This window comes from Excalfactoria chinensis, chromosome Z (assembly GCF_039878825.1).
Source record: "Excalfactoria chinensis isolate bCotChi1 chromosome Z, bCotChi1.hap2, whole genome shotgun sequence".
NCBI lineage: Eukaryota > Metazoa > Chordata > Aves > Galliformes > Phasianidae > Excalfactoria > Excalfactoria chinensis.
This window is the reverse complement of record NC_092857.1, coordinates 59,355,787-59,416,734: the sequence shown is the minus strand read 5'-3', so window position 1 is coordinate 59,416,734 and position 60,948 is coordinate 59,355,787. Positions and strand designations below refer to the sequence as shown.

The following is a 60,948-nucleotide window of genomic DNA, read 5'->3' as shown; positions in this document are numbered from 1 at the left end:
GATGTATACTGTGTTGTAGTTCTAGCAGCAGGCCTGTGTTTCAGCTCATCTTCCTTTTTAATCCTGTTTGGAAAGAAATGATATTTAAGAGATCTGAAAAGGATGGAGGAGAAAAGCCACATTGACCTCCCCCACAAAGTGGATCCCACCTGGTCCCTATTGCTGGAAAACTTTTCTAAGCAGGATGCTGTGACTTAAAAATAACGCTGCCTAAATCTGTTTTAATGACCAGCTCAAACAAATTGAAACACAAATAAGGAAAAATAATTAACACAAACTCCTATGAAAAAAAAAAAAAAAAAAGATAATTCCTAGATTATTTTTGCTTTGTTTCTGTGTATGTACATGCATATCTAGGCATGTGCATGCATGCAGAGTTACACACACACACAAAATTATAAGATGGTATACAGTGCAACCACCTGCATGTGCTTAGTGGGCAACATTCAGCAAACAAGTCTTCACACAAAAAGACTGATAGGCTGAATGGGGAGCTACAATTTGGAGTCCTTTTAGAGCTGTCAGAGAATATAAGCACTCCAAGTGCATAATAGTGCATGCACTACTTAGGAGAAGTCAAACAGAAGCATTATCCACCACAATCATAGTGAGAGGACATTCTGCTCACCTCCTCTTGGCCAAACGACTGCAGAGGCCTGACCTATATATTGTTTCCTAGAAAAGGAAGCGGTGAGAAGAAACACTCATTCTGTTGTTAGCAAAGTCTAGTATCCATCCTTTAGAGGTAGGACTCCAGATTCTGATTTACACACTAATAAGGCCAAGTACCCATGCCTGAGAGGGGTGGGCTCCTTGTGTAGCTTTTGAACTTCTTAAGCAGCCAACCAGTGGTTAAGGAGATGGCTCAGAGGCAGGCAGCTGGGAACAAACACAGACTGCCAGCTTTTAGCTGAAATAATGCCCTTCTAGTTAAGCTGAACTTCCTATCCAGATGGCTGATATCTTGAATAATTTTACAATGACAGAGCAAAGCTAGCTGAAAGCATAATGGGAAGGATGAAAAGAGCAAGCAAAGTGTGCAGGACTGCATCTGAGCACACACATGGCTTTGTCCTTTCTCCACCCATTGGTGATGGAGAAAAAACATAAAGATTCAACCTTTCTGAGTTCAGATTTATCTTCTTACTACCTGCTTAGAAAGCTAAAACTAATCCTGACTAGACAGAGCAAGTAGCTACTGCTGTATTTCACAAGATATTAAATATAAAGCAGTTGAAGAGGATAACTATGTTTTAGTGCACACATTATATTTCATTTTCCTTGTCAGCCTTGCAGACTAAGCAATCCAACAAGAAAGTACTGCTGATTATGAGACAGCACTCGACTGCAAGAGATCACATTTACGTAGCGCATGTCTGGACTCTCTATTGCTTTAAAGTAATTGCTTGCCTTCCTTTTTAAATATCTGAGGAAGAAGCATTCTCATTGGAAGAAATACTTCCCCTGTACTTACCAATCAAGTTCTGTCTTCTTATTAGCCGGAACCTCTGTGCTCTTTCTATTGTTAGACAGAGTCTGTAAACACAGACATAGGTAGGACTGTTATTTGCATTTGCTGGGGTGGATATTTCTTAGTCCACGTCAGCGGCAGCAGCAGGGTATGAAGACACTCTGTTTTTATTTTTCTATGGGAGCAGGTGAGCAGGAAAATTGTGCAGTGCTGGTTGCATTCTGGCAAAGAACTGGGCAAGTACTGCATTGGGAATAGCTGTGTCTTTATAGCTTCTATGCAGAGATGCTCAGCACACTGTACAACATCAGCTGATGCTTTTGCAGCCCAGGCAAGGGTGGAATTAATGCATTATGAAGAAAGAAATTTCAGTTGTGTCCTTGAAGGCAAGATCTGCAAAATGGGCAGCTTGTGAGATGGACTTCAGCAGAAGTATTTGGATTTTGTTCAGTTTTCTGTACCTCCTGATCTGTGAATGATGGAAAATTGAACAGAGTACTTTTGGTAAAATGCCTTGTAATAGCCATTATTTGCAATATCTATTACTATTAAGTACAAGAAACATGGTGTGTTATTATTTATAATCCATTTACCTAAGGATTTTCTCAACAATTCTGCTTTCCAAATAGCTCTGCCAATTTCAGAGGACAATAAAAAGCTTATTTTCCTCATTGTCTATAAAATTAGTACTTTGGAATTCTTTTTTCCTTACAACTGGATATTGGAGTGCTGTGTACATCAAGGATACTATTGACATATTCACTGAGATATATTTAGCCTAGTGGAAAAAATAAAATCTTGAGAAAGGTCAGTTCTTTCCCTGTGCTAATTAAATTGCTTTGGAAGGAGATTATATCACGATGGTGACCAGCAAGCAATCCACAGCAGACACCAGTCTGCAGTAGGTGGCTTTTGTGAAAGTGCTGATGTAAGAGTGGCTGGCAGGGATAGGCAAATATGCTAATAGGTTGCCAGTGAGTCACTGAAAAGAAGATTTCTTTCTTTGATGCTTTGATTTCATAAAAGCAGGGAAAAAAGATGTGTGCCTTAAAAAGAGAACGTTTTCATCCATTTTTTATTCCATTTCTTATTAAATATGTGCAGCGCTGTATGTGTGCTTTTTAGCAAGAGAACCTACTGTTAACTGGAAACATGCATGGTGATAACTGTAAATCAGTTACCAGAAAGCCTGCATTTTTGGAACATGTGTTTCTAGTAATATAACTTGTGAAAAAATGGGAATGCTCTGAATAAATAATGAGACACTAATTTTTCCTCAGGTGTGACTGGGTCGATGCTATAACAATTTTGCAATGGTTGACCTGAAATGTGAGTGTTCTCACCATTCGACTCAGTAATCCCAGCTTTCAGGTTGCTTGAAACTTGACATTATCTTTCTTTTTCCACCCATATGGACTCCTTCAGTGCCTTATTTTGTCTGAATGACATTCCTTAGCTTTGTTCTTTCTGCCTTTCCTTTTGCCAAGGAGCCCTTATTAATAGTTGCCTGTTTTTCAGCAAGAGTTTGCAGCCTAATCAGCAAAGCAAACAAATAAGTCCAGAACAGCCACAAGGTGGGGTTAGGTTATTGATGATCTGACCAGTCCAGAGAATGAATTAATGGTCACATCAGTCCTTACTTCCTTCCCTCTGAAATCCTCTGCACTTCTGTCATATGTATTTTCTTATAATGAAATCATTTCTTCCTTTGTTAAACGGGAGAATTCTGTTCAGCCACTTTGTAACTCTTATGTCTACCAATGATAATTGCAGCAAACATCCTTTAGTCCATTTGCCTGTGCTGTGTACGTCAGCACAAGTCTCTGCTCTGTGATTTCTGGCTATGAATAGAGGAATAACTAATTTTTCCAAAAGCCTCTGCTGATCTCCTGCAGATCACTTTGAAAATTCAGAAGATACAGTTGCTGTGAAAACTAGCTATTCTGATGACAAATTAATGGCACCAGGACTGTGTAATCTGCTCAGCCAGGTGACTGTGACTTTCAAATGACCGTAAACACATCTTAATGCTTTCATGAGCAGACAGCACAAGTTGCCTAGGACGTGTCTCTTGCAGTAGTGGATTTTGTTATCTTGGATGAGATCGTCACTGCCTTTTGAAATCCAGATATTTATAAATATCTGCACAAAGCAATTGGTTAACTCTAAACTAAATTATTACTTTAACTACAGCAATTAAGAAAATGAAGTGAGGGGGAAGGGAAAGGGGAGCTGCATGTCATGTTAATTGTCACATGCTCAATGAATGTTCCCAGGGTGGATGTGAAGAAACCAGGAGTAACTGATTTTGCAGGAAAAGAAGAAGAGTCAAATCCAGACACAAAAGTCTCAGCATCAGCAAAAGGGCATTGTGGTTGGGAATCCCAAGGGGATTAACTGGGATTTCACTGGGGAAGATTGGGTATAGAATCTTATGTTACTTGCCAACTATTTGAAAACGTCAGCTTTAAATTTGAATTAATTGCCAAAATCTGCTGTCAGTTGTCAGAACTGGTGAAAGTGCACCTTCACCCATTTGGACATGACTGTCCACACCAGGACATCTTGCTGACATCCAACTTGGATATGTAGAATCGCAGCCCAGTGTTTCTAAGAACATTTCACATTAGCTGTAATTACATGGTGAAGTACAAACTAACAAGCTGCATCTATTCAGTATTAAGGATTAATGATCTGAGCTTTTAGTATTTACTTCCCTACAGGGTAGCAAAGTCACTAAAATCATGCTTCAGTAGATGCAAAAAGTGTAATAGACAGCATATGTAGAATATATATAGATAAATATTATTATTTTTTCTTTTTTTCCATTGTTTATCCCCACTTCCATGCTGTCTTCACCACCTTACCGTCCATCTTCCCCATCACAAAACAGGCTCCCAGTCTTGTCCTTCCCTTTTGAATCCCCCCCATGCTATCCATTTTACAACAAAGATGTGATCCTTCTTGCCCCTTTGACTCTGATCAGCTGTCTCTGCCTGGGCATTTCTTCTACCTCACAAGGGCAGCAGAAGGCAATGTGACCAAGCAGCAGAAGCATCCAAAGACCTGGCTGGCCAATCTGCCTCAATTTGGGTCATTTTGAGCCTTCTCCAAAGCCACACATGGTTGAAATAGTACTAAATAAAAAATAAAAATAAAAATAAAAATAAATAAAATTATCCTTTTGGAACCTCTGGTAGATCCATGTCTTTTTTTCTTCACCTTTGGCTAGGCAGTGTGTGCACAGATGCTGGTCCAGTTCATCACCATGATGAACCAGAGTGGAAGGAGTTTCAGCCCCCTCATTTAGTTGGATTTTGGTTTAAAGTGGCTTGCCACTTCAAAGCAAGCCTACCTCTCAGTTTTATGTCACTTGTATGGGAAACAGTCAAAAGGGACCCTCGGACTACATGACTTTTAGAGGTTCTATGATTCTATCCTATGACATTTACCATAGACATCAAATCCGTGGGCACAGTGTAGCTCTTTAGCAAGCCTATGAGCTTGCAAAACAGTTAACAATTCCAACTTTAAATACAACCAAATATTTCAGGTGTGGTTTCAGTGACTATTTTTGGTTAAAGCTTCTTGAAAATGCTTCCATACCTGTTTAGTAACAACTGCATGGATCACTTTTATTTGTGTGACTGTGGGGCTGAAGAGCACCAATGGGTTGTTTGCATGGGCACCAAATAGATGGACTGAGGTTATCCCCACATTAAAGCAGGTAAGAAAGTGTGGAAGAAAGAGAAAAAGAGTATTTTTGAAATATAGTGAGATCTGGGCTTTCTGTGATGCTCAATTGGGGGTCCAATTGGGCATCCAAACAAGCAGTGGGTTCTCGCTTTCCTGGGTTACAAACTCTGTTGTCAGTATTGCTTCTCAGCCAAGATATCTGCCTTCTGAAAATACTCTGAAGATTTCTTATTATGTTGTTTCTGTGGCTGCTTGCACAAGTAAATCTTATAGTCAGGCAACGCATGAGTAGTATGGCACATATAATTTATTCAATGTATTCAGGAATGCTAAGCATCACACTCTCATCAGTGGAATTGACTGATTTTGAATGTGTCTTTTTCTTTTTTTTTTTTCTTGGCAGTTTGGATTATATGCAAATCTTGCACTTGCGTGTACATTCCAAATAAATGGCTTTTTAAAATATTTATTTATTTATTTTAAGAAAAGACAGCCAGACCTGCAGCGAGACATCTGGCCTGGAGACTCAGACACAAGGTGATATGCAGGACGGGGAGAAAAAGCAGCACTGGATGGAAATGGTGGTGCAAGCAACTCCTAGAAGGCCCGGAGAAACATGCTTCATATGTCCTGTCTGACCATCCCATGAGGCCTTCATCACCTGGAGGACGGTACCAAACCACCACCACTGGCACTGCGCTCTGTCAGCCCCTGTCAGCTGGCACTCTGCATGACATGGAGAGCACTCACGGCTCCTTTGTCCTGCACTTCTGTAAATCACAAGCAAACCCAAAGAATGATAGGAAAAAAGAGTGAAAGTACTATTACAGTTTTCATTTTATTTTTCTATTTAGTTTTCAGCCAAGCCTTCCCCTTTCTTTTGCTTTGCTCCCTTTCTAACTTAGTTCTGGGATCAATCCTCTTGGACTTGTTTTGTTGCCCTTGCCTCAGCCTCACCCACGGGTCCAGCTCAGGGTAGCCCCTTGTTCACTGTTGGTGGCACCCAGGGGCAAACCAAAGGCTCACCCACTGTCTTCAGAGCCTCGGTTCCTGCTGTCCAGCTGCAATTCTACCTCACCATTCCTGGGAAACAGATAGAAATATCTTTGTACCCACGTTGAGAAACAGAGAGTGTTTAGTATGCAGAAAGCTTCCCTTCTTTCCTTCCCTTCCTTTTTTTTTAGCTTTTTTTTTTTCCTTTTAGTTTTAATTGGAGAGCCGGAGAGAGCTGTAACGTTGAGAAGCTATTGTGCCACAGCCTGTCAGCTGTAGTGCTGGCAGGCGGGTGTCTGAGGGTTGTACCTTCGGTTTGCTGATAGGAGCCTCGCACAAAGAATATCTACAGTGCTAATCAGGCCCTCTGAAGCAGCCTGCGGGCTCTGGAGAAGGCAAGTAAAAATTCCAGCCATGATTGCAAACCTCCCAGCTCCTGACAGGGAACAAGGAGGATAGGAATCAAACCCTGGGGCTGGTTTCTAATTAGGAGGACAATGAGACGTTTGAAACGAGATAGCTGCAATTAGGATGAGAGGCACTACAGAGATCAAGAGAAATACTTCTTCATAAGAACAAGCTGATGCTTCTCTCAAAGGGAATGTGTGGGGTGGGGAGACAGGGGGAAGGCAGCCTGCTTGAAAGAGACTAGCAATGTAAATTGGACAGAAAACTCAGCTTACAGAGAAAAAATAATCTCCTCCCAGCTTTTAACTGATTTCAAAAGAATCAGGGTTTTGCTGAAAAAAAAAAAAAAAAAAAAGGAATACTGTTATTATGGCATCTTGGATAGCAGTATATTGTTGTTTTTCTCTTACCTCCACGTTGCAAACAGCATATATGACTGCTCTTATCATCTCTGAGATTCCTGGAGGAACACAGTACTGCTGTGATATTTGAGGAAGAGAAGATAATATTTAAAAATCTAGGCAGTGAAAATTCAGTGGTCTTTCAGCCAACTCTTCCCCCAGGTCAGCAAGCCCAACTGGACCATTCATAGGGATAAAGAGAAACTCGTGACTCCCTATGTCACAAGGTTTTTGTTACTAGCATGCTTGCTAGCTTCATCTACACCTTTCTTCTCTAACAACAGTGCCCTCACTGAGAACTGAAAAGATGGTGGTCACTCACACATGTGTTCACATCAGGAAATGGGGAGGAGAACAAGTGTTAAGTATTTGCCTGGATGGCCAAGAAGGCAAATGGCATCCCGGCTTGCATCAGAAATAGTGCAGCCTACAAGAGCAGGGACCTGATTGTCATCCTGTGCTCGGGCTGTACCTCAAGAGCTGCTTTCAGTTTTGGGCCCCTTACTACAAGAATAATATTGAAGCCCTGGAGTGTGTTCAGAGAAGGGCAATGGAGCTGAGACGGGTCTGGATCACAAGTCTTATGGGGAGTGGCTGAGGGAACTGGGGTTGTTCAGTCTGGAGAAGAGAAGACTCAGGGGGGAACCTCATTGCTCTCTACAACAGCCTGAAAGAAGGTTGTGGTGAGGTGGGGGTCGGCCTCTGCTGCCAATAACTGCAATAAGAAGAGAAGGAATGGGCTTAGGTTGCATCAGGAGAGGTTCAGATATTAGGAATAATTTCTTCTCAGAAATACTAGTGAGGCATTGCAACAGGTTGCCCAAGGAGGTAGTAGAGTCACTGTCCCTGGAGATGTTTAAGAAAAGGGTAAGTGTAGTACTTAGTGACATGGTTTAGTGGGCAATATTGGTGACAGGTGGATTAGATTATCTTGGAAGTCTTTTCCAACCTGACTGATTGTATGATTCTATGATTCATAGATTTCTAGATTGTATTCAGTCATGATGAATGGTAATGAAATGAGGGCTTCTGTTACCAAAACTTATGGAAAATAAATTCTTCAGACAACATTGATTCATACCATTACAGAATCATAGAATGACCTGGGTTGAAAGGAACCTTAAGGAACTGCTAGTTGCCATCCACCAGCTCAGGCTGCCCAGGGCTCCATCCAACCTGATGTTGAGCGCCTTCAGTACTGGGAGAGCCACAGCTTTTCTGGGCAGCCAGTGCCTCACCACCCTCTGAGTAAAAGATTTTCTCCTGATATCTAACCTAAATCTTCCTTCTTTCAGTTTGAAACCATTCCCCCCTTGTCCTGTCATTATCAGACTGTGTTAATAGTTGGTCAGCCTCCTGCTTATAAGCTCTCCTCAAGTACTGGAATGCCACAGTGAGGTCTCCTCATAGCCTTCTCTTCTCCAGGATGAAAAAGATCAATTTGTTTTCAACCTTTCCTCATGGGTGAGTTGCTCCATCTCTCTCATCTTCCTCAGGGCACTGATAGGAGGTATCCTTCGCCATCACAACATTTTTATCTAAAACCTCACTTTACCACTGAAGGGAGTAACGAAGGTGATTTTTCCGTGCTTAACACAGTCTGGAGATTGCACATATCTATAATTTCCTAGTGCTGCTCATTTATAATACAGCTTGGAAGTGACCTGTTCATCTCCAGGAAATGGGAGATGAAATTTTAAGCATCTGAAGAATACTGCTTCATCATCTGTTGAGTGCAGAGCTGCTGACATTTCCCTAAAAGTTACTCACAAGCAGCACTAATTATCATATTTCTCTGCGATTTTATGAGTGGAGTCAATGCTTTACAAAAATGAAGGCAATCTGGGGAAGAAGGTTTTGCTGGAAATGCCAAACAAATCTCTGAGCTGTAGAAGGTCAGAAAAAAAAAAAAAAAAAAAAAGAAAAGAAAAAAAAAAAAAAAGGGTTGTGTGCGGGAGCACATAAGCTATATTCCTTCTGACACTCTTCTTGAAGTAACAATATCGAGTGCCACAGAAAAGCAGAGGTTTCCAACTCTAAAAATAAATTCAAAGTCGAGCATAGTGCAGCATCTTTCTTTAATCCCCCCAGAGTTTCAGCTAGGATTCAGGCCACTGCATTTCATCTGTTGTTTAAATTGAAAGCCTCAAAGCAAGCCACCAACAAGTGTTTTGACATGAAGCACTTGCCTTGAGGGGTTCTGCTTCTTCCTGCACATTTTCTTCCTTTCCTACTTCTGCATGTTTTTCAAGCTCTCACTGAGATAGCGGTGCTGAGTCCTCTCACAGAGCTAGAGTGCAAGCTTGATTCTCATCCATTTTAGATCAAAAGAAAAAGAAAAAATGGGAGAACTGCATAGAGAGAGCATATTGAAGTGTTGTTGAAAAACAAAACAAACAAACAAAAAAACAAAACAAAACACGGGGATCAAGAACCTCTTTTTGTTATAGAACTGCAACAAATAGAAAATACTCTGGCAACTGCATGGCTGCCTCAAGAAAAGACAGCAGGAAACCCAGGACAGTCCTGGCTCCACAACACTAACACTGGAACACATTAAATAATTACATGGCAGCCCTGAGACACAGCCCAGAGAGGAGTAATCAGCAAACCACAGTGAGGTGATGAGTTGGTCACATGTGCTCCCAAAGCCTGCCAACCTTCTTCTGCAGCCTGGAGCCAGCCACATCCCTGGTTCTGATGGCTCTGTCCTCTCCTCTGGGGAGGAGAAGCCACATGGAAGGCTTTTGAGGCTTCCTGAGAGAAAAAAGAGCATGAGTGGTATCAAAGTGACACAGCTGTGATTTTCCCTGTTTGTAGATTACTGTTTTCCTGTGTTTCATGCATGTAAAGTCTTGGAGGAGCAAACTGAAGCCATTTTCATCTTTTCCGTTAAATGGTGCTGAAATGATCAAAGGCGGAGATGAGACTCAATGTATGTAAAATATGTTATCTCTTTCCTTTATTAAAGCTTCACAAATATTTTTAAGGAATTGTAGAAACTAGGATGGGTGGGTTCTTAACAAAGGATCAAAATGGAATTCGTGTTTGGCAAAACAATCTTTGTATTAATAGCCTATGTATGTGAAGAGCCATCTAGTCTTTGTGTTTGGGAGTACATCTCTGTAATGTGACACAGGAAAGAAGGCCCTTCAGTGATCTGGCTTATCATGGCTGTCTCAGGAGCTGGAGCTGACTCATCTTTGACTTGCCCTCCCTTTGCAGAGAGCTGCAGCAGTAAGATATATTAATAGCTGTACAACGTGTTATCATGGTTCTTCTTGGCGACATTGACTGCTTAATCAGTAGGAGAAACTTACAAGTTCTCTTTGTTTACATAAATACAGAATCCGGTGTTTAGTTCAGACACACTTCAGCTGTTCAGCTGGAGGCAGGAGTACACCTTCCCTAGCACCAGCTCTATGATCACCTCTGGGGAAGCTGGGGCAGATGGGAGAGCAGTGCCTCAGTGCCTAAAGCTGCAGCAGAAGAGGACATCAGGGTAAATGCCATGCACTGTTGGAAGTAATGCTAAAGGCACGCAAAGCCCACAACAACATTGTACATGTTTTTGCTGTGCAACGTACTGAATTCTGTGCCTTTCTGCAAACAAAATTATCCCTTGACACATGTAATAGGTACTAGTGCTGGCTTTTTTGTTGTTTGTTTGTTTGTTTTTCTTTTTTGCACCCCAAATGTAATTTACTGCTGCTGTTTCACAGACATGTGTTCACTTCAGTACTGGCAAATTGCACTGTAGAGAATGGGATTTAAAAGTTCTAAACAAGTGTGACTGGCTTTTACCTGTTGTCTTGCCCATCTTGTTCTTGCATTACAGGGTAAAAATAACTTGCTCTAAGAGAAAACATTAAGCAAATAAGCTTGAAAGCAAGCTTGCAATGAATAAGAGAAATGCAGACCACTTAATTTTTACATTAACTCACTGTCTGGATAGAACAGAGGCCTGAATTTTGGGATGTCCACATTTTGTACATCCTGCTGCATGGTCTTTGGCACGTCACCATACTTCCCTATCCCTCCAGTTTCCTTCTTCATAAGAAAGAATAACGATTCTGATTTCCATTGCAAAGAGCAAGCTGATGAATCACGCTGTATTAATGTTAGATCTTTTAACTTCTCTCTAAGGAAATTATGTGAGAGTGTTGCAGCACGTGAAATAATTGTAATTTATTCTCGTGATTTTCTTTGCATTTGAAAAATCAGAATTTGTATTTTTATAGGATTATTTTCATCCATGATTTTTAGCTTTTTTTCATTTGAAATGTTGAGGCTGACAAACTGGTTTCAGAAATTCTGAATAGTTTTGGGGCTTCTTTTTCTTTTTTTTTCTTTTTACTTTTTTTTTTTTTTCTTTTAACTGGCATAGCACTGCAAGACTTCTTATTCCCATATCCCTAGGTCTGCTTTCTTTTGTACTGCTCATAGTGCTATTTCACTGTTTGCCCAAGTCAAAAGGCGAGGTGGAAGTCTCCTGTCAGAAAAAGAGTCTGATAATCTCAATCATTGCTGACTTCCCACAGAAAATCACTTGCCCTGGAACTGCAGTCATGATGATGTTCAGAAAGGCAGACAGACAGAGAATAGGGCTTGATACCAAACATGGCATTGACATGTAAGTGCCTGAGGAGCATCACACTGATAAATAAGATAATGTCAGTGAGTATCTGTTGCTCAGGGAAAAGGATGGATTATTACTGATGGAATCAATTTGATAAAATATCAAGATTCTGCTCCAAAATCTTTTAAAAAGGGAAGGGAAGGGAAGGGAAGGGAAGGGAAGGGAAGGGAAGGGAAGGGAAGGGAAGGGAAGGGAAGGGAAGGGAAGGGAAGGGAAGGGAAGGGAAGGGAAGGGAAGGGAAGGGAAGGGAAGGGAAGGGAAGGGAAGGGAAGGGAAGGGAAGGGAAGGGAAGGGAAGGGAAGGGAAGATATCCCTGCTAAGGGAAATAGTTTCAGGCCTGTCTACTCTCTCTTACTTGACTTTTGTTATGAAATTTTCTCCAAAAACTCTTAATTCTGAGAAGTGTAATGATAAAATGAATGACAGGGACACTTTGAATTCAGCAGCATCTTCAAACCACCCCCTCACGTCTCTGAAGTCAGCTGAGTAGGTGATACATGCACTGCGATAGTGCAAACAAACATCTGCTTCAGTGGGTGTGTGCTTACTCACTCCAACATGCTCTTGAATCTAATTGGGAATTTCCAGGCGTATATTGTTCGCACGTTCTCCAAAATAACTTTTAAGTATAAAGTGTATGAATTAATCATCCTTTTAATCCAGCAACAGCTGTGCTATATCTGTTCAATCACCAGATAGTTATTTCTATCCTGGGTATTCAGGGTGCTGAATAAAATGGAATATTTTTGTATTTCTTTTTCTGTCAAGAGGAATTTCCAGCTTTAATAATTAAAGCTGTTGAGTTTGGTTCACATTGGCAGACAGCAGTGCAGAGAAGATTTAGCAGAAGTGCTGTCCCATAGAGAGGGAGAGTGAGATTGCTTCTGTTTTTTGCATTTCCAGAGCTTCATATAACACTGAGGTACACAGGCACAGCAGCATGAGTGTCCTACAGTTCAGAGTCTGGATGTATACACCAAATAGGAGCATAAGCCCATGAAGTCTGCTTGTTGCTGATGAGGACAACTTGTGCACCATGTGGCATCAGCTTGAATGGGATGCAGTTGACTGTTCTGGCTGTCCGTTGGCTTTGTTTCACCATGCAGCTGCCAGTTCTACTGTGAAGTCTGACAGGTCATTTCAGACAGTCCTACAATGTAGAATGCAGTGCAAAGTGCCTTTTGTGAGCATGACTGAGGCAGGCATGCATGTTACACTTATGGATCAGTTGAGAGGGCTCGAGTCTGCCCAGTTTACTTCTGTATGTCTGTAAACTGGGGAAAAGCACAAGCTTTATGGATGAAGAGAAATATGTTAAAAATCTGAGAGACAGTGAACATTCAGTACTACAATGGAGAAATACATTCTCATATATTCCCAACTCCACTGACTCTGACACAGATTTGCATGTATTTATTGTTATCTTTGGGATGAGAGACAAAAGTTGCACAACGGAAATAAGTTGCACAACAGAAATACAGATTTCCCAGTGAAGGAGAAGACACTGAAGCTGCTGGGGATTCTTGCTAGCTTGAGTGCTGACCTGCAGTGGGTGCTGCTGTCAGACCCACTGCAAGAAGAAGAGATGAGCTGCTGGCTAAGAAGTCCCATGCCTCTGCACAGTCCTTCTCGGGTGCATGTGAGGCATAGGGAGGCATCCCCATTTCTCACAGCAATGGGGCAGTAGGCTGACTGTTAGAGGAGTCCTTACAACTAAATAATGGGAAATGGAATGCAAGAAAAGGATATTTTCTTTTCTTTTTGACTTTACACAAAGAACAAGCTTTTAAGCAGTTCTTGCAACAGTGAATGTAATTTACAATGCTATAGAAGTTTTGATGCCAAGGAAAGTCTCATTGTCATGATTTGAGTGAAAGAGAAAGATCCATACAAATTCCAGTAGGTAAGTGAAAGGAATCTGCTTAAAATTCAGTATGCTTCAATCTGTATTCAGAAATGGTAACTTAATACCAGAAGCTGTCTTAGCAATTTCATCAGGATGGTACCTTTAAGTTAAACAGCATGATGTTACAGTCTGGAAATATGGTGGAGTACAGCATACTAGTTAAAAAATCATGTCAGATTTCTAATGAAGAAAACTGTTAAAAGAAAAAGTTTAGTAGAAAGTAAAATGTCTTCAGCCATTCGAAGAGGAGCTGGTATGGATTGCCTTCTATATTGATTTTGCTTTCTGCTTAGCAACAGGGCTTAATGCTTGTTCCATAAAAATCCAGAGAAACCTGCAAATACCCTCTTGCTGTTGTGAAAAATTAAAGAGATGGGAGGAAGGAAGGGAGGAAAAGAAGGAAGGAAAGGAAGGAAGGAAGGAAGGAAGGAAAGGAAGGAAGGAAGGAAGGAAAGGAAGGAAGGAAGGAAGGAAGGAAGGAAGGAAGGAAGGAAGGAAGGAAGGAAGGAAGGAAGGAAGGAAGGAAGGAAGGAAGGAAGGAAGGAAGGAAGGAAGGAAGGAAGGAAGGAAGGAAGGAAGGAAGGAAGGAAGGAAGGAAGGAAGGAAGGAAGGAAGGAAGGAAGGAAGGAAGGAAGGAAGGAAGGAAGGAAGGAAGGAAGGAAGGAAGGAAGGAAGGAAGGAAGGGATATTTGGCATAGCTTGCTCTAGAAATAGTACTGATGTCAATCTTGTGTTGAAGTGTTACTAAACTGAAAGATTCAAGTAATAAAATACTAAACTGGATTGGTGGGAAATTAGTGTAAGCACATTCTTGTATTTGAGTGAGGCTTTGACTTTGTTTAAATAAATCTTTATATGAAGTGTATATCATGGCCAACAGAAGACAGAATAAAAAGTTGGGGAGAAGTAAAACATCTTAGAAAAATGAACAATCCATAATGACCCATTTTTTAAAAGTTGGTTTATTAAGCATGGTATGCATTTTTAATATAAAGCAAAGATTTCTTTGATTTTTGTAACCTTTTCTATCTCCCTTTCTAGTGATACTTGAGTGTGTTCCCCACAATGTTGCCTGTGGTGAAACATGATCATCCCAGAAGATGCAGAAGATACTTAATGTTTTCAGATGTCACTGAAATTAAGTTTTGTTTGTTGTGTGCTATATTTTCTTTGCTTATATGATCAGCCTCTTTTGCTCTGTGTAGCTCACTCTGCAGTCTTGACATACCCACCCCATGGCATTCTACTCTACCTGAAATTTATTTCCTTAGTGAAGAGATTAGAAGTTTTCTCTTAGATTTGTCAACAGCAGTGAAGGACTTCACAGCATGTCTTTTGAATGTGGGAGAAATAAACTCTTAAGATTATTTGGCGTGAGGAAGATGGCTTAGGAAAAGACTACTTTTAATAAATACTTCATTTTCCTTCTTAAGTGGCTCCCTTCAAATGCAGGATGAGAACAAATAATCTAGTGACATTTGAAAGTGTTATTGTTATGAATTATAAAGGAAATAATAGTTCTTCAAATGACTTACAGTCACCCTGTGTCATTTAATATGTATGAAAACAGTCATTGAGCTCAGCTCAGCTTACATGCTGTTTTCCTGTCCATTTAAAGAAGGCAGTGACTCTCTCCATGGCCCATGAGCACAAAGAGTCCATTGCACCTTGGATGGCTACTAGTCATAAAGCACATGTGAAGATTAGCTCTCAGACTCCAGCATGTGATGCTGTGGCAGTAGAGGCTGGGAAGGGATTTTTGTCTTTTCTTGGCTCCCACACCATCATTCCACCCTCTGACAGTCTCCATCCCAGTTCTGTGCTATCTTTCCCAGTTACCATCCTGATCTCCATCTCCTGACTAGATTCTTACTCCTCCTTGCCAGATTCCAGCCTAGTGCCCAGCCTAGTAAGGAGCTAATCCCTCCCAGGCACAGGTACTGGGCTTCATCAACATATAAACGATTGTCCAAAGGATTGCAGAGGGGAGATAAGCATTGTCTCACTGCAATCATAGCAAGTAAACCTTCTATCTGATCTTTCTTAAAAAGCACTTTTGTTACTGTGCACTGGAACTCTTGATATTATCTGGAAATGAATTAATAGAAGTTGCTTCTATTTTACCCATGCAAATAGTTTGTAAATAATACCCCTGAGGTTCAGGCTGGATATTAGGAACAATTTCTTCTCAAAAAGAGTGTTGAGGTGCTAGCACAGGATGCCCAGTGAGGTGTTGGAGTCACCATCCCTTCTTGGAGGTGTTCAAGAACTGCGTGGATGGGGCACTGAGGGATATGGTTAGCAGGCATGGTGGGGATGCATGGATGGTTGGACTAGGTGATTTTGGAGGTCTTTTACAACCTTAATGGCTCTTACAATTCTAAGGTCTGCTGCTGGACATACGAGATGAAGGACATTTATTTCTATGTGAACCTTCTGCATAAAACCTGTGATTTTACTAGTGCATCTTTAAAGCATTGTCTAAAACGCTTGTTCTATCCCTATGTATTACATTTGTTTTGGCTAGCACACCACTGAGAGCTAGTAATGTTTTCTACCAACACACACACCATGCATGCAGAAAAGTGCCAGAACACTTGAACAGCAGCTGTGGTCAGGGATGACTGATGTGTTTTGAAATGCCTTTTCTACATCATAACTGAACCTGAGCTCAAATAAATAATGTTTTAAAACTCTTTTCCAGCATGCAGTGGTGCTCTGGTAACACAAACACTTGCACCTTTTTCCAGATGGATTTTATTCATTTGATGCAAATTAGCATTTGTCTTATTGGACAAAAGTACTCAGGGTGCACTTGGAAGAATTCAGGACCACTGTGTGTGGCTGTCACTTGGTTACATAACATAGGCACTTGTACACTGCCCTGAGGAAGAGCAAAGAACAGGAACAAGCCCATCCATGGCCACATGCTGCTTTGGTTATTTTGGTCAAACCAACACTGGGCATTTTAATTTCATTTCAAGGGTGGTGAGGTTTAGGTTATTCTTCAGTGACCTAATCCCAGCCCAATTGAAAGATTTTAAACTTTAACAAGAAGTGGAATTTTCCCCCATTTGAGCAGATCAGCCCAATTTCCTGAAAGTATTTTTTAGGGCCAGGTTCATGTCCCATTGAGGCAGCATCAGGCACGGTTGTGGCCTCTAAAAGGCAATCAAGTAGCATGAAAAACTCGGACGGCACCAGAGCCTGGACAGGTGAGTCATAAAGCAGTCCTATTGGGAAGGAGAGGTGCTCACCTGCTCCTAGTTAATGACAAACAGGGCACAGGTAGGTGGCAAGCACGGCACTCCTCTCTGCAATATGCTGACCATGGAACAACAGCTCCTACTTACCACAGAAAGGTATCAAAATATGTGGTTTCTAAAAGCCGTCTTCTTTTCCCTTATATGTTCACGCTATGAGCCCAGTATGCGTTTTGGCAAGAAGAAATTATAATTTGATTTCTCATCTACTTCAGTGAGACCTTTTCTCATTTTCAGGATTTTTGACCTAAAGTCAGTGCTTATCGTCACTTTTTGTTACTTACTCACAATTCATGTATGTAATATCTTGCAAACTAACTGACAATAAATAAGTAAATAAATAAATAAATAAATATGATTTTTTTTAATGCAGCTTTCAGTTTCCTCTGTATGTAGCTCAATCTGTTTACCTGCGTATTCGTTCTCTTATCTCATGCATTCATGCACTCTGTTCTTTCCTGTCTTCTCCTTTCAAAGCACATTTGAAATGGAACATGGAGAACACTGTGTAGCAGCTGTTTTTAATTGATTAATCAATATAGTTAGCTTTCTAAAAAGACTTCCAGAAAAATGTCCCCTTTAAATTAAATGTGCAGTGGAAACACTGAGTTCTCCGAAACATTTTCATCAACACTGAATGATATTTATACTGTTATTAAAATACATCAACAACATATTGGTCCTCACTTAGGCTTTATTGAAGAGCATGCGAATGAGGTCAATAAGGTCCTTCACTGCAAGAGAAGTATTGTCAAAAGTATAACCTTGATATGTAGAATATTAAAGTGTTGGGCTTTCTATCCATTTAGGGGTAATTAATAACGCATTTCCCTAAAATATATCCTTTCTTTGATCACCTTTGCTACCTGGATTATGATAAGCCGTGAACCTGCAGCCTCCTCTCTCTGTTGCCAGAAGAATACTACTTCAGCATTTCTTCTTCCACTCCAAAAATCCATTTTATTGCTATTTTTCTGGACTTTTCTCTGTCTTCTCAAGGTCTGCTTGTGCATTTTCCAGGCTTTTTGCTTGGATTAGTTTGAGGCACACAGTAAACAAAATTAGCCAGGTTTCTACAAATGGATGGTTGTTCACCAACTGCTTCCTGCTTGCATAAGTGCGCGCAGCGGGTAATGCGTGGTGTCATTAGTCCCGTTTAGCTGCACGTATGGCTGGGAGGGCATGTTTGCGTTTCATTTGAACAGATATGATTAGCTGTTCTCAGAGCTCGTCTGCAGTAACACTGAAAATGTGTCATGCACTATTACCCAAGCAAATGTAATGCCCCCAAAATAAACATGCCCCACTAGTTTGCAGGCAGTAATTGAAGGAAAAACAGGTGTTTCCCATATTCTTTGTGATTGCCTACACATGGGGCTTTTATACTGTACTTCAGTGACTTTGGAGGTCTGGCTTCTGCTGAAAAAGAAATAGCGTTACCAAAAAAGAGAGGGTTTCAAGAGTCTTCTTTGGCCTACAGCCAAATTAAATACAAGTGGTGCAGCCCTCTTTAGCTTTTAAGTACTTAAATCACACCAGCTACTGTTTTAGCCATCAAACCGTTTCTAGCAATTCTCATTTTAAAGTGTGGTACTGTGTGTGACTTAGCATGTTAAAACCAAATGCAATGCAAAATGCCACTTAAATATTGTCAACCCTCCCAAGCTGGAGCTTTCACACAGAACCAGTAAAATAACACTGACATCTTTTAATAGATTGCTTTTACACCGTGCAGCCTGAAGTTTCATCTTGCAGAACCAGCGAGCTCCTGATGGCTGCTGAGATCGATGGCACTGCAGTGTTACCAGCAGGCATGATTTTATGAGATGCAGGTAGAAATGTCAGTGGCCACTTTCTGTGACACACGTTTTCACAGTGGGTTATTCTTCTTGATGAATGTACCTGGATAAGAGACGGAAGGAGGAAGGAGGAATTGCTTCTGCCAGCTGGTCAGGGTGAAAGTCAGAGGTATGCTGCACATCTGGTGCTATCCTGTGGCAGTCTGCAAAGCCACTCATACGTGATGGAAGCCTGTAATGCACAGAGTACTCAAAACAAACTTAGCTTGAGTTGATTGTTGATCCTTGTGCACTTCACTCTTCCCTGAAGCAAGTGGCCCTGCACTTCACCCCAGTTTCTTTCAGCACAGAGCTTGCAGTGTGCAGGCCTCTGTTCCAGCTGTCAGTCATGGAGAGCTCCTGAGCAAGCTCTGTTTTCATCTTTCATTGTCAGTTTAGCAGCAGAATGCAGAGAAGCCTCCGGGATATATTCCTTCTGTTTTCAAGTGTTATTATATTGATGGCTTACTGTTTGCTCACAAAGAATTTCCGATATTTTAGCCTAGCTTTGCTTACATACTGAAAGAAAACTCTACAGGTGAACAAAAAATCACAGAATCCCAGACAGGCTGAGGGTGGCAGGACCTCTGGGTCCATCAGGCCCAACCCCAGCTCCAGCAGGGACACCCAGAGCAGGGTGCCTAGGCCACATCCAGGCAGTTTTGGAGATCTCCATGGAGGAGACTGCACTGCCTGTCTGCGTCCCAGTGCCAGTGTTCCATCACCTGCACAGCACAGAAGTGCTGCCTGATGGTCAGGGGGAGCCTCCTGTGTTTCAGTTGGTGCCCATTGCTTCTGGTCCACAGGGCACTACCGATAAGAGCCTGGCTCTGTCCTCTGTGCACCCTCCCTTCAGACAGAACATCACAGCTCTCTCAAACCTTTGTTATAGGAGACATGCTCCGCTTCCTTTATCATCTTGGTGGTCCTACACTGGACTCTGTCCAGTATGTCCTTGTCTGTCTTCTACTTGGGAACCTGGAAAAAGACACAGTACTCCAAGTGACAGCATTGTACTCACCAAACTGAGCAGAGAATTACTTTCCTCGACCTGCTGGCAATACCTTGCCTACTTCGGCCCAAGATAACATCTGCTTCCTCTGCTGGAAGGACACATTTCTGGCTCGTACTCAGCTTGGTGTCCACCAGGATGCCCTGGTCATTTTCTTCCAGGCTGCATTCCAGCTGGGTGGCTCCCAACATGTCCTGGTGCTTAGTTGCATTCTGAAAAATAGTAAGGTCAGCTTTAGGAAGTGACATCAGAGATGAATTTGCTCTCTGGCAAATGTTATTACACAACTCCAGTCTTCATTAGAAAAACAAACAAACAATCAAACAAAAAACCTTTCAAAATATGAAAGTGGTAAAATGATGGAGTTTCCCTGAAACTTCAAGATTATTTCTGCAGATAAATAACTGTGTTTTACCTGCCTTTGTTTCTCATAGACACATTAATCTAGGAAGAGACCTCTAAGATCACCAAGTTCAGCCATCAGGTGATTCCCACCATGCTGCATTCACTCAGATCCTGAACACCTCCCATTTCCCTGGGCAGCCTGCCCCAGTGCCTCACCACTCTGTGCAACAAAATTGCTCCTAATATCCAATCTGATGTGTTCCTTCTTATCATTGCTTTTTTTCTGTTTGCCTTGCTAACACAATTGATCCTCTTCGACAAGGTGAACAAAAATAAAGGAATACAACTTAATCTCTTTTAAGTTTCATTTGAGTGACAGCTTTCTCACTTCATGAGTCTCAGGGTTTCATGCTTGTGCTTCCTACCTTATAATCAATATGTTTCTTTGGTTACCAGCTGCCATTCAGAGGTGATGAAGCTTCTGAGCTTCCCAACCTTTCTTCATCTGGCAGAACAGTGTCTGTATTGCTCTGGCCGATCTTGAGCAGAAATGTGGCAGGATGGATTTGTTGCCAGTGGGAATGTGGTGAAACAATCAGCACCAGCTAGAGCAGAGACGAAATCCCAGCCACTGCTTCCCCTTCTTGGCCCCTGCTCCCCAGGTTCCCAGCAAAGTCTTCTCACCAGCACATGCTGCAGCAAACAGGACCAGGTATCTTGAATGATGCAGCTAAGCAGCAAGTCAAGTTCAAAAACAGTAACAGATTCATAGAATCATCAAGGTTGGAAAATAAACACTAAGTTTGTCTAGTCCAACTGTCAGCCTGTCATCACCATGGCCACCAACCATGTTCCTCAGTGCCAGTCTTGGGGCTCAAACACGAGCTATCATGTGTAAGTATTTCAGCCCTACTAACAAGCAGAGAATAGGGCTTTGTGTGTAAGCACGTGGCTTCTCAGAGGTGGTCTGTCTCCCTTTCTCATGGACATCTTTTGAAGGATCAGAAATCTGAGTGTGAACATAAAGCTAGAGCTTGAAATTATACAAGCCTTTTGAGAAGGAGGAGAAAAGAAAACAAACAAACAAACAAACAAAGCATGCACACAAAACCAATTAAGCTCCAAGAAATAGTGGCTATATATTGGTTGTATCCTGTAGTAGTGTAATGGGTGTAACTTTTCAGGATGTATGAGAACATGTCCATTATCATCATTCTCCAGGTGCCCAGGAGCCAAACATAAACAGAAGCTCTTCCAAGTACCCCTGAGATGGGTGCCTTGCACAGGAAGAATCCTGAACATCAACAACCGATTCCTGCTCAGTGATCATGTTAAAAATAAAACCAAGCATTTCTTTGCTAACATTTCTCTACAAGAAGAAAATAAATCCTTACCAGAAGCCAGCTCACTTAGAAGTAACTCTGCCTGGAAAAGCCATACTGTACAAATAATCTTTTTATAATTGTTCTTATGTCTGAGTTTGCATTCACCAGAATACCACAGGGTGCTCCAGGGGCTGCATGTATCTTCCACAGATAAAGAACAAACCTGAAGTTCTCGTGGAGCACAAAACAATTACTGTTGGCTCCACCTGAGGCTGCTGAGCAAGCTGTTCCCTTCATTGTGCTATTATTAGATGGGAGAAGAAAGGGTTGGACAGCAGCACTCATTAATGGATAGGACAGCCAAGTCCGCACAGCACGTGGCTCATTTTGTGTCAGAGCTCAGGCACCTGCGCACACCTAACTCCTCCTGGCCTGAACAAAACAATTTCCCCATGAATAAAGCACAGTGGAATGAATTAAGAATTTGGAAAAGAAAATGCAGACTTTCAAGACAGTCTCAGGGAGTCTTGTGAATATAAATCATCACCATACTGATGAGTGGCTTTCATTTCATTTCTGTATACAGATGTTTCCATGTACTTGTGGAGTATCAAATATATAATTGAAGCCAAAGTGCAATAGCAGTAATGAGAACTGAGACACGGAAAGTCCTTCGTGTTCTGTGTAGAATAGTGCCAGTAAAATTGACACAGGAAAAAGCCTGCGTGGACCCAGAGGTGGTTTGACAGGAAGAGCACACTCAAAGGCAACCTCAGAAACACAGTGCTAAAAGTGGAACAGAGGGATCTATATGGCATCCATCCAGAAAGGCAAGGGAAATACATTTTTGGCAGTAAGCACTGAGAGAATCTTGTGGTGAATACAATAAATTGAATTGAACAGGAATCACATCCAGTCCCTGGCTTGATTTTGACAAACCCTGGGTTGCTCAGAGTGCTGCAGAACACGCGTGCTGCTGAATGTCAGGATGGTGTAGCATAATTTTATGGACATTCCACACTGACATTCAGCGATATCGGTGCTTCGGTGTACTCACTATGGACACACCCTTGAGCCCCACTCGGACTCCCACTCTGTTCTGCTCCATGGGTGCACTGCCCACACTCCTCCTGCAATATTCACAGCAGAAACACAAGGAGGCTCTCAGTCCGTGCCCACCCCACCTGCCGGTACGCAGGTCTGTTAAAATTTTGTTTTCACTCGTCTTCGTTTTGCATTTATGTTTTCCATGCTCTTCCTATTCTAAAAGCCAACGAGGAGCTGAGTAGGTGTACCTGCTAAACTACCGCAAGCAGCGTTAAAGATCTGACATTCAAACATCCAGTTTAAAAGTTGAATAATAGTTAAATTCAGTGAGCAGTCCCATTTCAGAGTGAGGACATTTGTCCCCCCGCCAGGCTGGGCAGCAGCGCCAATTCACGCCGCATCCCTATGGGAGCTGGACGCAGCGACGCGCCTCGCTCAGTCCCGCAGTCCCAGGTCGGGAGCTCCATTCGAACACACGTTCCATTCTCTCGGATCGTGCGGGGATTCGAGCGCGGCTCCGCCCGAACCCCCGGGGCAGCCCCGCCGCGGGTTCCGCTCGCACCACGGCAACGGGCTTTGCTCCCCCTCCCCGCGGCCCCGGGGCGTCGCCCCCGCCGCCCGTCCGAACGCCCGCCCCGTGGGGAATCACCACCCCGCTCGGGGGCCAGGTACACTTGACGTCAGGATGGCTGTCGTCGTTTTGACGTGTAAACACTCATTTCCATTCCGGCACCGGAGGGTCTGGGAGCCGCGCAGCCCCGGGCAGCCGCACCGAGCCGAACCGCGCTGAGCTGTGCCGCGCCGCACCGAGCCGCGCCAAGACCAGCCCAGCCGAGCCGCGCCGAGCCGAGCTGAGCCGAGCCGAGCCGGGCAGCGCTCGCCTAGCAACGCCGTCCCGCCGCCCCACAGCCATGGACGGGCCCCGCCGAGCCGGCCGGTGCGCGGCCCTGGCGCTGTTGGCTGCCTGCTGCCTGGCCCGCGGCGGCGGCGCCGAGCGGCAGTTCCTCAACGAGTGGGCGGCCGAGGTCCCGGCGGGCCCCGACGCCGCCAGAGCCATCGCCGAGGAGCTGGACTACGACCTCGTGGGGCAGGTAGGGGCGGGCGGCGGGTCAGGGGTCCCCGGGGCTCTGCCCTCCGGACGGTGCCCGCGCAGCTCGGGGATGTTGCGGGCACCGTTCCCCCGGCGCGGCGTCCCCGAGTGCGGCTCGGGGGCTCCGGGCGGGACGGGGCACAGCCCCCCGGCTCCCCGCCCCGCCCTGGGGCGCCGTCGCGGGGCCGCTCTCCCGCAGGCCCTCCCGGCGCTTTTTCGGGATGCCGTGACGTCAGCGTTGTCAGGGATGAGTAACTGCCTGTGGGTGACGGCTCCGTCCCTCCTCCGGCCGGGGTCCGGGGCAGCTCGCTCCGAGAGCGCCCCATCGCCGGGTGCCGGTGCGGCGCGGGTTCTGGATCCACACGGAGCTCTCTCACCTGAGCCGCGGGCAGGGACCGACCTGCGAAGTGCCGCGGGTGGAACTGTTCTCCTGTGGGAGCGTGGCTGTACGTGTCAGTCCGTCAGCCAGTCAGTCTGTTGGTCGGCCGATCTGTCAGTCGGTCCGCCCGTTGGCTGTTCTGTCAGTATGTCAGTCAGTCAGCGTGTCAGTCAGTCATTCCGTGTCTGTCATCCTGTCAGCCACTCTGTCAGTCTGTCTGTCTTACCAGTCATTCAGTCTGTCTGTGGTGGTGCTGGTCACTACTGCACGAGCAGCACTGCTGTGCTGTCTGCTCTGCTACTAATGAATGCAACTTCATTAGTGTAAATGAAACTATTCTCCCATACCTTCTCTGTTAGGTCTGTGATAAGCACTACTTGAATAAGGTTTTACTTCAGATTAACACAGCTGAGGGCTGGTTCTTTGCCCTTTCAGACACAAAGCAGTGCTGTTGGCTATGAGTATGGTATGTGTTGTCTGTAAGGAAACACCTTTCTGAAGCGAAGGTGTGTCTCTGTCTTGCAGATAGGGTCGCTCAAAAATCACTACCTGTTCAGACATAAGAGCCACCCGCGGCGGTCCCGGAGAAGTGCTGTTCATATCACCAAGAGGCTTTCTGATGATGAGAGGGTGAGTATTGCATCCCTTCTTCTCCACTGTCCATTCTGGCAGTGTATTGCCACTGCCTAATGAGGTCACTGGCAGACCTTCCTCGCTTTGCAAGTCTGATGCATTCAGCATTCGGATTGTGTTGAATAATAATTATTCTGTCATTAACGGGCAGAGTCTGATCCTCTCAACGCATTTTTTGCAAGTGCTTTCCAGTTGCATATTTCAGATATGCAGCACTGCAGAGGTTTGGAATTTCAGATCTGTTGCTGATGAAAATATGAATGAGGAACCACAGGGTTTGAAGTAGAAATCCATAGATGCAATCAGGCCATGCCTGTGCAATTGCTATACAAATTAGGTTTGATTTAATGTGATTGAGCACTGGGGGAAAAAAAGAGAAGGGAGTTGCTAGGTTTATGGACTGTACCTAAGGCATGCCCCATGGAGCAGGCTGTCTATTTCTCCGTCTGTACTTAAGAGAGAGGCTTCCTTGCTTGTAAACATGGTAAGGAAACGCAGTGGGTGGCAAATTTAAGGAACAGAGAAGGGTGCTGTCAAACAGTATCAGAAACATATCAGAATGCTGACATTTGAATTTCAGATCAGCTTTATTGCAGCAGTGGTCCAAAATGTCAAGTATCTCCAGTATGAACACTTTGAGTTGTGTAAGGACATATCACTTGAGGGCAAGTAATTGGTTATCGGAGTGAAGTTTTAGGGTGCAAATGTCACCTAGGAGAAAAGATTTTACGAAGATTTAAGGGGGGGTTAGAGGTTGCATATTTGTTTTGCGTGTTCTGGCTCAGAGCTGTCCATTCCCATTTACCTCCTTTCAAACACTGCTGTAATGGTTGAAATCTCTGAGGTGAAATCATTCTAATGTGGGGGTATTCAAAGCCGTAGTTCTGTGTAAGCAGTAAAGTTTGTGTGTTCTAATTCTTACCAGCTGCCTCAAGCTGCTGGAGTTTGGGAAGCATTTTGATTAATATCTCTCAGATACAGTATTTGGGTGTGCTGTGTGGAGCCAGGGGTTGGTCTCAATGATCCCTGTTGGTTGCTTCCAGGTTGAGATGTTCTGTCTTTTTGTGGGTTTTATACACTGCTGTAGGCTTATACACATAAACCTCAAAAGTGGCTTCACAGTGCTGCAGGTAATTTGCTAAATTTATTCCAATTTTCCTTTTATTTACCATCTAGTATGCAAATTAGTGCTGTGAATGAATGAGGTGCAATTATGTCATTATGTAAGTATATAAACACAAAGTAATCATGCAGTACTGTGTAGTTATACACGGACCTTTCCTCTGAAGAGCAACAGCCCACTAAAAAGACTTAATTTCATTCTTAAAAAACAGGAGGGAGAGAGGACAATCCTGCTTTTCTTTACGTAGTGCCTTTGTGATTCTTACAGCAGGTTAAGAGTGAAAGCCGGGGGACTAAGCTTGCCTCTGACCTGAACATTTATCTGCTATGGGTATCCCAGTGTTCATGGTAAAGCAGGTGATGGCACTGGATTTTTCAAAAGGATTCAGTTGCATGTTTCCTCCCTGCTTGCAGTAGGGACCTGGATCCCAATCCTTTTCACTGCTTTACGTACCGGTGAGTGGAGGTTTGGCAGAGAGCCGTCCACTCTTGCAGTGGATGGATAGCCTGAACCTCGCTCAGCTGCTGAGTGACAAACGTTTGGCTTGTTTGTCAGACATATGTGCTCAGTAGTTCCAGCTCATTTCCCTGAGAGCAGCTGTCCACATCAAAAAACAGCGAGAATGGAAGCTGTCAATTCTTAATTACTATTGGGTGATGAAGAGACCAAGCTTTGCTGTGGACATGGAAGAGGGATAAAGGTAATTGTTTTAACCTGGGCACGAGTACACACAGCCCTGTGTATCAGTAATGCAGTTTAGAATGCTTACACTTGTGTTGGCATATTCGTCTTCTGTGACTAATGTTGTTTGTTAGGCTTTTTTTTTCCTCTAAATATATAGCAAAGGGAATGGCATTAACTTTCAGTATATGTGCCTGATGTACCTTCTGTTTTTAACGGTTTATGCTCTTGTGATGAACTCTCATCAAATTCTCCTTCAAAACAAAAAAGAAAAATATTTCTATCAAATTAGTACATATCTTTATTATAATATTTTCCAACTCACTCTTATTATACTCATATATGGTGATGTCAGGAGCATAAAGTTATGGGATGACAGCCGGCTAAAATGCTGAAATAAATTCAGATGTTTAAAACAAAAGGTTTAGATTCAAGGCAGTCTCCACCTGAGGCTCACAGCAGGACCTTGCCAGTCTCTTGAACACAAGTCTGCTTTGCTTCTTTGGAAATTGGGAAAGCATCACCTCAGTCTGTGTCAGAGTGACTGTTCACATGCTAGCAGTGCATAACATTTATTCCTATTTCTAAAATGACCATGCAACAGAGATGGGTATCATAATGTTTTGAACTGAATTTTGTAACACGCTGAAAGGAACAAAAGTGAGAAACACTTTTAAAATGTAGCCCTCTGATGTAGAGAATGCTGTGTTCATGCGCAAATGCTATGCAATTCAGTGTAAAGATGCATTAGCAAAACACACTGAAATGTTTTGGCTCTCATTTGCCTTAAGTGGATTTATGCCAGTGGTGAAATTAGTCCCATATTTAGAGTTTACTAACTGGTCACACCTCAAAACACCAATGGGAAGGAGACTTGAAGGTCCATCTACATCGTAGGCAAAACTGCTAGACTAAAGCCTGAGATAATCTTTCATCTTTTCTTTGAACTCCTACTTTTAGTCTATAGGCATTATAATGGAGATAGGATAAAGAAGCAGGCTGTAGATTTGCTTCTCAAATAACCTTCTCACCATAGTGCACATTTGATATAAAAGCCAGTTTTGTTTGGCATTCACTGGGGCTCAACTGCTAACTCGTACTTAATGATTTTAATTGCATTGCATAGAGATTTCACCATGTCCCCTTCCCTAAAGTACATTGTACTACAAAATAAATAATCCACTGCATCAGACATTGCTTTTTTCTTTTTGCATTAGGCATCAGTACTTTTCTGTGAGAGGAAAACCCTGATCCTTAGGCTAAGAAAGTCCCCATGTATATGGCTTACTTCTTGCATCTATGTAAATAACTGCAGGTGTCATGGGCAGAGCAGCAGTATGAAAAAAAGCGAACTAAGCGTGCTGCTGTGACCGACTCGGCAGAGAATCTCTTCAATGATCCTATGTGGAATCAGCAGTGGTATCTGGTAAGAATTTGCCTTATTGTGGATTTCAGTTGTGCCATCAGCTGTACTGTTTTATTGTTAACAGAGGTGTGGATAATAGAACACAATGTACTAGCTAAAATCTACCTTTGTTATAGCTTAAAAGTGTATGTCATCATCATGTAAGAATTTCATTATCATGTCTGAATCTGGGTGCATGTTCCTTCATTAAAACTGACAGTGTGGAGAGCATACTCCACGAGAAAGCAAAAGCATGCGTGCACATGCAACAGGCACCTTGAACCTCTTGGTTCAAGGATTCTAGGACGTAAGTAGAAGAGACTCTGTGTAGATCACGTGTTCAAAACCTTAAGAAAAAGAAGTTTCCTGACCTCTCTAATTGAATATGACAATGCAGAAATACAGTTAATCACATATTTTGTACAATTTCTTTTGAGAATCTGTATTTCCTCAAGGCATCTCACTGTACTTTCAGTCTAGATGTCAGTGCTTTCACTCTGAATGGGGATAGGCTAAAAGATGTATAGCAAGAAAAATGTTCAAAGTACAAACACAGCCCAAGTGACTAGAAGTCACTTTATTTATTCTCTTCATTTCAGTTTAGAGAAACCTGACCAAACACTAGGCTTTCTTCCCTTTGGACTAGAAAAAGCAAATTATAAAACACATAGCATAAAATAATCCCTTGAAGATTACTGCAGACTTCTTTTCAACATGGAAAATGGTTATCTTTAGGAATTTTTCTTTTCTTTGAAGCTGAAAAAGTGATTGCTTGTTTGCCCTCTTTCAGTAGGAAGCAGGAGATATCCAAGATATCTGTAATGGACAAAAGCAAAAACACCCAGAGATCAAGAAATATATATATATGTTTATATATTTATATATATATATATATATTACTTGATCTCTGTGTGTTTATATATATATATAGTGTGTTTATATATATACATAGTGAAAAAAGAGAAGTCCTGGTCTCTAAGAGACACAGGTCCACTTCCCACCTTCCTGTGATTTGCACTCCTCTTCCCTCCAGTTTACCCATATGAGAAACAGAAAGCACAGTGCTTACTCTTGTTTGAAGTACACATTGATTTTTTTCCAACTAAATGCACCAGTTTCTTCCTAAATGCTATCCTTGCCTTGTAGTAAATTACTTATTATCTGATTAATGACACCAGTTTCTAACTTTCATTCTGCGTGCCCTCAACCAACACCAGGAAAAAATGTTTTTTTTATGGATTCTAAAGAACAAAACTTGAAACCTCAAAAATTCTCTCAATAGCAGCAGTCAGAAAAGGAAGTAAAAAGTGAAAGAATTGACATGACATATTTCTTCCTCTGAGCCCCATATTTTGCCCAGTATTCTTTAGGAAACAAACAAATTGAAAACCTGTGATCAACTAAGTTAGTATGCACAGGAAAACACAAAGTGCTGGGTTTTATGTCTGTTTTTATAGTGTAATAAGTGAAACTTCAAAATTCGATGTCTGTACTGCACATTTAATATTAGTGAGGAAAAATGTCCTGCTTAGGAGATGCTCTTCTGAGAGTACTTCCACTTGCTGTGGAAGGAAAGTTCTAGATGAATCACGCTTCCATCTGATTTACCACAGGAGCAGTAAAGAGGGTAGTAAACAGAAAGTTGTGATTCAGCACAGTTGTTCCTAGCCAAACAACTGCCTTAATTGTTTTAGCCATTAATTATTCTGCACTGGCTAACTTGAATGTCAAAGGAGAAAACACGTTTGGAGAAAATACAGCTTACTGTGCTGTGGGCTACTCACTGTCATCTCATAAAGAGGTAATGAACTGTTAGTAGGTCTGCTTATAAACTCAGTGTTCCAAGGATCATGGCTACGTCTCTACCATTACCATCTTTCTGTTGCATACCTCCAATAAATAGAACATGCTTTTTATTCAGAAGTGGAAGCCTTAGGCGACTAGGGTGCTGTCTTTTGGTGTTACGGGTATTTGAACAAACTCATTTTTGTTTTATTTTTTCAAAGTTTGAACAAAATATACAAATCCAGCCTGAAAAGGTTTGAGGAACCTTTAGAATGGGTCTTTGAATCTGTGTGCAAGTGGATGCAAATATTAACACATTTGTAATCCATTCTGTTCCTCAGCAAGATACAAGAATAACTCCATCTCTTCCCAAACTGGATCTCCATGTTATTCCTGTATGGCAAAAGGGAATTACAGGCAAGGGTGTTGTCATCACAGTATTAGATGATGGCTTGGAGTGGAATCACACTGACATCTACGCCAACTATGTAAGTTCAGGCATTAGATTGCTATGGAGTAAGTTAACTAACTGTAAATTTGATATGCAGACAATCTTGCTGTCTTGCTGTTTGTTCTGCAAGGTAGCTACTACATTACAGAGAATGAAATGTTTGCCACAGGCATAATTTGGAGCCTGGACTGTGTCACAGGAAGTTGAATGATATTTAGCAAAGGTAACTTCTGTTTTTCTCAGTGGATTTAGTTGTGTACATGCTTGTATACAGTGGTTTAATGCTGAATTATTAAAGCTCCATGAAAAATTTATGGAATTGTTAATGTTCATCAAATTCTATGCACTTGATTGCTGTCAGCATGAAACACACCAAATAAATAAATACAGGCTCTAGAACCCATTTTGTTATACATTTGAAAACCTATTTCCGAGTTGTCCCAATTAATTCTGTTTTTTAAATGCAGGATCCAAAGGCAAGTTATGATTTCAATGACAACGACCACGATCCATTTCCTAGATATGACCCAACAAACGAAAACAAGTGAGTAACCTCCCAGTTGTGTGAAGAGAACAAAACAGTGCAGTACTTTCTGTGTTATAACATGTGAATGTGGAAGTATCTGTGACCAGTGTTAGAATTATATATGAAAGGAAAATTTGTGCTTTGGAATCAGAGAGTGGTCGAGGGTGGAAGGAATCTCTGATACAATTTGCTCCAAGCCCTGCTCTATCAGGTACCCCTTGAGATAGTTGCCCAGGACTGTGGCCAAAAGGCTTTTTGAGTGCTCCATGGATGGAGATTCTTCAGCCTTTCATCAATTCATGCTGGTGTTTAGGTAACACTCACAGTAAAAAAGTGTTTCCTAGTGCTCAGACAGAACTTCAGTGTTTTCATTCACACTAACATTTTTACAGACACTCGAAATTAAAGAAGTTAAGTTTTCACATCATGATTTTCTCCATATCATAGTATGTGTAAGGTCTGGTATATTTCTGTAAAGTGAACAGAACAATCTCTCCATATCCCCTTGTGATTTTGTAGAATAATATCTACCTAAGCAGATTTTTACTTTCCCTCCTTTGCACTGGGAATCTTAAAATGCATCACTTATGAAGGACTCTGTAAGATACTGCTTCTTAGAGGAATCTGCAAACCTGTCCAAAAAATCTCATCCCACCTGGTCATTTTTTCTGTAGCTTAGGACACAGTTTGTGATTTTGGCAGTACCTTCTGGACTAATAGCATGTATTCTAGCTCAGTGCAGATGGGCACAGGTGCAGTCATGTTTCTGACTTCATCCTCTTGTATTACTGTGACTCTGAAGAAGGTTATGTTCACTTCCTAGAAAATCTTTCATGTAAAAGGTGTCTGGAAGCATTGTAGTTTGGTTTTGGCCTGAGTGTCTTCCAGGTGATAGCTTGGGAAGTTTCAAAAGGTTTGAACACAGGCACCAGCCAGTTTGTTTCATGGACTTGTGTGTCTTAGAAGGAGTAGGGAATTTTCTTGATCTATCCCCTCTGGTACTCAGCAAGACATCACAGCAGATCTGTCACACCTGGGAGTATTCATAGTATCTCTGTGAAGGTTTTGTCTTCCAGAAGGAGAACAGAGAGGAACTGTTTAAAAGCTGGTGGACATAATAAGTGAATTTATTAAACCAATTGAGATGCCACTGTTCCATGAAGATGCAGTGAGAAACGAAAGCACTTGTTCTTCATTGTCTGTCAAACAGTATGATAGCATCCACAACAACATAAATCATGGTGTGGGGGAAAAAGCAGTCAATCAATGGATAAATGTCCAATGAACAAGGCATTTGAAAAATGATATTTCTACTTTACAACAGCGTTATTTAAGAGCAGGAGCACATTATCCTCTTGCTCTGATTACATTATCTCTTATATCTACCTGTATTATCCCTAATCTTTATTAATAAGTAAATGGAACCCAGCCCAGAAGCATTCAAACAGTTATTTGAATATCAATCTGCAGTATTAAATAATGAAACTCTTCTACAAATACGTTTACCTGAAGATTTTCTGTATCAATGAATAAGGAATTGCCTATGGAAAAAAGAAAAAGAAAAAAAAAAGCATAGTATGTACATAGTTACAAGAAAAATTTAGCAGTGGTGAAGATGCTTTGGAGGCTAACTTTCTTAAATCCTAAATAAAGACAGTCCTTAGGAAAAGGCTATCTAAAAGTGTGGTAAAAAAGAGTCTCACTCGTGTTTTGTTGTGAAAAAGATTAACATCATAGCGCCATAATTTTACACTGTTATGCTCTGCTAAAATAAGGGTAACTAATAGGTCAGTGAGGCTTAGATTGGTTATTTGTCATCTTGTCGTGATGATTATTTGACCATTATACTGTCTGAAGTCTCAGGAAAACAGATATTTTTGTCTAATGTGAATATAACTCCAAAGCTATTCAATAGCTACATTAAATTAAGTTCAAGACACCCACCACATCAAGAAAGTCACTGATGAGTTTTTGTACAAGTTATGTGAAAGTGTCTAGGTTATGAGAGGTCATTTACTCTTGCTATATTTATCCAGGCATGGAACACGGTGTGCGGGAGAAATTGCCATGCAAGCCAACAATAGAAAATGTGGAGTTGGAGTAGCCTACAATTCTAAAGTTGGAGGTAAGAAACCAAGAATAGTTAGATGTCTGGTGTGGATGGAAGCATCACTCTTGCAGTTATAGGCTACAGGATAGAGTGAAACTGTTTCTTAAATTCCAGCATATTTTCTGCATTCTGCTTTTCACTTTGGTATAGGTAGATTACATAATATGTAGAAAGAAAATAATAACAAGAAAATAATAATATGGATGGTACAAACAACCCAGAGATAAGACTGTATCTTTAAAAGAATGTACTTCTTACAGCTGGTTATCTTGGGAGAAGATGCCATGGGGGAGGAGAAGAATTTGAGCAGAACAGACTAAAATATATCCAAATTTATACCCACCTTTGCTTACAGCATATTATTTCCATCTACACAGTTATGTTCAAAAAAAGTCATGTCAGTCCAGATACTCATAGTGCTGTGGTTAATATCATAAATTAATTTTGAAAATAGGTATTTATGCTTGTCCATCAGTATTTTCATTTTTTGAAGAGGTGATTAAAAGTTTAATCCATTAGTGATTTATGTGATAGTTATGATCAGAGTATCAATGGTAAATGGTTATTTAGCACAGAGGAAGATACTTGTTACAGTCCTGATTTTTCCATTACTCCATTTTTCCTTTTAAACAAAGGGATGCTAAGTGGCAATTGACACCTTCAACTGCCATTTCCACCATTTTAGTCTATATTCATAGGTTCCCATTTACTCTGCTGAGCTGTCACAGATGTCAGCTTTGCAGTCTACCTTTGCCACAATGCATTATGCTGTCATGCTCTGTTTAAATAAAATATCTCACTCACACGATGAAGATGCCAGATTTTCAAAGCAAGACAAAATGGATGAAGCTGCAGTGATGTCTGAACTCCTGCTGTGCCACTATTTTAAGGTACTTGCATCTACGCAGAAGGTTTTTTCACAGTTTTCATTTGCAAATGCATATTAAGGAAAGCAGTCTAGCACTCCAAATCCCAGAAATCCATTTGTGCCTGGACAAGGAAGGAGAAAATTAAGAAAGTTGAAATGAATTGTAAGCTGTAAGCTGGTGTGTATGACTACCCTGATTATGCTAGGGATGTAACAAAAACTCGTTCAAAGAGCAATAGAAGATAAGAGGAGTCTTCAAAGGATTAGCTAAATTTGGAATTTGCTCTGGCTGGTCACTGGAAGGCTTTTTTTGAAATGGGAGCTATGCAGGATTTATTTCTTTACAGGATTTTATTTTTTTTCTTTTTAAGTGCATGAAATGATGCGTTTCACACTTCAATTTGACATTAGTTCAGGATGGCTTCTGTAAGCAGTTATTTTCTTGTATCACTTGCCACGCTGCATGAATTCAGTGGTTCAGAGCCACTGCATTGTCTCTGAAAGTCAGGGATATATGCTTTAGAGAAAGAAACTGACACTTGGAGTATGTTGCTCTCTGACCTTCCACTGCAGAGATTGCTTTAACATTGTCTTAATGTTACTAACTACAAATACTAACCAACAATCTTGGCTGTTCTAATTTGCCATGTTAATGTATGGCCCTGTTCTGAAATCTGCACAAGTTTTTTCAAGACCTTGTGTCTGTTAAACCCACAGGCTTTTCTGTGTATGGTGTGGAGCAAATGCTTACTAATGTCAATTTTAAAAGTGAAAACTTTCAGTTTCTTTTAACATGAACCTCTTTCTTTGAATAGTGCTGAGTAATGTGCGTGTATTTGAAGTAAAGCAGGGTTTATATATCTTCATGCACATCTAACCATCACACCACACTACAGTATTTCTCTGGCGCTACCATGGAAATCAAATGATGAAGAAGCTCCATTTTACAAAGGACTGGGCTGAGAGTCCCCACATAGTGATATGTTGCTAAAAATAGCCTTCTGCCATGCAAATGTGTCTATGTCTCTGAAATTACCTTGGGCTTTGCCTGCTTTTCAATTTGTGGGACTGATGATGAGAGAAGGCACGCGGAAGAATGTATGCAAGAGCAGATCACTGGAATCTGCTTAAGGAAACATTACTGCAGTCAAATCTCTGGGTTGGCTTAAACATGCAGCATTTCTGGAGATTATAAAGACAAGACAATGATTTATTTTTTCTTGAGCCTTTTTTATCAGTGTGTTATCAGTGATCTTGTTTTATTCCTTGCTACATTATTTATCAGCTGTGTTGGCTTGGTCTTATTTGGGAAATATCTGTATACCGTTCTCTGCATTCCCACTATCTCATGATGTGTTACAACTCAGTGCCCGAAGCTTTCAGTCATTTTCACACGGGTAGATCTTTTCTCACAACACACTGCTATGACTGAATCTCACAATTCTAAGCCACCTGAAATAGGAGTGTTCAAAACGTTACAAGCTTAAACTTCTGGAGGGTAAGTGGTATGTTTAGAATCTGAGGCATAGGATATACCTTGATTCTTTTCTCTGCTCTATGAGTGATAGTGGTATCAGTGGTGGAGCAAATTAACTCCCTTGTCATTTTTCGCCGCTTATTAATATGAAATGACCATAGAATCATAAAATCATTTGAGTTGGAAGGAAGCATAAAGCTCACCCAGCCCCAGTTGCATGCCATGGGCAGGGCTGCCCTCTACCAGCTCAGGCTGCCCAGGGCTCTATCCAGCCTGGCCTCCAGGGATGGGGCACCACAGCTTATCTGGGCAGCTGTGCCAGGGCCTCACTGCCCTCTGTGTAAAGGATTCCCCCCTCACATCTAACCTAAATATTTCCTCTTTTAGTTTAAACTAATTCCCTCTTGTCCTATCACAACCAGAATGTGTAAAAAGTCGTTCTCCCTCCTGTTTGTAAGTCCCCCTTGTAAACATTATTAAATAATAAAGCTCAGATTTCTCACAGATGATTTTAGGAGTTTTACGGTTCAGCTGTGTGCGCAAAGTTATGCTTTTTTAATGCTTAGTAGCGAAAAGGAAGAAAGAGACACACAGATGCAAGAGGAAGAATTTTTTTCTTTTTCATTTTTCTAGAACAGTCACATTCTTCTTGACGTGTTTTGGAAAAATCCCCATTTAGTGGAAAATACTAGAAAATGAGTACACAGAATTCTATAGTACTCATACTGCTGTAATATAAGCTCAGCAGGTTCAGGAGAATATTTATTCCTTGAAAATGGGCTGAGTCCTGACTCCTGTAGCTCGTTTATTGCTACTGTTGCTGGGAGAGGCATACCAGAGTAGGAAGGTTGCCAGGCTGCTGCTGTTTCTGTCCTCATCCAGCCCTGGATGGTGGCAGCAATCCTATTGCAGGTCTAGAGTTTGCAGAGCAAGAGATCCAGTACAGATGAGCCACTGTCTGCTGCTGAATTTTAAGTACCACTGATCTCAGGCTTGCTCTGAAGATTAGATCATGCAGTTCCTAATAAAATGTTAATGGCTAGATATCTCTAGTCTCTCTGGATTGCTCACAGTGGGAAAAAAATATAGTAGTAAAACAGCAAAGAGATTTTTTATTTTTTTGTCATAAAGAATGAAGAACTGGTGAAATAGGATCACAAAGACAGCACAAGCTTAATAGCAGAGAGAACTGTGTGCATCAGTCAGCACAGTCATAATTAACTCTTAAAAATAGTGTTGGTAAAACCTATGTAGTTTTCATGATACAATGGCCATTTCAGGAAAAAAAGTCTTTTGCAGATTTAGTAGGAAAAGAGTGAAGTCAAAAAAAGCTCAATGTAATAGCAAGAAAACAGGTACACTAATGTCATCTTCTTGCCTTTCTGCAAGAAGAGAGAAAGAAGTCAGTAAGGTGCAATCAAGATTTTAGTTGTTGTTGTTTGTTGGTTTTTTAATTTTTGATGTGCATAGAGAACCCCAAGCTCTGCAGAAAGGGTAAGTGTGCTGTTTCACACTGACCTGGTTATTATTTAGATGAATAGCAATAGGCTATGGCACAGTAGTGGTGCAGTAGTTTTAGATTAATTTTGCTGTTCAGGTAACAAAGGGGAAGAGGAAAAGAGAAAGTAAATACCATCTGCTTGTTTTCCTGTGTTAAGGTATACGCATGCTGGACGGAATAGTCACCGATGCTATTGAAGCCAGTTCAATTGGTTTCAATCCAGAACACGTGGATATTTACAGTGCAAGCTGGGGCCCGAATGATGACGGTAAAACTGTTGAGGGACCTGGGAGACTGGCACAGAAAGCTTTTGAGTATGGGATAGAACAGGTATGATACTTAAAATACAATAAAATGTGTCAGAGGACAGAAATTTAAAATGGTTTGTCTCAGGCTGGGTATGAAAATGATTTGTGCTCTATTCACATAACTGAAAAGGAGAACAGAAATTTTAATAGTCCTGGTCAGAAATTACTAGCTAGAACATGACTTTCAAAAAGGTGCCATTAGAGCCTTCTTAAGCTTGTTGTAGCCGGTATTCTCCACAGATAAGCTTTCTTCTTCCATCCTTACTTCTGCTGCCTCTATCTCACCCTACCCCCACCCTTCTCTGCTGCTTGTTTTGCACTGAACAGTAATTGGATTTCTTCACTGAAAGCCTATAAAAATTTAATACAAAATTTCTGCTTCATGAATATTTTGCTGTATGAAATACTGATGCATTTTAGCGCCCTGTAGATGGGTTTGTATTGTGTTAGTTGCATTAGCTTATAAATAAATGCATATCACGTTCCAATTAAAGTGACGACAGTAAAAAAGCATAATGAAGAGTAATGGAAGCAGTGGTTTTATAAGCTGGTGTCTTTTTTTTGCTATGCTTTTTTGATCTCATTGGATGATAAGTGGGATACTAACAGAGCTACTGGGAATCTATCAAAAAACTGCTCTTGCTCTTGCCAGTGAGGTGAAAAGATATCTAAAGATGGACAGGCACTAATATAGAAAAGAAATGTGAATCAGAGTCAAGAAAGGAGGAAAATGAAGAATGCATGAAGGACAAGAGCAGAGCAAAAAAGGATATTGGAAACAAAGCAGACAGGAAAGAAGAAAAAAGGCAAGTCTGACAAGTGATGCACTCTGAGGGAAGAGTGGAGGTTGAGGAATGGGTTTATGATAACGAGCATCTCAGCCAGATGTGCAAGGCAAGAAAAGAGGGATAGCGAAAAGCAGTAGTTAGGGAACCAGTGTTCAATGATTCTACTTGGGAAAAAAAAAAAAAAAAAGTTATTTGGTTAAGAATATTCTTTTTTATTTTTATCTTATTTTATTTTCCCCCAACTTGTTTTGTTTAATGAGGGGATCAAATTTACCCATTAATTTGTCAGGCTTCTTCTGGCAAGGATCTGAATGTTCTCCATTCCCCATCAAGTCACATAGAGATGAGGCTGCCAACAAGTTAAGTTTAATCCCTGACTCCTTTATTGCTGGCCCAGTAAAGCACTTAGGCATGTGTATAGCCATAAGCATCTGTGAGCTGTTAGGAGCACTCCAACAGAAATAAATCACCTGTTTACATATATAATTGCCTTTCTGGACTGAAGCCTTGATTGTCAAAATAAAATATTATCTCATTTTATGTAACTGATGTCTGTTGTCCTGCATATTTTTGCAATTGTATCAAAAAGAATGTGGCTTTTTGTTTTGTTTTGTTTTCTTTATTTTTAATGTTTTAAGTGCTACAAATGTCACTCAGTGCTTGCATGAATCTCATCTTAGTGGGGATGTATTTCAAGTGCAGTTTCCAGTGAATATAAATACATTAATAAAGAATAAAGCACAAACTTTAGCTCCTCATATGAAATGTATTTTCTCTCCTGGAGGACTGTCGCAGAATAAGACTGAATTAAATAGCTGGTGTATACTTTCTCTGTGATAGCTGTGATGGTTCACATGGTGCTGCAGCACTCTGTTGTCAGCTGTCAGGATCAGTTGTTAGCTGATGGTACCTTATTACACACTGAGGCCCAAGCAGTGAGTGAGAGTGACTGCATCCTGAGATTGCTGGTGCTGGTTCATGGATTTGTAAGAGAAGGGAGGGTTTTCAGCCAGATGCGCTTACTGGTTTTCTGTTTTTCAGCAAGTGAGTGCTAACAATGAAGGACTTCATTATAAAATAAAATAAAATAAAATAAAATAAAATAAAATAAAATAAAATAAAATAAAATAAAATAAAATAAATTGTTGGAAGAGTCAGATTATGTATATCATTTTCATTGGTTACCCACAATTCAAGTGCAAGTGAAATAACTCCTGATGAACTATAAAGGGGAAGGGGGAGGAAAGGGGAGGAAAGAAAAGGGAAGGGAAAGGAAAAAGGAAAGGAAAATAGGAGGGGAGAGGAAAGGAGAGAAGGGGAGGGGAAACGGAAAAGTGAAAGGGAAAATGAAAGAGAAAAGGAAAAGTGAAAAAGGAAACAGGAAAGGAAAAAAAAAAGTGTTTTTCCTACAAATGTTCAACACTATACACAGTCAAGTGGGAAAAAGTTACCCACTGATCTGTTTTTAACATTAATGCCTATTTTGAGGAAAATTATTGTCCCTGGACACTAAACATAGAGTAGTCAAACTAAAAGACACAGACAAATTAATGATGTACTATAGGATCTGACATAAAATACCTCAAGTAGCCTTTTTTTTCTATGTTTTCTATGATATTTATAGAAGATTGTGCATTTCTACCTGAAAATGTTAGATGTGTTAGGGTCTCGTGTTAGAGACAAGAGGAGTTGTTAAGAATGTACTGTGATGACTGAAATCTTTTTTATAACCTTTCATTTCCTCTAGGGCCGAAATGGAAAAGGCTCCATTTTTGTGTGGGCTTCAGGGAATGGAGGTCGTCAGGGTGACAACTGTGATTGTGATGGTTACACTGATAGTATCTACACTATCTCCATTAGCAGTGCTTCTCAGCAAGGCCTTTCTCCCTGGTATGCAGAGAAGTGCTCTTCAACTCTGGCCACAGCATACAGCAGTGGGGATTATACTGACCAAAGAATTGTAGGTTATTTTTACCAGATTCAGAACAAACATAAAAATGTTTTATATGTGTAACTAACGAATTAGAGTTCTTACATGCTTTGTTTCTTCTGCTTGCTTTTCATGTGCTTTACATGGTTAGCGATTTCATTTTTAGACAGTAGGGGGTTTGTAGTCCAAAAATATGTTTGCATTCCCAAACATCTTCTACTGTAAAACATTGGCTGATTGTTGCATTTAAATTAGCATGCTGAAATCTTCTGACATTTGAGTGTGACAGTGGTCTCTGCATGAAGGTGGTTCCATTCATCATAAAGAGAGACTTAGAGAATATGCGAAAAGAACTTGTGCCCATATGATATAGTGCCTCTGTACATGTTCTCACTCTAACACTTTCTGTAAGGCTTTTAGCCCCTCAGTTCCTGCTAATGACAGCAACAGTGGTGCTTGCAGACCTATAAATGGTACCCAGTAAGTGAACAAATTGGCCTGTACCTTCATCAACTGTGCAAGAAGTAACTTGTACTAAAGAAATTTGCTGTGATAAAATAATGCTGAAGAACCTATGATTTTTTTTCAGCTCTAGTTGATGGTAATTTTAGAATGAATGATATGGATGGAGATTAAAGCAATGTCATTGCAAATTAGCTGAGGAACTGATACTTCCTAAGAGATTACTCTTCAGACAGGAGTTGTAAAGGTCTCAATGTTCCCCCTTTCTGTTTCTAGAGATTCATGGGCAGATGAGTTTGGTATTTAATTGCCAAATAAAGCACGTGTTTCATTGCAAATTATAGTTCTTCTGCTGAAGAGGGAGCAGAACACTAATACTAATCCTATGAGTAATTTTCTAGCAAGCAGTAATTTTAAATGTTCTAGGCCCAACACAATGATCTGTTTTCATGATTCACCAGTAAGCCTGAAACACTTATTGTGAAACTTTAGAATAAAAAAATATGTTCAGTGTGGGAGTATTTTGTTCTAACACAAACCATTTTGATACAAAAAATACAGTTGAAGTAAAAATTGTAGAATGAAACATGAACCAATTTAAACATCCCTCCTTTTGCTGGTAAAAAACGTATAAATACACACCAAATGAAAAATACGTGGTTACATTTCTGAGTGTGGGTATGACAGTATTTACAACTGTTTACTTATGCTGTTTTTTGTTGTTTTTTTGTAAGACAAGTGCTGATCTTCACAATGAATGTACAGAGACTCACACTGGGACCTCTGCATCTGCACCATTGGCAGCAGGAATTTTTGCTCTTGCTCTGGAAGCAAAGTAAGATGTCACAAAATTACAGCTGAAATGGTTCCCTACTGTCTTCCCACAAACACTGCCTATTTCAAAACTAAACCATATCACATTGCAGCTCCTCTTTTTGTCAGTCAGTCTTGCTCAACCTGATGACAAAACTAAACAGCTTTCTGCCCCAACACCTGTCAGCAAATCGGAACCTACATAAGTAACATGTAATGACCAAGGAATTTTAGTCCATTTAGTGTATTGGTGATAATTGTTTACTGAGTCAATCTGCAGCACTTAAAGGCAGTGAGGCTGTACTTCTGTTAAGAGAACATAATTTGAAGATGATAGAATGCAGGAGTATGAGTGAAGTGTTTAATCAATGTGCAGAATCTTTCCTGGCAGTGATGAGACATATAATTGTAGGTACACAAGCTCGATTTTCAAAGCAGGCAGAGAACAGATATGTTCAGACCGTGCAGGCCTGATAGTTAGATAGTATGACTTGGAGGTGGGGGTAAAGAATAGGACAGGACAAGAAAGGCAATGGCCTTTTCACTTCACGTGTTAAGGTGTAGGCTTAGCACTTGAATAGTACTTGTTTGGCTCCATATTCTATTGCATACTCCTTTGATGATGTAAGCTAGGACCATATTTTAATGATTGCAGTGTAATCACAGATAGATAGAATCAAATGCCCAGTGAATATTCATACCCAGCTTCTATAAAGACTGGTGGGAAATACTGATTTTGCTGGATAAATTTAAATGCCTAAGGGGTTTGGAGTGATTGGAGTCTAATCTTTCTAGATAACCAGTTCTCAATTTATGTAGAAATCTTGTCTACCCAAAGTATTGTCAGAATAAGCATTCACTGTCTTTTTTTTTTTTTTTTTTTTTTTTTTTAAATAATTCAGTACTAGGTACATTTCAAAAACTTTATATTGGAAAATAATAACTAAGAGAAAAGCAATAGTTAGTACCAAAACAATTAACCAGGATCATTTTCTCAACAGCCCAAATCTAACGTGGAGGGATATGCAGCACTTGGTAGTGTGGACCTCAGAATATGATCCTCTGGCTGGCAATCCAGGATGGAAGAAGAATGGGGCAGGACTAATGGTGAACAGCCGATTTGGATTTGGACTACTCAATGCAAATGCATTGGTAGATTTAGCTGATCCCAGAAGATGGAAAGGTGTACCAGAAAAGAGAGAGTGTATTGTCAAAGACAAAAGCTTTGAACCAAGGTAAGATGTTAGCAGTAGTTAGGCTTGTGTCTTGGTAAAGTGTGAAAGATAGTATTGCACACAGATTGCTCTAAAACAAATTGAAATTAAGATGTCTCTCTTGATTCATTTGGTCTTGCCCAGCTGCATTCCCCAGGGATAGGAAAGCAACATTTGTTTGTTTGCTATTTTTTAGTGTGAAACTAATTAAAATAATTAGTGTGAGTCCTCACATAGACTAAGATCACTGTGTGATCCATGTGTAGGTGAATAATGCTATGAGACCAAACCTGATCAAATGAGAGTGTTTAGACTACAATTAGTGGATGAAGAAAAAGATACCAAATTTTGCAGTTTTAAAAAGGAACATCTGTAATCAGTCTTAGCAACTCTTCTCATGTGACATGCATAATGTGTGTTGAAACCAGGGTGATGTACTTAGCTTTAGTCCCATCTACAGCACTGCTCTTATGAAACATAAGTGTCTCTAGGGTCTACTGAAAAGAGTTACAAGCCATAATCACTAATGACTGCAGCACAGTATGCCTCAACTGAGCTCAATGTACAGGTAGGTTATATCAGAAGTCAGTAACCTGGTTAATCAATAAGAGCTTTCTTTTTTTCTACCTGTTCATATGTAAGTTTGTTCTATGGAATAAATACGGTATTTCAAAGATAGAAATTATATTGTGAGTGCACTAAAAATCTCTCTGTAGAAATGGATTGCAGTGTTTTGGATTGTCACTGCTTGGTAACCTTACTATTTATGTTATTTTACTATCAATTTGTTTTTATGAGGCCTCTCCCTTCCTCAGAGTGTTGATCTAGTACTGATGTATGTTGTCTTTGCTGTTCATGTATTTTTATTTCAGTCCTCTTTGTTACATTATAAGACAAAGATCCAATATTCTGACTTCTGAATTATTTCTTTGGAGATTTGGCTACCACATTCTCATTACTAGTAATGGAAATTGTGCAGAGAATGCTGCACATAGTGCTCTGAGAATGTGCAGGATAAATAAGGCTTTTATTCTAGAGAAGGCATTAACTACAAAAGTTTAAAAGCGCTAAGGTTCCTGCAGTGTTTAACTCCATGTGAACTGTTTGGATGTTTCAGTGAGGCAACTATGTCTAGGTCTGATTAAATTATGTGGTGTATCTGACTGCAGAGACTTATTTTTATAGTTTCTGTGGGACAGCAAAGTGCTGAGAGAAATTCAGTTATCCAGGGTGGGTTGCAGAACACTGGCTTATGCTGTGCCCCCATTCTGGAACGACCACTAAATTCATCCCCTACACTTCACATATGAATTCAGAATCAAATATTTCTGTAAATAAAACTTCTGTAATTTTGCCAGATTATTAAGAGCAAATGAGGAGGTCATCATTGAAATTCCCACAAAAGCCTGCGAGGGTCAAGAGAACTCAATTGCATCTCTGGAGCATGTGCAGCTTGAAGCAACAATTGAATACTCCCGGAGAGGAGATCTTCACGTCACTCTGGTGTCTCCGTCAGGTATGCATTAGAAACTACCTGCATGTTCTTTGTGGATTAAAAATACATAATTACACAAATCTAGTCACAGTGAAGAGAGGAGTGTGAGAACAAAGCATCCAGGAAATAAAGGAACTGGTTATCTGAATCCCTTTTTCATTCTTCTGTTCTGGCTTATTTTTGCAAGAAGATGAGTGTAAATCATGCTTTAGAGATGAAGGCACTATTTCTAGTATGTTGCCTTCAAGCAACAGGACCTGTAAAAATTGAGAGCCCCTGGTGGTATCAAATTATAGTTTAATAATACTTATCAACCTTACTGTGATTTAATGGCTTGATGGAAAACTGAGGAAATCTGGCTCCCTAGATTTCACCTAAGAGTGTCTCCCCACTGGTGTATGTAAAAAAAAACACCAGTATGTCTTTGTTTGACACCTTAGTACGACTGTACAAAAGGTACTACAATATGGCAAGCTATCCTTGTGGTACATTGAAATAACATCACGAGAGGAAGAAAAATAAAGGAGAATGAGTATAAACAACTTCGTTGAAAGTATGATCTTTAATATCTTCAGCTGATATTATTCAAAAACAAAAGAAAACAAAAGAATTTAAATATCAGGCTATTCTAGTAATTCACAGAATCTCTTCTGCTGCAGAATTGTTTTGTGAAGCACAGCATTTTTGTAACAGAATAACAATACAAATACATTTCACCCTTTTGGAGTTCCAAACTGTAATGGTTTATATTCACTCACCAAAAAATATATAATGATAAATTCAGGGTGAGGCCTTGGTGCATACGGCATAAGCTCATTTGTTGAAGTAACCAGTAGTCAGAAATAGCACATTCCACACTCTCCAAGCCACTGCTGAATAGTGTTTTTTTCAGGTTACCTTTACATTACATAGCTTGCAAGCAAACAGTGTAAAAATTGAAGGGGAAACATATGAACAGTCTCTACTGTTGATCTTGCACTAACACAGGGACCAGCACTGTCTTACTGGCTGAGAGAGAGAGAGATAAATCTCCCAATGGCTTTAAGAACTGGGATTTCATGTCTGTGCACACATGGGGAGAGAATCCAACAGGCACTTGGGTGTTAAGGATTACTGATGTGGTAAGTATGTCTGCATGCTGACCAGCTAAGTTTGAAAGCTAACACATCACTAACCATATCACAACCACTACCAAATATGTTGAATACTGAGTGTGCATTAAGCAAGCTGTAACAAGAGTTCATTTAAACAAAGCATCCCTTGGATTAAAGATTAAAGGTTCTTCAGAGCCAGAGAAAAAAAGACAGTCAGATTTTCTTGTTCTCACATGAATGCAATGCACTATACTCATTTCATTGACATGTACCTGTCAAAAGAAATTTTTATGCCAGTTTTTCTCACATTATATGTCACCGAAAGAAATCACTTCTTCATATAATTTTCTGTGATTCATGGTGTTAAGTATGTAATCAAATTTGCATATGATTAACTGCAAATTAGTTCTTTTGTTCAGAAAAGCACACAAGATATACCTAGTCTCTTCTTGGTACACAGACATAATTGTCATTAACTCAAAACCTTCTGAGTTAATGAATTTCTGGTGACCTTAGGGAGCTATTCTGTTATATATCTTCCCCCTAACCTCTTTCTCAAGAGTAATGACTTCTGAAATGCCTATAATGACTAAAGCCAAGAAATCTACAGATATAAAATAAGTAAGTTTATTAAAACCATGTGGGAATATGAACTGCAACAGTGAGACACCAGAAGAGAGATGTTTGATAGGCAGCTGAAAAATCATTCTTTTCAAAGTAAGAGTAAGAGCTCACTCATCTCTGGAGAATTTCATTGAAACTGTCTGTTAATCAGCTTGTCCTTAGGGATCAGATCATGCAAGAAACTGAATGCTTCCTATCAGACACTGAGTCTCCAACCCTTATTGGCCTCAAATTGTAAATATGGGTTTAACACTGAACAGATGGACAAGGCAGTAGAAGTAAATATTATTGACAACTGGATAGTGTTAATACTGTAGGCTTATGGATAAACCCATGGTTACAGATGTCCTGCTCTTTGTAACTAAAATAATGCATTTTTCTAGAAGAATCCTAAGAAGGCCATTTTGTTTTTGATTCTCTCTCATTTTCCAATTGCAACGGGTTCCTGAAACCTACAGTACAGTGAACTTTTGTCCACAATAAATAATGTGCTTAGAGTTTTGTGGTTCCAGAAATAGGTTTTCCCATTAATGACTAATTGGAATAACGGATCATCATGCAGTTACTGATAATTGTGTTGTCATATAACTTTCATATATAAACTTTGGTATAAACTTTCTATAATGAAGAGGAGCTTCAGTGGCTCTGCTCATCCACTAAATAAACAAGAAAAATTCTGAAAGAAGCTTTGGAAAAATAAAATGTAATTGTTTTCTGTACTTGTCTCTCTGCTTTTTAAAGATCAGTCAAAACTAATGTACAAAGCGTTTGTTTCTTGTTTCTATAAGCTGTCATTCAGAACACTGTCGTACATCACTGCAGAATGTTATTCCAAACATTTTGTAGCCAACTTTTTAAAGAAAATTGCCATTTTGGTGACTTAGTGAACTAACATTAATGATACAAAGTACTGATTCAGTAACTTTAGTATTGTTATGAAATTCCATTGATGCTTATCCCACTTTCTGATAAGTTCTGTCCCCAACGTGTCAGTCTTTTGGGGCTTACAAACAATGGTCTAAATTTATATGTTGGAAGAGTCATTATTTTATTTTAGTGAATTCTCACTGCTTTATGATCTGTCTATTCCTCTTACGTTCTGAGAACCTATGCTAATGCTGTCTTGTCCTTTAGTCCAAAAGAATACAAAATGAAGGAAGGATTGTAAATTGGAAATTGATTTTGCATGGCACTGATACCCAGCCTGAGCATATGAAACAGCCACGTGTATACACATCTTACAATGCGGTACAAAATGACAGAAGAGGAGTGGAGAAGATGACAGACCTTGTAGAGGTAGTGTCTCATTAATTCTTTTTTTTATGCATTTTCAAATTCGTAAGAAAATTAAAGTGTTTTGTTTTGGTTTGTTTTGTTTTGTTTGTTTGTTTGTTTGTTTGATTTGGGTTTTTTTTGTAGAGGAAAAACATATTCTACATTTATTTCCTCTTGCTACAGATTGTTTGTGAGTTGTGCAAGCATTGCAATTTTGTCAGCATGTCAACGACTGATACTTTTATTAGTCTTGAGGATTTTTTTAGACTAACACCTAACAGTTTTAGTATGGAAAGAGGATGCTGATACTAAAGATTTGAACTCAACAGCGTATGCAATTGAATGGTACAGGAGGGAGGAATGCACAATTTTTGTAATTCTAGTTAGAATGAGTGTTGAATCCCAGAAGAATCTGCTGATATGTCTTTAGGGAGTTTTGAAGCACGTTTGTTATATAATATATCGCAAAAGTCAGGACAGTTCAGACAGTTCAGTCAATGAGCTGCCAGCTCCTTTTTCACCCCTTCTTAACTTTGAGACAGAGTTCTTATGGAAAATAAATGTATTTGAGGCTTCTGAGAATAGCAGTGGGTTTCTGGATGCAAATGATCACAATACTCTGAAAGTAGTGCCTTCTCTTATTTCAGAGGAAATGATAACAGATACAAAGACTAAAATAACACTGTTTGATGGAGCACATTCTCTGCTACAAAACACTATTTTTCAACACAGTCACCACCAATAGGTGTGCATTTTTTGCCAATGATAAACAAGAGCTCATTAAAATCTGCATCAGCAGAAGTGAACCACTGTTTCACAGCTGCTATGACAGCATTGTTGCTTGTAATGTGTTGCTCACACAGTCCATCTTACATCAGCCAAAAGAAGTGCAAGTCAGAAGGCACCATATCAAGACTGTACAGTGGATGTGGTACACAGTTCAAACAAGACTGGCAACATGCTCCATAGTCTTCAAACTGCCTCTGATGTAGTGGGCAAACTTCATAGAAGAGGTGTTATTTTTGAAGTAGTCCTTGTACCAGTGATTATGTCAATGTCTTCTGAATACTTAATTTATTACATCCCATCTATTCATCTCCCCTTTAAGTAATTAGAATGTACATAATGTATAAAGAGATTAAACTTCTTCAGTGAGGTTACAAAGAAGATTGATGGACTTTAAATACATAAAATTAAGTGTCCATAGTGTGGCAGACAAAATAAAATAAAGTAAAACAAAATTGGAAAAAAATACAACTGGATTCGAGTAGTTTTGTAGGAGAAACTTGGTGGAAACGTATAAAAATCAGCTCAAGATGAAGTGAATCTTTCAGTATAAAAACATGCAGCCTCATACTACAGCATTTGAGGCAAAGGAAACAGTGTTCAAATGAGACTGCATCACTGATTTCTCTTTACATCTGTACTTAGCACTATTCTTCTAGAATTTACTAAGGTACATGTCATGGCCTCAGATTAGCCAAAGTTCACTGTCTTCTCAGGTGAGAACATCTGTGGAGCAGATAACATGGAAGCATTAGTTCAATCCTTTCCACAAGGGTATGTAGCACATTTGGAGTCTCTATCACCACGATGTGTACTTCCTCCAGATGAATAGCCATGGAAATGTCTCCCACAGCACAGCCAGGCGTATTTTTGAGACTGAGAAAAATGTCACTGTAAAATTACAAGTCGCATCCTTCCACTGTGGGATCTGAGCAACTTCATAACCTGTAGGGAGATTTGATTCTTTATGCAATAAAGTCCTTTTGATAGTCCTTTTTAACATGTAGTGATTTAGTTTTTTTCTAGATGTTAGTGGCTCCTAACTGACAAAAATAGCATCTACACACATGTACGTGAAAATTACTAATAGAGCAAATCTTAATCCAGTTTTGTATTGATGCTTAACCACTTTTATGCTGATCTGCTTTCCAGGACCGCACCACACAGGAGAACTTGAGTGAAAAAAACAAAGTAACGCAAGATATCAGTAGCAGCAGTAACAAAGCAGAAGATAAGTTCCCATCAGAGGCTATGCTGCATTTACTGCAAAGTGCTTTTAGCAGACAGATGGCTCAGAAGCGACTGCCAAAGAAGACTGCAAGTGAGAAGCTGAGTATTCCATATGAACACTTCTATCAAGCCCTCGAAAAATTAAACAAGCCCTCACAGCTAAAAGACTCAGAAGAAAGTCTGTACAGCGACTATGTTGATCTTTTTTACAATGCCAAACCATACAAGCATAGAGATGACAGACTGCTGCAAGCCTTGGTTGATATTATAAATGAAGGAAACTAAACTATAGAATATGACACTGAGTTGGAAATATTCATTCTCCCACCCCACCTCCAGTTTTTTGGGTTTTTCTTCAGAACTCTATTGTATGCTCTAGTTGTGTGATTGCTGCTTTGATTGCTTCGTATTTAACACAAACATCAAGGAAGGAAAAAACAAATGTGGGAGGATAAGGCAGTAAGCTGATGCTTTTTAGTAATAGCTTTTTTTCACAGACTTTCTTCATTACCATCAGAGTAGATTTGCCCCCTCAGGCATGAAATGCAGCAGTATTCCCTTGAAAATACTAATGCTCTATTTTAAACAATTTTCATGTTACTTATTCTTCCACCCTACTCCCTTAGCCTGCAGTAGGATTCACAACCTGAATTGCCAAGCAGTTTTGAACGCAACTGCCGAAGCTATGGGGAGATACTCTCATCTCTGTATTTGTAATGAGTAGTGCAGTCTTTCTTATATTTGGCATTTACTGTAGATTTAACACCTGCAGCAAGTACCTCTTCCCTCATAGTATTTTATTTTATTTTATTTTATTTTATTTTATTTTATTTTATTTTATTTTATTTTATTTTATTTTATTTTATTTTATTTTATTTTATTTTATTTCTGAACAACAATGCACTCTTACCCTTCTGTACTCCTGTAAAGGAGCAGTTGGGAAACTGGAATTGAATTGGAGCATCACTGAAGTTATTAATGGTTTAGACTAGAGACAGTCATATTCTAACATAAAAGAGCTCCAAACAATGCATTCCAGACCATGGGGATTCTCACCACCTAACTTAAACTGCCTAAATGAAGTGCCTGAATTATGAGCTTAGTTTTTCTAGGCTGTATGTAGCTAATGAAGACAGATAGCACTTAAGAGCACTTGACTAGATTTTGCACTGGTTCAGAATTACATGATATGGAGTACCTATCTATTTTTATTGACTACGTGAACTTTGAAGAACCAGCCTCCTGCCTTTGGAGCTTCTGTCAGATTTCTAAAGTTAAGTAACATAAATGCCTCCTGAGATGTCTACATCCGCAGCAGCCAGGACAACAAAGCTGGGATCGTTTTGTCCCATCCTTAACCTGTGATCATAGTGATATAGAAAGGAACACTGTACCATCAAAGTCCATTTAAAAAGAAGTGTCCAGTGAATTAAAGCACCTCCCAAATATCTAGGAAGTTAAGGCAAAATGAATGGAGGGAGATGTAATTGAAAAAAAAAAACAAACAACAAAAAACCACAAAAACAAAAACCAGAAGAAGGGAGTCATAAATAGAGGGAACTACAGAATGGGATGTGGAGGAGAGAGAGGAAAGGAAGAAGAATGTGCAGGAGTAGGGAACAAAGCAGTGTCAGCAGCAAGGACAGCCTGCTGCCTACCTGCAGCAGTGATAGGAAAATAAAAATGAAAAGATAATAAAGGAAAATACATAGTGGTGAGGCTCCTTCGGAGTATAATTGCAAGTAGTGAAGGGAGAAGCAGATTGGTCAGAAAGACCTAGTAACCTTTCCAAAGTGGAAAAAATTATATGTGCTATCATATACAGTAGAATGGTATGAATGGCAGCATATTAGACACGTTTTCCACCTGTACTTCTTTAAAGTCAGAATGATGACAGAAATAATATTTTGCAGTTCATAATTTAAACAAACAAACACCAACAAACAAACAAAAACCCACCAACAAACAGTGCAGTGCTGGATGCTCAGAAATCTACTACAAGGAAATGAAAGCTCCTAGTGTCTTGTTGCAGTGCTAAAGATAATCCAAACAAGTGCTGACTAGGTTTTACTTTTTCTCTCTCTGTTGTCTGCTGTAGAAATGTAGACTGGAAGTATTTTCCAAACATTCTAGAAAAATGTGTTCCTCCTTTATTGTCTGTTTCTTAAAATGATCCAAGTGTCTCTAAAAGAGGAGTTTAACATTGTGTTCATATTTCGTCTGTTTGGATAGAGATTTTTCAGATTTCACACTAAATTCTGTAATCACTGCTTAAAGGTAACTTTGAAAATTATCTTAGTGAACTTAAGATGTAAAAACCTTTGCTATGATTTTAGTGGTTTCATGTCTACCTGTGGCTCAGTCTGTGTTTTTGCTAGCTTTAGATAGATGTAGCTTAGTTGATTTGAAGAATTCTTCCATATTTCTATCCATACTTCAAAGACAACAACTGCAAAAGTAAATGTCTCTTACACTGATGTTGCTTACTCTCTACTAAGACATTTGAATGGAAGGAGAAGTGAAAAAAAGCTAATTGTTTGCAATGAGAGCTTTTTTATGTTGTCCCTTTAAAACACAAGCTTTCTGGTGATACGTAACTACTGAACAAGCAGAATGTTAAAATTTCTAATTGCTGCTTCTGGAGGAGTTAGTGAGAGCACTAACTTGTACCTACTAAGATTCAGTAGTCAGAACTGGGAGTGCAATGACTACAATTATAATCCCATTTGGTGATAATGGACCACTTTTGACCCTGTGCAGAGGCTATCAGAAAGCAGTGATTTTAGCCAGTTGTCAATTAAGTATGTTAAAGTGAGGAAAGTACCACAGACACTCAAATCAGTTCTTTATAAAAAAAACAAAGTTTTCAGATTTAAACGGGTGGAAAACACAGGACTCTCCTTTGTATTGAGATAGATTCCTATGTTGTAGCCAAAGTTTCATCAGAGGACAACTTTGAAGTCTCACTTTTGAATGTTTCCAACCCAGACTAGGTTGTATGGGAGTAAATTATTTTTATTGTTAGTCTTTCCTTGGTGCCTGTGTGGGTTTTGTGAAAAAAATGTCGAAGGAAAAAAAAAAATGTTTTCTCTCAGAATTTTAAATTATATTTTCTTTACAGGCATTTATATTGTAGCAAAGATTTTATTGAACAGACAGAATTTTAAAAGGCATAATAAATTATATTGAAGAACCAGATTTTTCTTGGGGAAGAGACAATTTCATCCAATAAAGGTATTTTTTAAAAGGCATGTTCCAACAGCAACTGCAATATGTATGTGATGTGATGTTAAAAGTTGTCTAATAGTAGCATAATACAGTGTGTTAGCAGAGCTCAGAGTGTGTGGTCTTAACATTTGTAAAGAAAACAAAAAGGTCACATCAAACCACTGACTTAAAATGACAAGGAAATACAGTTTAGAGTTGAAAGCATTGGTATTAGAAGTAATAATGAGTTGGGTGCAGAAAGTGTGTCCTTACTTGAGTAAGAATGCTGCAGAGGATTTCTCCATAACGAGAAACGCTGCACCTTTCACGTCTGTGACTGGAGTGAGGATCGCTGCTTGATGGCGGTGGCAGAAGTGCTCATTCACATGCGCCAGAAAGACAAAATTCTGCATGTTTCACATATAGATGTGTCACAAGCACTAAAATGAAATAGTACAGAAGAATTGGTCATGGAGTCAAATTAAATTTACATCTTCTTTTTCTCAACAATAAAAGGTGTATTTGTTTTCTCGCTACACACATTTCAACACAGTAAGAAAAAAGCCCTTAACATACTATCAATCATATAGAGAAGCAGTAGAGACCTGTTCTTCAGAGGATGCTGCTTCCTGGCCCTGACAGCTCTGTGCTAATGCCCAGATAGGTGCAGTTTTCTCCACCAAAGACCTTTATGTGAGGACATTGTGCTGGGGCAAGCTCTGCATGGAGAGGAATAAGTTTTGGCTTTCAAAAGCTTTGCCAGCTGTGGGGCATTTGCAGTAATTCTCAGCTTGGGTTTCTTCCCAGTGTCTTGTTTAACTACAGCTTGCTGAGCAAATCCTGCTTCATCAAATGCTTCCTGTATTGTCAAAATACTTTCTGTGCTTTCAGTAACTTACGCTTCCACAGCAAAAATCTTTTGAAGCAAATGTGTACAGAAAATACATTTCCAAAGCAGCGTAAAAGGAGCTTAAAGTCTACATTCAAGCCATATTAACTAATTTCCGACTGGTGTAGCCCTATCCTCAGAAAATGAGGTGTCAGAAAATGTCTCCTCTTATTTCTCCTAAAGTAATTTGAAAACAATCATAAGCACCTTCAGTGTAAATGACACGTTTCTGGCTTTGGAATTGTATTAGTGTTAGAATTTAGGAGTGAATGTAATCTCTTCATTAAAAAGCATCTGTACATTGCTAACGAACCAACACATATCTTACACACAGATCACACCCTGTCGGAGTGACAGCCATGCTTACATCCTCATGCATCACAGCAGTGCTGTATTTTGGACGCTTCTTGTTAAAGCAAACCAACTCCTACCACTGCAGGTTTTCAAATGTTACAGACCCAGGGAAAGACTGGCACCAGCTACTCCAGTTCTGAAAAGTCCAGAATGAAAGGAAAAAACCTTCACGCTCCTTATTATGCAATAGCACTTCTGTGCTTATGCAGTTACGCAGAATATCTACACAGCCTGAAACCCTTCTGTTTGGTTGCATCCTTTTTATCACAAAGTCTGTGTCCAAAACTCCCACTGTGTCAGTGTTTTAGAAAGACACAGCTCTACAAATGCATTTTTTTTTCCCTGAATCAGTTACTAAGCAAACAAATATTTCTGACTGCAGACTGAAAAGGTTCAAACTCCAACCCTAACAGACATTGATAGAAATCATTTCAGTAAACACTTTAATGGCTAATGACATGAGTACTCATTAAAAATATTGCTTCTCTTATTGCAGTTTATGAGGATAATGTAACCAGAAAGAAGGAGTAATTTTACATCCAACAATGCAGTAAATGCACGCTGGAAAATAATGTCAAATGCATTCCAAGTTCCACTAAGATACCAGAGAAAAAATAAACAGATAATACTTGAATGTGGGTAGTTATCAGGAAAAAAAAAATATCTTAACAGTTTTATCGTTTCAGCCAATTGCCTACATCCAATCCAATCTATCTGGGTTATAGCTGTATTTCTGATGTTTTATTCTTTCCCCAAAACAAATGAATTGCTTTCTGTTCCTCATACAGTTTTGTTTAACTGTGCCTGTGTTATCAGTCAGTGCTTCAAATCATGAACATGTGGCATAATATGTGGCCATATCTTCTGATAAGGAAATGAACTTGGAACTAAGGAAGTGCAGTTTTACATATGCTGGTCCATGAAGTGCTCATGTGAAATGGACCTATAAAGGACAGACAAAGAGCAAAGCCATATGTCAGCTCCATTAGCTGCAGTGAATTAGTCCTACACTGACGAATAGCGATAGTGCAAAGTAGAGCAGCGCAACCATCCAGGAAGTAAAGGCAATGCTCAGTACCAGGGTTCAATAAGCAACTCAGCTACCTGAATGCAATTTTGTGGTTTGAAGGGGACATTTTAAAAATGAAATACCCAGGAAAAACCCACAGCTTTTCTTCTTTTACCCAGCATTTCAACTACTCTGCCTTAGAGCAGAGCACCATGAAGCTTGTCCAAAAATACTGAAAACACTGTTTAACTATTAACTGCATCACGCTTTCTGAAATCAATGCAAAAAGGAATATTACGTATGTGTTTTACGTGATTCAGTCCAGCCGCTTCTTAATGGCAGAACTTAGCAACTCTGAGCAGGACAGAATGAAAGAAGATGCAGCCTTTAGTTGCTAGAGCAGAATTTAAACTTCTGTTCAGATTTTTCATCAAAGTAGAACTGATACTACAGGCTCCTTTGAAGAGTGGTAGAGAAGGAAGGGATTTTTATTTACTTATAAAATAAACACCTGGAGTACAGTTTTCCAGAGAATCCTGTATGGCTCCACTTGCATTAATGGACAAATAAACCTACGCTTAGCCAAAAAATGGACATGATTTTATAGGGAGCTTAGAACAATTCAGACAGTTCGGTGACACTGGCTTCGTAAGACAAAGGGTAAAACAGTGCCAGGCACTGTAACAGCTGGTTGCTCTGTGTCTCATGAAAACACTGCAGCCAAAGTTCCTTCAAGGCTTTGATATCTGAAATTCTTTATGGAAAGGTATCTGTAGCACAATGAGTGTTCCTTTTTGACTTTCTAACAGAAATAGTCTCCTTTAGAGCTCCTGTCAGATTCAGAGGTTTCTCTGCATCACACTGTGGAGACTGGCTGTCTCATGTGTACGTAAGCAGCTTACTTCTGAATCATGAGACTAACCCAGGCACTGCATTTACACATCTAAACTTAGGCAGGATGAATGTTGTCCTCAGCTCTCTGTACCCCCTGCCCCAAGTCTGTCAGCAAGCGGTGCTGAGCACGTCTCAGTGCAGCTGCTCAGTGCTTTCGAGAAGCCACGCTGAAGCTGTGCCAGATTTAGCATCCGTTCAGATAACAATGTGCTCCTATCCAGTGATCACTAATGAAAATTGCACAAGGATATCAGATTTCTGTCAAATATTGCTGTCTATAAATACCCTGTGTGACCCTCAAGCTTAAGGAAAATTCTGGGAGAGGAGAGCTGGCCATTTTTTCTTCAGTTTAGCATGCTGTATAAGAGCATACTGTAGGCAACATGAAAACATTGAACACATGCTTCAACTTACTCCCTTAAATCACACCCCTGTCTTGTGTAAGTATACATACGGTATTAAGCACCTTACTGAGCACTTGGCTGAATCCAAAAGGCTTGCTCTGCCAAGGCCCCTCTGCACAGAATAAAGGGATGCGGTTTTAAAGTCCTCCTTAGTTACTGCAAATATCTGCTTGCAGTTCTATATTGAGTGTCATGAGTCATGCCTGGATTTCCATACAGTGTGCAACTGAGTTGCTTGCACTGCATTGTACTGGTTCTCAACCTAATATGGTGAATCACTCTCCTCCAGGGAAGTGCATACAAGTCCTTCTTTATCAGGGAAATAATACTCACAAAGCCCCAGGAAGACCTGTGCATCTGGCATTTTCTATGCAATTTAGTTGTCACTAAGTATTTACAGTGTTTGGAAATTTAGAACCTATGCAACCTTAGCATTCTTAAGAAATTTAGAGAATTACATCCCTTTAACAAGAGACTAGACTGTAATGTATTACTACACACACTTATTTTATTTGAGTTTTGGTTATTAAAATTTGTTTGGTAAGTTTATTTGTTTAAGTTTTGTATTACATTGCTATTCAAGTGCCTTGGGGTTGGAAAGGAGTCTGAAGATGTGCACTGCTACTTACACTGACATAAATTTATAATAACTCCACTGTCCTTATAGGCTTGTTACAAATGTTCTCATATACCTGAGAAATGAAGCCAGACAAAAATTATCTGAGTCAGGTGTTCCTTCACAGCTGTGGAAAGGAAGAGAAATTAAAGCTAAGGAAGAGTGAATTTTGTGCTTTTCTATTCTCTTTATTTAAGCAGTTTTCTATTGCATTACCTTGTATTCAAAGGAGAAATAATAAGGATCTTTGTGCCACTCATGCTGATGAGTCAGATATGGTTTGTTTCATAACAAAATTCATTGCTTTCTTGATCTTTCATCCCTCCCTTTCTACCAGAATTCTGCATAGGTCAGACTAAAAATAATGCCTCCTATTTATTTCCATGGAGACTGCAACAGATACAAAGAGCACAATGGCACATTTGCATAGTTTAATCTCTAAGCTACCAAACACACTTTTTCAATGCAGTCACCACCATTAGTTGAGCTTTTTCACCAGTGGTGAATGAAGCCTGTGTACCATGATTATAACAGTCTGCATCAGTGGAGGTGACCCACTGTCACTGTCACCAGTGCTGAAGTGCACCACTCACTGCCTCACTGTGCTCACATCCATTGATTGGTCTCCATCGATGTTCAGCAAGCTTTCAGGTGTGCCATTTTTTTTCTGCATGGAGGAATTCAGTGACACAGCTTTGCTTCATATGCTCTTCCATGTCGGATGCCATTCTGTCAGACTGTTCTGCTGCCATCTGTCACACAGCAACAACATGTAATGGGATGTCAGTGGGAAGGTTCCACCTCCACCACCATATCATCAGCATCTGCCTCTGACGTTGTAGGTCAATATAATAAAATACAAAGCATTATTTTTGGAGCAGCTACTGTTTCCAAAATCCAGAGGATAGCAATTTCACATGTTCAAGGTTCATTTGCTTTGTATCAGACTTCCTTGATTTCCTGCCTGTAATCTTTCATCACCCAGGAGTCCAAGCCTTTATCCATTTTTAGGAACCCTCATCAACATGTTCTGTCTTTAGAGGTGACATCAGTTGGACCTGATGACCTTGAAGATCTTTTCCATTCCAGATGTTTCTATGATTCTGTGATTCTATGCTCATATTCTCTCAACAATTAATGACAAGAATGTCTACTTAGCATGTTGCAGAACTCAAAAGCCTGTACATGGAACATGCCCTCAACATACTGTTCTTGTGATGTGAGTTTATGGAGAAGATTGTCACAGCTTAAACTTTGAAAGGGGACAAAGGGAGGTAGGGGCATAACTCCCTTTACATTTCAATGGCACCTGAGTATCCAATTCCATTCCCTGTGTATTCCAATCCCCTGGAATTTTTTCAAACCCCATTCCATATTGCTTCTCACTGGCACAAACATCCCTGTGTGGGGTGCAAGATGCGGCTAGAGTATTATGGACTAATAAGAGCATGATCATTTTCTGTTAACAAGGGTGAGGCTCAGCCTGCAAATATCTTCTGCTTCACTACTCCTGCAGTGCATTTTTGATGCAGTATGCAACATAATTACAAAGGTCACTATCTCATGCATTTGAGTCCCATTACTGTCAATAGAATCCACACATTGTGTGAAAGCTTGCAGGTCCCATAACATAGGAATTTATCAGTTCCCAGTCAAGACTCATTGGTAGCAAAGCAGACTGTAGATGTTAATCAACCTGGAATAAGGGCATCCTCAGGGCTGAAAAGCTGCCAATTAGCCAAGAGCTGAGAAACACAAAACAGCACTGACCAGCTAGAAGATAATGGCCATTCTCCTCTAGAATTACCAGATAATATATACATACAAACACAGACATATCAATGCATGAAACAATATAAACCTTATGAATATAAGCATCACTAACTCCTCTTTTCAGTACCATCTATTTTCCTTCTCTGATAATGCTTTATATTTGTTTGTAAACAACAGCTGGAGAGTAGAGGGCTACAGCTCTCTTCTTCCTACCAGCTTAGGTTTTAAAGCCTGAAGATGGTGAGGAAAGACATGAGCTCTAGCACCTCAGCTAAGTAGAATACAGGCAGGAGAGCCACAATCACCTTTTGTTTACCCTGAAAAAAGGAAGGGCTGAGTCATCTTCAGGAACATGGCATGCCTAGTACCTGCTGTACCATCTGTGCAACCACAGATCAAAACCTTCTGGTTCTGGATTATTCTTAATGTGCTCCAACTATTGTTGTCCACAAATAGGTTACATGGAAGACCTTCAAGTAGATTATAAAGTGTTTGTGGTATTTTTAGGTTTAGCTACTATGTGAATCCATGGCAGCTACTTTTTGTGCTTAATAATACCCTGGATTTGTAGAGATAAAAACAGCATGACAAAGATAAAGCTGTATTGCAGGAGACAGCCAGCAGCTATGTCATGCTGCTGCTGCACGGACTGCAGTCAGGAGCTAAATGCAGCAAGATGAAGGGCAAAGGGAAGATGCAGATGTCAGGGAGCACCGGCTTGCTTTGGCATAGATTTCTCTGTGCACATCGATCCCAGTCAGCCTGGCAATAATCACAGTAATCAAAGTACATCCTATTTGTCCCATTAACTAACAGCTGTTTTTTGTGGTAGCAAAGACCATGTCTGTGATTATGGCATTCACTTTTGGTACTCTTGTCCTGATCCCTTACATGCAGAGAAAACATTTTTTCTTTTCCAAAGAAGTACAATCAGTCTGTGAAGTTTTATTTCAGAACGCAGTCAGAAGTAGTCAGCTTTATTCTCCTCTGAATAGAAATACTGAAAGACCGACTGGGAGCTGCCAGCCCCAAGAGGGATTCTTCTCCCAGGTGCTGCTCAGCATCTTCATCCACACAGCTCTGTTCTCTGCTTGGGATAGGTTGAGGCCTGGCTCCAATCTGGAATGACTCCCACCCCTTTCCATTGCCTCTGCAATCACACCATGGCACAGGCAGCTGGCAGACATGCATTTCTGACACTGCAAATAAGTGGCACAGGGCTGTTCTGCACAGCCACACTAGGTGGAAGAATTACCTCTCTGCATTACTTAATTTCTCCTGTGAACATCAATGGATTACTTCATATTAGGCTTCTAATTCCATTTCTTGTCGAGATAAAAAAATAGCTCACGGGTTTTCTGCCTTCCTGTCAGAGATTTTAATAATTTTAATCATGTTTCAGGTGCAAGGGCATGTGGAGTATCTGCTGAGGCACTCCTTTCATGCTGCTGTGCTGTTAAAATGGAGAGCAGTCAGTTGAGGCATATGTCTAGAAAGGAACTCATGATGCACCTTAATTATCTGACAATGCTGTCAGGAAGACATTTTTTAAATAACATTTCTAACAAAGAGAACTTACAATCACAGAATAGAATCATAGAATCATTCAAGTTGGAAGGCACTTTTAAAGATCATCTAGTCCAACTCCCCTGCAATGAATAGGGACACCCGCAGCTCCATCAGGTGGTCAGAGCCCCATCCAGCCTGACCTTCAGTGTCTCCAGGAACGGGGCATCCACCACACCTCTGAGCAACCTGTGCCAGTGCCTCACCACGCTGATTGTAACAGCCTTCTTCCTTACGTCCAATCAAAATCTGCTCTCTTTCAGCTTGAAACCATTTCCCCTTGTCCTATCACCACAGACCCTGCTAAAATGTCCTTCTTTCTTACAGCCACCTTTTAGATACTGAAAGGCCATCAAGACTTCCCAGAGCCTTCTTTTCTCCAGGCTAAACAGCCACATTTCTTTCAGCCTGTCCTGGTAGGTGAGGTGTTCCATCCCTCCAACATTTCTGTGGCTCTCCTGCGGACATGCTCCAGTGGGCCTTGGTAACCCTAATAAAGTGGGACAGCAACACCTAATTCTTGCTCCATCTCAAGTCCCCACCCTGCTGACCCAGCAAATTGCACAGAAGGCTTCAGATGCCCTGTACCTGCAGTCTGCTCTTCCCAGCACAGCCCCATGTGTTTGTGGGCGCTGCTCAGCAGTATTTTCAAAGCCAGGAGGGTCTGCAGTGTCTACTGCAGACCTCTTGGGTCTACTCCGAGAGCTGCAGGCTGACTGAGTGTGCTGTTGAACACTGAGAGAGGAAACACAGCTGAAATCCACGGCTCCTCAAGGGATTTAATGTGTCCTGATTCGTAACAGCAGCTGAGGCTCTGCTTGCAAGGCATCTGAAAGCCTTTTGTACCACTGGAGCTATACGCTCAGACTCTAGGCAGCCATAAATGCACAGGAATACCCCCTCTGTGTCTCATCACACTGCCTTTCTGAGCCCAGGTTTTATCGTACATACCTTATTCACATAAGGCTGATTACTTTCAGGCAGTTATTAATGTTACATTTTTACCATCCCATTAAGAACATCAGATTTTATAGGGCTTTGTCTACATTAGAATTTGCTGAAATTGCTCTCACTTTCCCAAATGTCATTATCTTTAAACCCTTTGGAGGGAGTTGTGCTGCATTTTCCTTACCTGGCAGGCGGAGCCATGGTTTCAGCTCTCTGGGCACATTTGGCCTTTCTGTGCCTGTTCTGGACAGTGGTAGTCATGCCTTACAGCCACGCTCAGCCCTAGCTTTGCCAAGCTGTAGTATGGCAGTGGAGCTGCCAGGCTTTCCCCAAGGCCTGCGATGCAGCGGCATTTTCTCTTGCATCAGTTTCCTCACATTTCTCTTCATTAGATTTGTCTGCTACCCACGTGCTCCATGCCTTTTGTTGTTCTCTGCCTGTGATTCAGATGTCTGTTGCTTTGCATTAATTTGCCGCTTTCACCAGTGCTAACTAATCCTCCCAAGTATCAAACTTCATTACACACTGTTAGTTTCTTATGGATCATTAATGAGGATGTTAAATAGAATAAGTTCTGACACCTATCCCTTTGCTATTCTGTTGAACAAACCCTCCCGGCTTTGCTATATTGTCACTTAGGATTCCATTTGTGGTCTTTCAGCCACCTTTAAAATGAGAGCATTTCTTCTAAGCTCAATTTACATTAATTTATGGAAAAGAAATTTCATTAGTGTGACAAGTGTTTTGCTGCACTCCAAATCTGGTTGTTTTTAGATCCCCTCCTACCTTGCCCTCTGGTGCTCATTTGGTAATTCTCTCCAAATAAGAAAATCAATAATACCAACAAGCAACACTTGTTTCTTACGGCTCAGGGGTTTGTGACTATCTGAATTACC

General features: G+C 40.4%; 1 protein-coding gene and 1 long non-coding RNA gene across 2 annotated transcripts; one reads left to right on the top strand and one right to left on the bottom strand.

The window, feature by feature from the left end:
- Positions 1-19,334: 19,334 nt before the first annotated feature.
- Positions 19,335-21,341, bottom strand: LOC140264060 (uncharacterized). Its single transcript, XR_011905993.1, has 3 exons — positions 20,398-21,341; positions 19,680-19,839; positions 19,335-19,593 (listed from the first exon to the last, which is right to left on the bottom strand). It is a non-coding gene; the product is annotated as an uncharacterized lncRNA (long non-coding RNA).
- Positions 21,342-21,562: 221 nt separating this feature from the next.
- Positions 21,563-51,724, top strand: PCSK1 (proprotein convertase subtilisin/kexin type 1). The gene is made up of 14 exons (XM_072359529.1): positions 21,563-23,435; positions 24,339-24,443; positions 27,566-27,676; positions 29,782-29,928; positions 30,359-30,435; positions 32,454-32,542; positions 36,531-36,703; positions 39,217-39,429; positions 40,596-40,696; positions 41,676-41,909; positions 43,247-43,404; positions 44,371-44,504; positions 46,236-46,397; positions 48,315-51,724. Exons 1-14 carry the CDS (start codon positions 23,256-23,258, stop codon positions 48,675-48,677), a joined length of 2,247 nt encoding a protein of 748 aa, XP_072215630.1. The 5' UTR covers positions 21,563-23,255; the 3' UTR covers positions 48,678-51,724.
- Positions 51,725-60,948: the final 9,224 nt, after the last annotated feature.

Bases quoted from the DNA above. Each gene is read 5' to 3' on its own strand.
- PCSK1 (XM_072359529.1), top strand. From the start codon at position 23,256: ATGGACGGGCCCCGCCGAGCCGGCCGGTGCGCGGCCCTGGCGCTGTTG. The intron at 27,677-29,781 runs GTAAGAATTTGC...TCTGTTCCTCAG, and splicing joins GGAATCAGCAGTGGTATCTG to CAAGATACAAGAATAACTCC. The intron at 43,405-44,370 runs GTATGCATTAGA...GCACTAACACAG, and splicing joins CACTCTGGTGTCTCCGTCAG to GGACCAGCACTGTCTTACTG.